This window comes from Rousettus aegyptiacus, unplaced genomic scaffold (genome assembly GCF_014176215.1).
Source record: "Rousettus aegyptiacus isolate mRouAeg1 unplaced genomic scaffold, mRouAeg1.p scaffold_m13_p_13, whole genome shotgun sequence".
Classification (NCBI taxonomy): domain Eukaryota; kingdom Metazoa; phylum Chordata; class Mammalia; order Chiroptera; family Pteropodidae; genus Rousettus; species Rousettus aegyptiacus.
The window spans coordinates 7,474,799-7,546,887 of NW_023416288.1; the positions used below are offsets into that span (position 1 = coordinate 7,474,799).

General features: G+C 32.1%; 1 protein-coding gene and 1 pseudogene across 2 annotated transcripts; both read right to left on the bottom strand.

The window, feature by feature from the left end:
- Positions 1 to 4,430: 4,430 nt before the first annotated feature.
- Positions 4,431 to 54,423, bottom strand: GNAT3 (G protein subunit alpha transducin 3). 2 transcript variants are annotated; one of them, XM_016159623.2, is made up of 8 exons: positions 54,167 to 54,423; positions 39,068 to 39,110; positions 33,519 to 33,660; positions 25,818 to 25,975; positions 20,949 to 21,077; positions 9,345 to 9,474; positions 9,001 to 9,154; positions 4,431 to 6,414 (listed from the first exon to the last, which is right to left on the bottom strand). In XM_016159623.2, the coding sequence occupies exons 1-8, from the start codon at positions 54,282 to 54,284 to the stop codon at positions 6,224 to 6,226; spliced, it is 1,065 nt and encodes a 354-aa protein (XP_016015109.1). In that variant the 5' UTR covers positions 54,285 to 54,423; the 3' UTR covers positions 4,431 to 6,223. The 2 variants fall into 2 exon arrangements, with proteins under 2 accessions (XP_016015109.1, XP_036086190.1); XM_036230297.1 differs by lacking the exon at positions 54,167 to 54,423 and adding an exon at positions 39,435 to 39,490.
- On the bottom strand, positions 35,521 to 35,639 carry LOC118611279 (annotated as a pseudogene).
- Positions 54,424 to 72,089: the final 17,666 nt, after the last annotated feature.

The window sequence follows — 72,089 nt, forward strand, 5'->3', positions numbered from 1 at the left end:
AGTTATTAAAAACAGCTGTAAAAGTATGAAGCAGATGAACTCCCATTCTGTGAGGTCTGGAAACCCTTATCCCAGGAAGTAAACTCTCACAAGGTTTGAAGAAATAAGAACTAACAGGGCATGGAGTGGGAGAGGGCAGTTCTGGCAATGAACTAACTAGCAAGCACCAAGGACCTCCTATATGAGGGACAGGGCCATGTGCCCTGGGCTCTAGGAGTTACCCTGAAAGTTTATTTCAGCATGAGAATGATCTTAGCTTATAGGAGTTTTTAAAAAGTAAAACTAAATTATTGCTTCTAGTCAACAACGATGCAGGGAGAGTGGTCTTAGATAGATAGAGAGGGGTACTAGAGTTTGGAACATTTGCTTCAGGCTGAGAGATAATTTTGAGAATTATGAACTCTATTTATTAAATATTTATTAATTCTATTACATATGTGAGATACAATGGGGAAGAATGGGTGCCATATTATTTTAAGAAAATAATATTACTATGATGATGCTTTGAGAAATAATTTATACATTCATCCATTTTAAGTGTATAATTCAATGTTTAGTAACTTTACCAAGTTGTCACATTATTCTTTAATAAAATTTCATACATTAATCAATGCACTTCTCCTCCCTTGGGTAGCAAGGAATGTTCTACCAGGCTAAACAATAAACATTTGACTCTTAGGTGGCTGTATTAGGTTCTTCTTCCTGGGAACAAATAACACCTAAAAACACTCAATTTAAAACTGAAAAAAAAAAAAAGAAATCATAATTTTTAAACAATGTGACATTTTAAATGTTAATAAAAATTCTTTACATATCGTTTCTCTTCCTGTTTTTGTTTTCTTTTAATCATTTAATTAAGATAAGCTTATTCTGGTATCAGTTTTCAAAAGAAATTGCTGACTCAGAAGCTCACTCAGTGTTGGTCTGCAGTGATTATTTAATCTACTCTGTCCATCCACGTAGGTAAGAAAAATATCCACTTGGAGAAAATTACAAATTGTTCAATGTCCCACAGGGGGACTGTGGATGCTAGAACTGAAATTTAAACTCAAATTCACAAGCACAGCCCAGGGTTCCCCACAGTGACCATGTCACCTGTTCTGGGGGAATAGCTTAGTACAAAACACTGCCACAGATTCACAACAAATTACCTGATGAGTAATTTGCTATTGAAAGCCATGAGTTTAGTAAAGCCTTCTTAGCACAGTGGTCCAGATTACAATTGTTTAGATACTTTCACTACTGTTTTATAGCAAAATGGTGTAGTAATTGCTTAATAGTACTTCTTTTTATATTTACAAAAGAACAGAATTATGAAAAAAGAATAAGCATTTCTGTGTTTTTGATGTAATATATATGGTTTATATATTTTTATAAAATTCTTTACCTTTTGTTACAAAAATTGGAGGTGATTATGCTGCCCCACTATATGTATTTTTGGGGAGCACACCATATTTGCGAATAAAAATATAAAGTGATTGGTTCCTGACTGTAGTAGCAACTGGCTAAACATTTGCAGACTTGCTATGATGAATAACCTAACTATTAACTCCAAAGTAAATAAAAGTGTTTCTTTTGCTGGTAAATTATTTTAGATAACTTGTGCTATTATAAATGTACACTTGTACATCAATATTTTTAGAGGTAATAAAATATGCAAATTGTCATTGGATAAGATAATCATAGCATAAATCATCTTTTTCTCTGGCATTCTGCATGGGGTGATCTTTATGTTACACTTTTTATGCTGACTATAAATACAAAAATTTTCTTCAATATGAGGCTTTTAATATGTTAAAATGGGAACAATCTCCACTGGTTTTGCTATTATAATGGAATTTAATATTTGACTATTTTTCAGAAAAAAACCCAGCAATATGCATAAAAATAATTTTCAATTACATATGCATTTTAGGTTTTATTTCAATGTGACCAATTTAGAAAATATTAATGTATTTCAAATAATAACTTTGCTTGTTTCATATATTATTCTTTATCTGAATGGTGTAATATTAAAAGGGCCATTATTGTCCCCGTTAAGTAAATTAGAAATTTTTTATTTCCTTTATCTTTCATGTGACTCTATTTATTTCTTAACTAGTGTGATGGATGTGGTTTAAAATAAAAATTAGGCTATTACTAATGAAAACTATGTTGGAAGCTTCTGTGCTGGTAACAACAAAATGTCATAGAGCACTCATTTTCCTCTTGATTTGGTGGAGTGGTTATTGTGGAAAAAGTTGTAATAAACAGAATAATGCAATGGTTAATATTATAGTAAAATGAAATTTTACTTTGATTTACTGAAAAGATACACATTAATAAGCAGCCAATTGATTACTATTTATAAAACATAGTTGGTAGGCATCAAATTATTTTTCTCTCTGCTTTACTATAAGCTAATCAAGATTTTAGACACAATACAGATTAATGGCAAACACACTGTACAAAATTAATGATAATTTAAACAGTTTGAAAATAGCAAAAAAAAAAAAATAGAGCATGAGAAGAGAGTAAATATCTGCATCACACTAAACAAATTTAGAGCTGTTCCAATAGCTTTGTTATTCACAAATTTGACTAAAACATTACATATGATAATTATCAGATTATTATATACTACTAAACTAAAAGCACAGAATGAACTACTATTCTTAATAGGATTTTATTATACGTATCATTAAAGTTGTTAGTAATCCAAATTTATTACATTTGCAACATTTGGGTTGAAAAATACATGATGTAAGTGTGCCCCCATGTGGCTATAAACTAGTTTTTAAGAATGTAAGAAAGATCTAAATGGAAAGAGGGCCTTAACTATTTCTATTATCTAGTGACTACTTACTCCAACCCAGGAAAAGAATTGTCTCTCCTACTTTTAAAATTACTTATTCTAAATTAGAAGATTCATAATTTTTCTCATAGTTCTTACAAATTTTTATTTTCAATAGCCATATATGTTAACCAACACATCCACCTCTGATTCTGGAGTGGTGTAACATAGTTAAAAACACATAAATCGACACAAAAATAAACCTTATTTCTCCTAACATACATATTGTTTGATTAAGTCAAGCTTGAATATCTGCAAGTATTTTAAAATACATTCGTGATTAAATAGGATACTGTATCAACTAAAAATTTTATATTAGGGCAGGCCAAGGCCTGAAAAAGTGGTTTGCTTGTTTGTGTGATGTACGGGAAGACTGCTATTTGTTTATAAATTTTGTTAATCATCAAGATATTGGATATCTATAATATACATTGTAGGTGCCACAAAATTCGAAACCTCTTTTCTATAGAGTTTCTTTGTAGAGTTGCCAACATTTTTGTTTTGACACAAAGAAGATAGTACCCAGTTAATACTCTTCTAGTCACTAGTCATTTATCTAGTGACTTCGAGTCATTTAACTCTCTAGTCACTAAATCACAAGATGCAAAGACTTATCTACTGACCAGTTCATGCTTCTGGAAAAACTTTGCAAAGACTAGTTGTTAATGAGCCTTTTAGATAAAAACCAGTATCATGATTGCTAAGGTGTGCAGTGTGTCTACAAATTAATTGTACAAATCTTAGAAATGAATGAGTTGGGAGTGTTAAAAGTCTAAAATAAGCGTGATTTGGGAACATTTTGAGTCAGGAAAAGAAACTTTAAATTACAGAAAAGGAAAATATCTACTGTTAAATTGTACACCTGAAATTGGATTTTGTTAACCAATGTCACTATAATAAAAAAAAATAATAAAAATACTAAAAAAGGAAAGGAAAATGTCAGTATATTCATATCTAAATTTTGAGGGACAAAGACTAAGACTGCTTCTTTTAGACATCATAAAAGCAAGAACCTTAGCTATATAATTAAAAGGTTGAATTTTCAATTAAACAGGTGTTTCAATTCTAAGCAACTTTAACATAGCTGGTCTCAGTGCTAGTTTCTTCATGCTAAAGTATAGCTTCCCATATTTTACATTTTGTTGCTTTTTTTTAATTAGCCCCAAATTCTGTGCATCTACTCCAGCCTTTTTTTCACTAAAAAATTTTAGAAATAAAATCAGAAATAAACTCAATTTTAAGGAGTGCAATCATTAAAAAAAATGCAAACATCTATTTTATATATTCTCTATTAAACATTTCTCTACTTAATTTAAATTTATGGTTCAGCATAGCAACTTTTTTCTTTTGAAGAAAAAGTTTTTTCTTTAATTTTAATTACAGGATTGGAAGAAATTTAAGTTGTTTGTTTTAATAATCCAAGCTTACACTAATGTTAGTTTGGTCATTTAACATATTTTTTAAAGTTCTCAAAAAACAATTATTTCACAAATAAATATTGACATCTGCCAATTTTTTTTTGTGCCAATTGAAATGAGCTATACATTTTAAAAAACAAATCAAACCATTTCTTACTCCACCCTTTCCACTTATGGTATCTAAAAGAAGAATTTTAAATGTGAGAGTTGAAATATAAATAATAATAATAGCAGTATTTCAAAAAATATCTTACTCTTTTCTGGAAAATTTTTCTCACACTGAAGGAGAAAAATAAGTTAGAGTAGGAGAAAAAGACAAAGCAATGAATGAAATGATAGCATTTGTAATCCTAATTTAAAATCTCACAGCATTGAAAATCTCCTAGCAAATGTTAGGTTGTTGTCATATAGATACTGAGTCTTAGCCAAAACATTTTATTGAATGCCTGAATGAAATATTTTCTTATGCTTTTTCTTTTGCCTTTGGTATCATAGGCTCCTTAATAATTTATATTTACCAAAGGAATTTCAAACTAATTTTTTATTATAACTTTTATTTGACAAATTTATTTATAGCTCCTTTCACATTTTTGAAAATAAATCCAGAGACACTCTAGTTAAGGTAACTTACTAAATAGTGATCATTCTTATGTGTTTAGAAAGGAAATGTTACAGAACAATGAAATAGTGACACTTACACAGAGCTACCCTAAATCAACCTGAGCTACAGATTGGCAAATTGATTAATTTATACTTCCTTTGTCTCATCTAGAATATAAAAAGCTAATTAACTCCCTTCCTTTTTGGAGTAGTTCTAAATCTTATGCCTTGATCCACAATTTTGACCTATATCACCTTCTTCAAGTGTTGAGAGTAAACGATATTGAGACATGCTTGAAAAGTATATGTTGTAAATGGTACATGTTTTAAAAAAAGAAAGTTCTTTTTCTGTTCATACATAATATGATTTGGCTTGTAAGGCACCAAATTAGCTTCTAAAAAGGAGGCTTTATCCATTAAGCATACTGTGTAACATTTACAATGAACCCTACAGTACTAATAGAGAAGCTCAATGTTTTTCTTCTAAGAAAACAAAACAAAACTCTAATTACTCTTTCCATTTCTTATTCACAAAACTAGTGCTAAGACACTAAATTATTTTTCTCTCTTGCAGTCTAGAATCGACCCCAAATTATCAATTGTAATAACATTCCTTGCTGCTCTGGAATACAATGTGAGAAATGAGTGCTTGGGGAATTCTTGTTCAGCCTGAACAGGCATACACTGTTTACTCTGCTATACATGGTCCCTTGTTTTCAACTAGGTTGGTACAAAAAAATAGATCATTGAAATCCTCAATTCTAAAGGTAAATTCAACATTAATGATATTTTCTAAGGAAAAAAGGAGCAGATAAAATTGCACATTTTTTTGCATATATAATTTCCCAATAACAAGTACTCGTATAGTGAACATTTTATTTGCAGGTGGTGTAATAGAAGTAATTGACCAATAAAACACCACATGTATCATCTTTGAATAGTCTCGACAGTACAGGCACAGTTACATTATCAAAAAAAAAAAATGAATGTCACTCAATATCTAGCCAATGGAAATAATATAGATTGCTTTGCATTTTTTATTGTTCTTGATTAAAAATAGACCACAATGTAGAAATGTATTTCTAAGCAAATTCGGTGTCAGTGATATGTACTAGTATAGCATTACCAAAATGTATGTTTTCAGAACTGAGGCTATCAAAGACACTCCCATCCTCAATGTCCCAGAGAAATGGAAACTAGTTGGATACAGGTGACAATACATTAAAACTTAGTTTGAAAACTTTTTGCTTTATAACACTAGTTATATTTATGGATAAGTTAACATTTATTAAAACTAAATACATCACATAGCACCTTTCCTTTTATATCTTAAAAATGTACATTAGCAAGAATGAAAGAAAAAAAGGATGGATTAGAAAAGCCCACAGTCTTTCAGATTCTCTTTGATTATTATATCTGTAACTGCATCAAACACAAACTTGACATTTTGGGTATCTGTAGCGCAGGTCATGTGAGAATAAATTTCCTTATCTTCTTTTCTTAAATTCAGGTCTAGAAACTGGTTCTTAATGTAGTTTCCTGCATCTTCAAATGTATTTGGCCCTTGTTAAAAAATAATAAAATAGTAAACATTAATTTCATTAAAAATAAAATTATAAATATGTTTTAGGATTTTACTTTGTGAGCTGCTATTTGATGTACTCTGTATAGGAAAATTAGTATTGGCAATGGTCAATTATCTGGGATTTATGCAACACCTATTTTGTGCTTAGAACTATGCTTACCCCACTGAGAGCTTCAGGTGGCTAAAATTTAACCTTGTCATAAAAAAAACTCACAATACAGTAGAAATACTGACATATTTATGCAACGAAGTGAGTAATAAAGCTTATTTTACATGACAAGGGCTGCACATGTATATGTATATGTATATGTGGGTGTGTACATTTTAATATGAACTAAATGAAGAAAATAATAGAAATTATAGGTGAATGAATTACAAAATGAGATGTAATTGAGCTGGACTTTGCAGAATAGCTAGAAGAGAGAAAGAAGTAGTATGAGTGAAAACCAAAAGTGAGTGAGAGTAGCCTGTAATACTAGACTTGAGGATAGGGTTAAGAAGTAAATATACACTTAGGAGAATCTAGTCAAAGGGAAATCAAAGATTTTTAGAGGAATTGTAGAACAGATGGTATGAGCCCGATCATGGACTGAGTTGCCAACGCACCAAAGTAGGTGAGGTAAGATATGTAAGACTATGTAGAGAACTATTATTGACTGATGTTTCAGTAGAGTTAAATAAAAAGTCAATGAAGGCTGTACTTGACAAGGTTTAGACTAGTAGCAGAATATACAATTGATCAGTTGGGGAAAGACAGAAATAAAATAGGATGACAAAAAAATGCAAGGCAGCTAAAAGGGATCTGATGACAGGCTTTATAACAGAATATGCTTAGGAGGGAGCTAACACACACTAGGGCAATAGCATAAAAATTTTCCAGGTAGATAATTTTATTCCCATTTTATTGTTACTGGGAGAAAAATTCCATGAGAGACAATCATCAAAATATTGTAGCATGGCTAAAATGGAAGGCAGTTTGGTGATTTCTTACAAAGCCGAATATAGTCTTATTATGCAATCCAGAACTCATGCTCTTAGGTATTTCCACAAAAAGTTGTATCTGCATAAAAACTGTACATGGATGTTTATAGCAGTTTTATTTATAACTACCAAAAATTAGAAGCAACCAAGATATTTTTCAATAGGTAAAAGGATAAATAAACTAGTTTGTTTATGAAACAGAATATTATTCAACAATAAAAAGAAATGAGCTATCTATCTATGAAAAGACGTGGAAGACATTTAAAAGTATACCGCATTCAAAATTGAAAAGTGAACGATGTTAAAAAAATACCACATACTGTATGATTGCAGATATATGACATTCTGGAAAGGGAAAAATTATGGAAACAGTGAAAAGATCAGTGTTTGCTAGGGGTTGGAGGTGAGGGGACAGCACGAACGGGTGGAGTACAGGGATTTTTAGGGCAGTGAAACTATTTTGTATAATACTGTAATAGTGGATACATGACATGCATTTGGCAAAAGCAGTAGAAACATATAACCCTATAACACAAATTTAACCCTAATGCAAACTACTGACTTTCGTTAATAATATACCAATAACTGTTCATCAATTGTAACAAATATACCACACGAGTGCAAGGTGTTAATTATAGGAGAAACTGTGGAAGCTGAACTGAGAGGGGGAATATATGGAAATTTTGTATTTTCTTTTCTAAACTAAAAACTGCTCTAAGAAATAAATTCTAATAGTTAAAAGAAAACATATAAACCTTAATTATGAGTCTATATTTAATTTGAAACTTTCAATATAAAGTCATTATATTTAATCACATGATAAATCTGATATTTGAATTAACATTTATATAGAGGAAAGATACAAGCACTAATTATAGATCAGCACATATACCTATTTTGGCAGAATGGCATACTCTTAATAACATTTGGGCTATCCATGTATCTAAGTAGTGAAATTTGGCTTGTATATGAGTTTAAATCATAAATATTTTCATTTTACACAATTTCATTAACAACAGAGCATATAACTATTTACTAAAAAAAAAAAAGTCTCTGACGAAAAAACAATCTTTCTATAGAACCTGAAATATATAGTCATTGATTAACAGGATCAGCACTAAAACTCTAAGACCTAGGAAAACTGGACAGAAACAAGATATCACTGTTTTCAAATTTGTTCGTGCTACCTCTGGAAACTTAATTCAGACTTTGAAGAGCCACTGAGATCAAATACAGCATTAAAAGGTTTCATTAGACAATATATTTAAAATGCCAATTTGAAATAAAATTTGCATTCTTTTTGTAACTTTTAAAATCATAGTTTGCAATGTCATTTCATATCTAGAACAGCAACCCTGATCTATCTAATCACATCCCATTTACTCATTAGAGCTTTGTTTTAATGCGGAGTATAGAGAAGTTTTCTTCTTTACTTGTAAGATTCCCTACTTTTTAGATCATACACATGACTCAAAAAATTATCACGTCTCAACCTGATAAATATTATATGTCAAAATCCAGACAAAAAATATATACCTATACAATAATTTACTACTACGTAACTAAAGAAAAAATAACCTTACCAGTGTACTCTGGAAAGCAGATACTAAGATGCACTTTGGTTACTTTTTCTTGAAAGAGATCTTTTTTATTGAGAAATAGAACAATGGAGGTGGTCGTAAAATACTTGTGATTACAGATACTGTTGAACAGGTGAAGGCTTTCATGCATTCTGTTCTGTTTGTTTAAAAGATGAAAATACGTAGTATTATTATTTGCAAAATACTACTGTCAGGCATTATAAATAAGAATCTAGAAATATTAGCTATCTTTGGAAGGCCTTAATTGATTTGGAAAATGTGGTAGTAATATTGGAAACCATAAACCCTTGTCTATCACCCTGGCCTTATTTTCCTTTCAGACTTACCACTTCTTCATCTTCCACTAGGACCATGTCGTAGGCACTGAGTGCAGCACAAAATATAATGCACGTAACACCTTCAAAGCAGTGAATCCACTTCTTTCTCTCAGATCTCTGTCCACCTACATCGAACATTCTTTAAAAAAAATCAAAAGAATAGAAGAATGAATCTTAAAAATAGTCCCCATAATTCATATTAAGATTTATAAATAATGAATGCTCTCATATCTTTAAATGGTATTCTTTTGATTTTTCTTGATTATAAAATCAATCTTTTTTGGCCAATTTGAAGATCAAGCACTAAAAAAAGGAATTTCATCTTTTTAAAAATTTATGTAGACTAGAGTAAAATAATTCACACAATGACTTTGAGCACCTGAAAAATTTAAAGCAGTTTAGAGTTTTAGGATGAAACTTGTTCGCCTTAAGAAATTTAGGTTAAAGGCTACATATGGTCTTAAATTGACAGAATCTGTAAGAAGACTGGAAGTTGTTATAGTTCTAATACTATGATTCTTTTGTTCATGGTGTAAGATAGTGGCTCTTTCTTAGCTCTTCCTACGTTCATTCTTTTTATTTAAATAATTATTTGAATTAATCATAAATGGGAAGAATTAATATTATTAAACTGTCCATACTACCCAAAGCAATGTACAGATTCAATGTAATTAATCTCTATCAAAATTCCAATGGTAATATTCACAGAAATAGAACAAAAATTTCTAAAATTTGTATGGAACAACAAAAGACTCTGGATAGTCAAAATAGTTTTGAGAAAGAAGAACAAACTGGAGGCATTATGTATGATATTGGCATAAAAACAGAAACACAGACAAAACAGAACAGACTAGAGAGTCCAGAAATAAACCCACACATATATGGTCAATTGATTTATGACAAAGGAACCAAGAATATATAATGGAGAATGGACAGTCTCTTCAATAAATGGTGTTGGGAAAGTTGGACGACCACATGAAAAAGAATAAAACTGGGCCACTGTCTTACACCATGAACAAAAATATAACTCAAGATGGATCAAAGACTTGAATGTAAGACCTAAAACCATAAAACTCCTAGAAGGAAACATAGATAACAAGCTCTTTGACATAGGTCTTGATGGTTATTTTTTAAAATCTGACACCAAGAGCAGAAATAAACAAGTGAGACTACGTTGAATTCAAAAGCTTTGTACAGCAAAACTAATAAAATAAAAAAATAAAATAAATAAAATAAAATAAAATAAAATAAAAAAACCATCAACAAAATGAAAAAGCAACCTAATGAATGGGAGAAAATAATTGCAAATCATATAATCATATATCTGCTAAAGGGTTAATATCTAAAATATACGAAGAAATCACACAACTAGACAGCAGGAAAAAAAAATCCAATTAGAAATGGGCAGAGGTCTGAATAGACATTTTTTCCAAAGAAGACAGATGGGTAACAAGTACATGAAAAGATGCACAACATCACCAATCCACAGGGAAATGCAAATCAAAATCACAATGAGCTATCACCTCATACTTGTTAGAATGGCTATTATCAACAAACAAACAACAAATAAGAGTGTTGGTGAGAATGTGGAGAAAAGAGAACCCTTGTGCACCATTAGTGGGAATGTAAATTTATGCAGTCACTATGGAAAACATTGTGAAGTTTCCTCAAAAAATTAAAAATAGAGCTACTATATTACTCAACAATTCCACTTCTTGGTATTTATTCAAAGAAAACACTAATTTAAAAAGATATATGTATTCCCATGTTCATTGGAGCAATGTTTACAATAGCCAGAGTACAAGAGCAACCTAATTATTCATTGATAGATGAATGGATATATGTGTGTTAACACATACCCACACACACACACAATGGAATATTATTCAGCTAGAAAAAAGAACAAAATCTTACCATTTGCAATAACATGGATGGACCATGAGAGCATTATGCTAAGTTAAATAAGTCAGGGAAAGGGCAAATACTATATGATTTGTTCTTATATGTGAAATCTAAAAGCAAGAAAACAAATCCAACCTTATAGATATAGAGAAGAGATTGGTGGTTGTAAGAGACAGTGGGTAGGAATGAAAGTAACAATGAACTTTAGTTTTTGTTTTTTTAGTTTAAATAAATTGAATAAAAATTTTTAGAAAATAATTATTTTTTTTGTATTCTATGTATTAGACATGCACTAGGTCTACTGACACAAACATGAAAAGATATGGTCAGTATCTTCAAAGAGCTTTCTGTATTGTAGAGAAGAAATCAAATACTTTGTTATAATATTAATAAATATCCTAATATGCAAGGTAGAATGTGAGCCCAGAGAAAGATGTAAGTAAGCCTGAGGGATCATGAAACTTACTCAGAGGAGGTGTTTGAAAATTTGGCCCTTTTTGTTATTGTATTTTGGTAAAAGGCACCTTTGTGGACATAGCAACTCAGTATAGAAACTGGGAGCTAAATTTTTAGTACATCTCTTTCCCTTATCCTCCACAGAGAACACATCCAAAGTGTTTAATTCATCTACTTCTTTCCGATTCCTCTTCTCTTGTATAAGGCACCAACATTTCTCACCAGGGCTACTGAAAGAGTTCTATAACTTCTCAATGACTTCTTTTTCCCCCCTTAGAATTAAATACAAACTTGTTGACTACCACTAAGGCTCTAGCTATTTTTCTTGTTTACCTTTCCAAGTTTAATTCATACCACTTTCCTCTTTTTCATATAATCCAATCACAAGGCCATTCTTTCAGTCCTTTAATATAAATCTTTTTTTTCTATTTCAGGACTTTTGCACAGCCTGTCTTCTTTACATTTGAAACAATTCCCCTTTTCCTTATATAACACTTCTTTCACAAATTAACAAGTCTTAGCATTAATATCTCCTTTACTAAGAAGTCTCTCCACATCCCTTATTTACTTTCCTAATTGTATCATTCTCTCTTTATTTCCTTAATAGTAATTGTCACAATCAATTTTATCCAGTTTGTTTATTTTTTACATTTAACATCTATTATCTCTCCAATAGAATAGTGGCCTCATGAGGGCAGAGACATTTTCTGTATTAGTGATGGCTATATTCCCAGTGTGAGGCACTATGTCTGACACATAACAAACATGCAATAAATATTTGCTAAATAAATACATTCCATGTTAATAGGATGGAGGGGTACTTTTATGTAAAGTGCCTGCGCAAGTCATCAAGGAATGAGAGAACATGGTATGTTTAGGGTAAGCAAATAATTTTTATTTTTGGAAACATGAAGCTTAAGGTAAAACATTGAGGTATATGGCCTGATAATTATTCATTTATTCATCAAATATTTATTGATCATGCCAGGCATTAGAGATTTAACCTCAAGAAGTTTCTAATCTGGTGGTGATGGCGGAAGTGGTGTGTGTTTATATGTGAATATACTTAAGATATCCAGATATAATAGTAAGTGTAGAGGTGGGTTATGATTTTGAAATGATGTAATTAGAAACTGCAGAAAATATTAATTGTATAAAAACTTGAGAAAATTAGGTTTGAGGGACCGAGCAAAGTGGAATCTAGAGAATAATGTTCCAGGTGGAGACAACAGAGGAAACAGCAAGAGCAAAGAAGTTGATCAGGCAAGGATAAGCCTGAGGTGCAAGAAATATATCTACTGGGTCTTTCATATTATATGAGAAGATTAGAGTTTACATTGCAGTCAATGGGAGACTAGGAGAGATTTATTTTTGTTTATTATGTTAGGTTACTTTGATCTAAGTCCAGAAGATAGCATTGATGAGGAGGAGACTAGAGGCAAAGAAAGAAATTATGGGGCTTATGTAACTGTTTAACCAAAAGATCTTACCAAGAAGCATCTAAACTATAAAGAGACTTTATTAGGTAATAACTACACTTGAGGTAATGAATGTCAGTTGGCTGACTTATTGAAGATAATTGAAAGTACAATGCATTGTACTTCTCTACTACTTCACATTTTCACATATAAACTAAGTAGAGAACAGATACACATATAGATGATAGATGATTGATAGATGGTTGATAGATAGATAGATAGATAGATAGATAGATAGATAGATAGCAATGCAGAATTACTTCATTCAGTAGTAGATCAAAAGGGAAGATGCTCATAATATTCAAGATAATACTTAAGAGTTCAATAGTTATGTGGTTTGGAAATTTAAATTGTGTTAATAGAGAATATTATATGTGCTGCTAATTTTAAAACTCTCTGCAGTTTCAGACTTGCAAAATAAATAGAAGAGAACAGAGTTTTGACTTCAAGCTTATATTATGTGAAAGTTAGCCAAAAAATTAAATTTTAAGTATCAGTGCAACATTCTTATGGAATCAAGGATAAAAAGTGTATTCAAACCTTTAATTTTTAGTTAGTGTTTTGTTAACCAATAAAAATAATTTGTCTTTTTTTTTTTTAACTTTGAAAAAAGAGTTTTATCTATCGCTTTACTGAAATTACTAATACTGAAATAAATGATAAAATGTGGGAGAAAAGGAAATAGTTAAAAAAATGACTTTTATTTCCCCTATCAATTTTCACATCATGAATTGTAATGTTTTAATCTTAATATAACACAACCAATAACGGTTTACTATTTGCCAGGAATAAGGCTCCTATAACACTTAACTCATTTAAACATTGCCATAAACTATAAGGTATATATGATTAGTATTTTTATCTTTTAGTTGAGCCCTTTAAGAAACTAGCACAAAGCTCATTAATTCAACTAATATTTGTAGAGCTTGCTATGTGCCAGGTGCCATGATAGGTTCTGTAGAAATGGTGGTTATGCTATAACAGTTGTTAAGCTTTGTTGGTAATCTCATTAAATTTAAACCAACTTACTTAGACCAGAGATCCCCAAGGAGTACATAGTTTCTACAGTTAGCTCTCAGACTCTCATCAAATGAATTGTAATTATCTTTGCTGTGGAATCTATCCTTCTTCCTCCAGGTCAAACAGTAGTTCTATGAGTTGTCAGACAGGTCATAGGGCACAAACTTAATTCTCCCCTTTCCGAGGGGTTTATTCCATTCATTTATTGGGAATAATGTAGACTGTCTGGATTCTATGTGTTGAACATACGATGCATCATTTGTTGACAAAGAAATGCGATACTGTGATTGAACTAAGATGCATTAACTTGTTGATTAACTTGGTGAGTTGAGGATGCTGTATATATCACTAGGTTTAAACTCCGGTGGGCTTTTCAAACTAAAACCACCCCTTGTACTTCCATATACCATATTCTAACATCTAAGAACCTCCATAATTCTTGTTTTCTTTCTACCTCTAATCTTTTCCTCATGATTTGCTTCCATAGTGGTTATCTGATAACGGAGAGCTAACTAATCATGGAACCAGGTCAAAGGTCCCTAGACGAATGGACTATTTGTACTAATGGAGCCCAACAGTAATTCCACAGTAAGGGTGATGATGCAGTAGGAACCAAATTCCAAGATACCTTAACTAAGTTTTTTCCATTAAACAGGGCTTGGGTTAGCCCAGCTAGCAATCACTTTGAGCCCCTTTTTCTCTGCTTTTATGGCCAACAAACCTATATCCATTCATTCTGATTGATATTTTCTTCCTTTATCCACATTTATATCTTCAAAAAAGATTATATTCGAATTTTGAAAATCTGAGACTATTCTTAAAGTTACTTTGGATAACTGTTCAGATTCCCTGCGTGGTGGCCAAATATTTACCTCAGAGAGAATAATCTTATTTCTCTCTTGTTGATAGTTTTTTAATTAATTTTTTTCCTGGGGGTTTCTAGTAATAAAAGCATTATTGAACTGAAATGCTCATTAGCAAATCAGACCAGTGTCTGGAATTTTGCTTTAATATTGATTCTCTTGGATATTCTGTTAGATCTAAAAAAAGTTACATTTTGTTTAGCTGCTGTTGTAGTAATTGATTTTTCATACATCTCTTTTCATTTTGGTGGTTCTTCTGCATTTTAATTTTGGGCTTATTTTAGAGCCGTAAAGCATTACATCCTATTGCAACAATTTGGAGATTCCCAAAGTAAGTATATATTTTACAAATTTCACTGAAGTATTTAAACATGAGTGTGTATGTGTGCATATTCCATCATGGCCATTCTGTGAAAAATAAAAAGAGAAACTAGAGAAAAACATATGTATTTGCTGATGTACATTTGGTTTGGTCAAATCTATATGATTAACAAGGTGAATGAGCATGTGATCCAGTTTAAATACCCTTAATTCCCTCTATAGTTAAGGTAACCAGAACACCTTAATGTTATTCAATGGAACTTGCATCCTCATTTTGGGCAAAGGGATGTTGTTGTTGTTTTGTAATACATATTCCCTTATTAAGTTTGATTATTTAGAATTCTTAAATTAAAATAAACTTTTTAAATGCCTGAAATGTATGATGCATCTAAAAATTGACCAACCAGGCTTTTAAGTGACAGCTGAACATTAATTATCATTTAAATTGCCCATAGCATTAATATAAGACAAGTCATTAGAATTTTATGGTTTTATATTAAACAGTTGACTGGACAGTCGAGTTTATGGTCTATTTTAAACAATTAAGAAAGCTGTCAAATTTTACAGGTTTATGATAAACAGTTGGCTAAATATTTATCACATGATTATTCATACTTCATATTAGAATAGATTATTAAATAATCTGCCCCTTATAGTGCTTGAAAAATTATTACATAATCAAGGATAGCTAAAAATCAACAATGGTATTGCAGTTGATTTGTTAGATGTCTTCACTCATTCTATAAGCATGTGACTCTCTTGGGAAAATCATAACTTCTTACATCTTCATTTATTTGACCGCAGAAAATACAATCTAATCTCAGTAGAAATTTATTTTAAACTATTATATTGAATAGAGTTTATTTAAGATATTTGGCTGTATCACAATTGGTATAGCTTCTTAATATGGCTACACATGACAAGGCCAATAGGTGGATCTGTGTCATCACTACGTAACCATAGCAAAATGGCCTCATCAAATCTTTCTATTGTGCCCAATTCTAAAAATAAGGATAGATAGTTGCAGATCCGAAGTACATTCTAAATCCATTAATTGTGGTTAAAAAACAAAGTCAAATGACTTACAACCTTAAGGGAGTCAGAGTCTCTAAACTTCCATAATTGTTAATACTATTATATACTTTCTACTAAGAATGTGTATGTGTACGTGCATGTGTGTGTGTGCGCACGCGCGTGTGTGTGTGCACGCGCGCGTGTGTGTGTGTGTGTGTGTGTGTGTGTGTGTGTGTGTTTGGAACTTAACATGCCCTCTAGATAATTCCCTAATTATTGAATAATATAATTCATAAAGTCATTAAAGTAAATTCCATCAAATTATACATTATGTTATATAGATTATTATTTTGGTAATATTAACCATGAGTATACCAGAAACAGATAGTGTGCATGAGTTATTGCTCTATGAGACCTAATAGAGAATAACAAAGCAAAGTTGAGATTTAGCTGCTGGGAAGACCCCAGACTCACTCCTGAGCTGAGATAACTCCTACCCCATAGAAATGAATACAGTGCACATGATTCAACTTCAAATTCAGGAAAATTATAATTAATTTTATATCATATTCACTCAAATGTTTTTGAAAAATAATTATGTTAAATTTACAAAATCTAAAGCTCTATGTTGTAATATTTGCTGACCTCTTTTCCTTGGCTCCAATATAGCTTTACATCCTTTCAATTCTGTTTTTATAATCATGAAGCAATTAGGGAGAAAGTGACTACTCTATAATTGTTTGATAAGTCCTTGTAAATCTGTAAGTTCTTCTTTCTGAGGATTTATTTTATAACAATAAAAGGACTCACATTTGCATTGTATTTTTATTTACATAGTGCTTTAACATTTGTAAGGATAATTTATTTTATCGATTTGACAGAGTACTGGTTTGATAAGAATTCTAAGTTAATTTCCATTAAATTAGGTGATGCATAAAGGTGATACAGTACATTGGCAGAAAAAAATTTTCATTTTGAAGTTCCTGTTTAAAATTCTAGAGTTCTCTAGTTTAATATGTAAATTAAGTCTTTAGTTTTAAATAGTTATGGAATGATTTATGCTATGTGAATACAAATCAATGCTAATGTAATATATTTTAATACCTGAGCATTTACTGAAATGAAGTTGGGAGTTATGTTATTTTTATACTTCCTATATTGAAATACTACCGAGTTTTACACTACAAAAACCTGTATGCTTTGGTTAATACCATTTAGCATTTCCCCCCAAAAGGTAATTTAACTGTGAAAATTTCATGGATTAATATATCTGAATCTCTGTGACTAAACTAAAAAACGTATTTAAACAGTTTTAAAGAGTTCCATAAGAAAACCTGTAACTGCGATTTTTATATTTTATAGTAAAATTTAAACATTTTTAAAACTTTACTGTTTAAAATTTTTAGAGAAATTTCCTTTATTCTCTTCTTCGTAGAAGATGCTTTTTATAACATACCCTCATGAGTAAGAAAGAAAGCAAAACCTATTAAAAAAGCAAAAGACCTCAAAACCTTTGTGGATGGCAAAGAGGTAGCAGTTGAGTAGTGTGAAAAATGTTACACCAAAATAAATGTTAACTGGGCTTCACAATCCAACTCATAAACATTTTACCTTTTGACATTGATACTGTAATAGAGAATTAGCAAGATCTTTCTCATTCATTCATAAGGGCCAGCAGTATATGAAAATAGAATAGGAGAACTCTTACCTATATGACTTAAAACAATGCCTCACAAAATTAAACACAGAACAACAAAAGAACAGGAAAATGATCATGCGACAATAGAGGTCTAGAGGTCTAATTTGAAGAGGCCTATTATGAGGAAAATAATATCTTCAAAACAATAGTTTAACTTAAAAAAAACACACATTATTTCTGAGATTTCATGTGTTCATTGGCAATCATTCATTATACACCCTGGTTTTAGAACCACAGATATGAAGTCCGAGAGAGTCTTGCCAACTCAAAGATATCTCTTTAAAAAGCTGCCATTAATTTTATTCCACCTTCTCTTTTCTCTCTGAAGAGAATTATGAATGACCAACAACATTGGAAGAAGCACCTACTCTATAGAAAAAGAATTATTTCCACCTAATTTACCTATAGCTCGTCAGTGATATGTGGTGTAGGAAGTGTGTGATCTTTGAAATTAGAGATTTGTGCATCCTAATCACATCTCTAGCACTTCTATGTATGATCTTGGGTAAATCTTTCACCTCATTTTAGCCTCCATTTTTTTATTCTTTATCCTACATAAAGATAGCAATGTCCTGTTCATCATGTTACAGTGAGGGTATAATGATCATGTCCATAGAGTGTTTGGCATAGTACATTTATTCATTCAGCAAGAACTGACTGTATGCCTACTCTGTGTTAGCCATAGTGATAATCCCAGAAGATAGAACTGTAAACTGATATGGTCCCTGGCCTTCTGGAGCTCAGAATATATCAGGCAAAAACAGAAACAAAAGAGCAAAATGATAAAGAAACAAGGCAATTCATATATTAGTAAGTTTTTAAAAAAGAGAAAAAAAATGTGATATATCAATGGTGTAATGGCACCAGCTCACATTGTTATAGCTAGCAAGAGCGGTTTGTTTGCATTTCTTCTCAACTCTACATTTAATGACATGACGTTGGTAGGGTAAAATTGACCATTGTCAGGAAATTTACAGCAAGGGAATCATTAAGGGCCACAAATCAGCCTTTCTCCTTCTTCCTGCTCCTGCAAGTCTGTTCTTATATGTTTACCAGAACACTACTGGGTGTAATAGTGGCAAGGAAGCAAGGATGATTAATAGTTGAGATGGTCAAAAATCCCTGAGGAGATAGCATTTGGTTTGAGGACTTAATGATCAGAATGAGCCAGTCCTTGCAGAGATCCAAGGTCAGAGCATTTCAAGCAAAGAGAACAGCAAGTACAAATGTTCTAAGGCTTGGAATATTTGAGGAACAGTTATACAAAAAAAAATAATAATAATTTATGACAGCGACTATTTATGAGAAGATACTAAATTTGTTGGTGTTACAGAGAATGACGGGGTTGTGAGCTTCTAGGTGTTTAATATGTGACATTAATTTTGAAAACCGGTTTATAATCCAGACAATCTAAGATCTAGAAAATTCATTAGCTTATGTGAGATAAGCTAACATCAAGTTTTAACTTTCTGCCAGGACTTTATTTCATCTAATCTTTACAACAAACTCAGACAAGTAAAGAAAAGGCAACTTTGTTCCTCAACTATTGCTACTAATTAATGAAGAACTCAGACTGGAAACTTGTTAGGGCTAAGCTCAAGGCCCACACTTGGTTTCTAGTCTATATTACAATGAGAAATTTCGAGAGGAGAAAGGAGAGTAAGAAAGAAAATAGAATGTGCCAAAAACTCTTTGGCAAACTTAGGAGGGGCAGAAAGGAGAAGCCATTGGACTTGGGCTCCCAAAGGAAAACCCCAGAAACTGGATCAAAGATCAGGACTGAAGACAAACTGCTTATATCACCAAGAAGGGATGCCGATCCCAGTCTTTGCAGTCCCTTTATACAGGTTTGATCTTTGATTCACCTTTCAGAAAATTAACTATTTGTGGGCTTGAAATTTATGATAAATTTTGAAGAAGTTTTTTCTGTATTAACTTGAAAATATCCTGGCCATCTATATAGTAACTATTCTAATTAGATATTATGTATCACTAATTTTATTACTTAAAAAAGTCAAACTTTTGATCCCATTGAAATAATTTTTCTCAAAAATTGATACAAATAATCCATCACCTTTTTTCTAGTTTTTCTACTTTTAAAAAATGTTCCTATTTTGCATACGTGAATGCTTTTATTAATTATATTTTACTGATTTTTTTCTTTAGTAACGGTTACATCTAGAACCTGTTTTAATGTTTAATAGTCCATCTTATCTACGATTCATAGGGACAGGTACTTACGTGTCAAAGGAAGTTTTCTAATAGTATGGTATGAATTTCTATTTCTTGGAATCGTAAATGAGTCCTTTTGCAATAGAATTTCTAAGAAGGTTTTGATAATATAACAGCAATGAAAATAACAAACTAATTTTCATACTAAGATTTTATGCTTATAAAATAAACCTTGTTATTCCAGTAACTAGTATCACATTCAAATAATTCTCTTCTCAGTTATTTGCATTTTAAATTAAGGAAACAAATTAATAAGAATATTCAAGCAAATGCGAGAGTGGAAAGGCAAATGAAATAGGATCCCTGGCACCTGTTGCTTAAATGTTATTTAAATATATTTCCTTTTTTTTCCAAAGTAGAATATCAGTTTCAAATATAAGAAAAATAAAATTTAGCACCCACCTCCTCAAGATAGAGTTGTTTTTCCTGGAGGGAAGTTCAGGATGAGGAACGGTGTGCATGGCTACAGGAGGGTAATAAAGAGCAGTGGTACTCAAAGTAAACGAGGCCTAGTGAACATGCCCAAGGGTTCACTGCATTTGAATATGGGTTAGAGCTTTTCTCTGTGAAGAAATATTGAGCCTGATGCATATTTCTATTGATAGTTGGAAAAGACATTTGATCATACCTGAAATGCAAGTCTTTAAAGGAGAATTGAGTTTCAATGATCCCAGTTGTTTTCACTCGAGAATGTAGAACATCTTGCTCGTTGGGGACATATCCAGGAGCTGTTATTCTGTCCAAATCATTAAGGTAGCTAATAAAAATCAAAATAAAATAGCATATATATATTTTAACTTTGCATTTGAAGATATCAGGATTTAGTAAAAATAAATTTTTTTGTTTAGGGTCCATTAAAATTATTAAACTCTAGACTGGTGCTTTTCAAACTCTGCTCATCAAAATTACAAGAGCTTGGTGACCAAATTGTTGCAGAGTTCTAAGTACAGCTGGCCGATGGGGATGGGGTCTTTTTTAAAGGTAGGTAGATGAATATTACCTTACTTGTATTTTATGAGATTTGTACGGTAGATTTGCTGATGTATAGATAGATGTTTGAGAGAAAAGTTATTGTTATGGAACTTTCATCATCCAAAAAAATCCTACCTTGTAATGGTAGTCACTAAACCAGTCTCAAAATGTTGTTGTTTGTTTTTAGGCACTTTGAATTTTAAGAGTGATTGCTTTTAATATTGTAATTCGAAAGTTCTTGTGTTGTTTCTCCATGGATTGTTTAACTTAGGACTCTGAACAATTTTTATTAAGTGCCATGATTATATCCAGTTAGCTCAATAAAAACAAACAAACAAACAAAAACCGTTTGACATTCTTGCTGGTCCATGCTGGACCTAATTCATGAAATTGCTCAACCACCCTGAGCTAGCACTCCTGGATACAAAAAGCTGAATTTAGCTACTCCTGCCTCCTCTTCTCTTCCATTAGTGCATCAGTGTGTCTTACTCTTTCCTGAAAGCCATATTTAAAAGCCCTGCTGTTACAGGGCTGAATGCTACTTTCTTTCAGCCCAGGATCTAGGAGTGGTGAGGGGCAGGAATAAGTGATTAAGCCTGTGCTCTATAAGAGTCTATTAAATTAGAGGAAAAATTCTGCTCTTAGCTTCATTCCTGAAAGCAGATAAAGTCTTTAGACCAAAATAGTATCTTATTGCATTAGAAAAGTTGAAAAACATGGTTCTAGACTTTTTTAAAAAAGGCTTTAGTAGCTTAACAATATAGCTATTTCTGTGAAAATGTTAAATAGAGATAGCAATAGTCCGGTAAGGTTTTTCTGACAAAATTATAATTACCCAAATTTACACGGAACCTTAAATATGAAAACTATGATGGGCATACATCCATTTAGACAGATTTTGAGAGATAGAATCCAACTGAATATTCACTATTATTTAAAAGTTGAATTTTTTTAGGAGCTAACTTATAGGGTTGTTATGCTGTAGGACCTAGCATGATGCCTTAAAAGACAAAGCTATATTATCATATTAAAAAAATAAATTTAATAGCAGTGTATATATTCTTGAAGGGTATTTCCACTATTAAGCTGAAATAAACTAAGACTAGGCCAGTGCCCCAAAGGAAGTTTGGCCAGAGATAAATAGATAATCACACTTTAGAAACATTGGTGTGTATAATTTGAAAATTTATCACCATGTTTTATCCTAATAAAGTTGAATTTTTCTTTCGAAAGAGGATGCTAATCATCAAGATATAAATATATCAGAAAAAAGTATAGGAAAACTTCTGTTGTTTTATTATATTAGGGAATATTCTTTTTAAATTTTTATTTTAGTGTATCTATTTTCTATTTTGTGAATCAAATTCCTTTGTGAATTCTTTATTGATTAAGTCTGCATATGTGGTATGTATACTGATGGTCAGTTGGTTCATGCAGGAGCAAAAACAAAACAAAAACAAAATAACACAAAACAAACATGCCTGCATGATAGAGATCAAATTTATTGTAATGATAGCTAAATGAATGCTTTGGTAAAGACACATTTTAATGTACTTTTATTTGCATGTATGAATGATTTCAAGCAAAACAGAAGCTTTAGAAGAGCGATAAATTTACATATAAATGCTTATTTTAATAAACAAATATAGGATTTTGATGCAAAAGCCTGTGGTCCAAAACTTAAACCAAACCAGGGGCCCTATATACATATAATTCAAATCACAAAAAAATCTGATTCTTTTTCTGATCTTGTAAAATAGTATTTTTCCTCGTGAAGTTTATGTTAAATCAAAGCATATGGAATTTAAATAGAACACTAGACAGCCTCAGTCAGTAAACCATGAGGTATTAAAATCTTTACTCTATTTGCTAGACACTTTTATTTCAGTTTACTAATAGTTACGGGGAGTGTGTGAGAGGGAGATGTTACATTGCCAACAACTGTTAAATAGAGATAGTAAAAGACTGGTAAGGTTTTAAGGACGAAATTATTTTACATTGATTAGGGTTCACCTGTTAGCCTTAACTTGAAGGGTCTTTACATTTGAGAGAATAATAAACATCTCACTTTCACCAAAAATAGAAAAGAGGGGAGAGAGAGAGAGAGAGGGAGGGAGATAGAGGGGAGAGGGAGAGAGAGAGAGAGAGAGAGAGAGAGAAGAGAGGGAGGAGGGATTGTGAGTTGGTGTGAGGGATTTTTTAGTAGGTGAGTCTCCTTTCTACCATACTATTTAACCTAAATTTCTAATCCTCATCGAACTACTAAATCACATAGTCACATACAGATATCCAATAAATCCTATAAATCAAACTCCTCCATACCGACCTCCCTCCCTCCTCCTCCCTCCCATCCCTCCTACCTCCCTCCCGCCCTCCTCCCTCCTCCTCCCTCCCTCCCTCCCTCCCTCCCTCCCTCCCTCCCTCCCGCCTCTCCCTCCTTCTCCTTTCCTTCCTTCCTTCCCTTCATTCCTTCCTTCCTTCCCCCCCTCCTTCCTTCCTTCCTCCTTCCTCCTCCTTTCCTTCCTTTCCTTCCTTTCTCGTCCTCTTTTCTTCTTTTCTTTTCTTTTATGTTCTTCCCCCCTCCCCTCCACTCCCTACCCTTCTTCCTTCACGCTTTCGCTCTTCCTCCCTCCCTTCCCTCCCCTCCCTCCTCTCCTTTGTCTTATATAATGCATAAGAAATAGATATGACACTGATCTGATAATATATTTGCAAGTTGAAAATGTGAATGTCATTTGGTATTGGAGAAAAATCTGTTGTTAATTTTTGGAACAAAATGATAGCCATTCAACTATTTATTTTAGCAAGCTTTTATTTTATCTTCTTTGAAGAACCCTAAGAGTAAAAAAAAAGTTTAACATTTAATTTTTTATTTTATTTTATATAAAGCATTTCATAGACATGGGACTGAGGTTGGGGGTGGGGTGGGGGTAGGGGTTGGGATTCAACTTTCCTGTTGTTATTCTACTGTCCTGCAAACCAAATCTGGCAGTTCAAAACCATTACCACATTGGCAACATTCACAAGATGGGTGCAAAAAGATATTGTGTACTCATGTTTAACTTAAAAAACAGATAAATGCTTTTAATATGAATCTATAATATGACAGTCCCAGTGTTAAATACATTTTATATGTCAAAACAAAGAAAAAAGCTAAAACTGAAGATTAGAAAGTCTAGAAATTACAATAAAATGTTATTTTATCTGCTTATTTTCACCATAAAATATGGAAATATTTTTTGCTATCAAAGAGCAAAGAATTAATAAACATAATGATAATATAATTATAAATACATTTTTATAGTATTTTAAGGGAAAATCATATTTTATCAATAATATGTATCCAAAACTAATTACAGCTGTCTGTCTTTTCGTCCTCACTCCCCAAAACTTGATAAAGTAATATTTCATGAGAATATTCTTCATTTCAGTTTCTTATTAATTGCAATCACCTTTATCAATGGTTCATATAGAAAAGCAATGTTTTCTATATACATAGAACCCTCTTAGTAACAAAATGTGGCTAGGCACTGGGACACTTACAAAAAGTTATTCAAGTTTATATAATCACAGGGTGATAACTATTCTCTACTTCATCAAAGAGACAAGAGCAGGACTTTCCTCCTGGGCAATGTGTCCATCGGGTTTCGGAATTTAAAATGAATGTAAATGAATAATAGCAGAAGACTATTTTTATCTTTTCCTAGAACTTTTAAGTACCACTGGCATGTTCTGTTCGGGGTTCATTAAAAGGACTGTATTTATACCTTTTATACATTCATATACATGGATAGAAATACAGAATAAGTTATTAAACGATATTTACAAACATGTGCACACATGCTAATAGGTATATAACCATGGGGTGAGTTAAGAAACACTTGCTGAAATAAAAATTTTAAATCATTTTGTAATGAAATTATAACAGTATCACAACCCCCTTGTTTCCTTGTGGCTGTTAATTGCTAACTGGATGATATTAGCTGTGAAAATTATATAATCTTTCTTGAGACTCGAAAGGAATTTCACAATATAAAAATGTTTTAAATATCAATAATAACTTTCTTTTAGAGCTCTGCATCATGCTCATCAAAGCAATGTAACCCCAAAACATGTGTCATCGGTAAGATTACTTTAGAAGATGATTTCAGTAACATGAATAGAGATGAAATGTATAGCCTCAAATCTCAGTGTGCATGTCACCAGTCTGTTCATGTTGAGTATGGTACAAAGTGATTAATTCTTTTTAATTGGGAGAATACATTTACAACATATGAATCTTCTCAGGTAAATAGTTTTCAAATTAATTATTTAAAATGTTTTCCTGGTTATATTTTTTTTAACATCTCATTTACATCATTTTGACCATTTTAATTTTTTTCAGTTGCTTTTTATTTTAGTATAATAAAATATAAAGCCATTTACTTTTCTGATGTGACTACAAATCAAAGGTAGAGTATATAAAGTTATAATTCTTAATTTTAAATGTTTCAGCTAAAAATCCTGCCAAAATGCATTCACTTACTAAGCTGCTGAGTCGTTGAGCTGGTATTCAGATGACCTTTCAAAGCAAGCCTGAATTCCTGGGTCTCTCCATAGCCTTTTTATTACCTCAGCCAGTTCAGGAGTCATGCAACCATCTTCCAGGGTATTTTCCATCACACAAAGTCGTTGTTTATCTTCCTATGGTAATATTATTTGTGAGAAAGATTAAAACGTGAAGTATATATATTAAATATATATATATATATTAAATAGAGTATTTCAATTGGATGATTTTTATCTTATTTCTTTAGGTAATAAGTCCATTGAACATCTATCAATATATCTTAACCTTAATAGGACTAAAGTTCCTTATAGTAGGTAGATGATGTCCAGAAGGGGTTTCCATTGCAAAAACTATGAAAAGTTATATGGATAAATTAGGATATTTTGGTATATATCACTAACTTTGGAATATGATCTCAAAAAAGTTAGCAATGCTTTAGTATAAGTCCATTGAGCTCTCAGAGGGTCAAACTACTAAGGGTAATGAATATGATCTAAACTGACATATTGTCTTTCTTTGATCATGGCTATATTTTTTTCCAGGAAATAAAAATACCAAGTAATAGAGTAAAATGGCAAATAAAGCTCAATACTCTAAAACTCTAGTTAAAAAAATTAATATTCAATATTATTTGTCATGTACTTCTCATAATCATATTAATAAGTACTTGTGATATTTTGATTCACACAAAGTTTTGAACATGTAGGTGTTATTAATTGCATGCCTGTGGAACAAATCAATAGGGCAGAAGTCAAGCTCACTAAAAAAAGAGAAAAGGGAGCATAAATAAAGAAAAGAAAGCAAATGTCATTTTAGTCCTGATGATATGTTTGAAACTGACAAGAGCAGAAAGAAATGAAAATATATTGAATAAATAATATAGTCCACAGCATATTTAAACTAATAATCAAAACAGTTTTATGACAAAAAAATTAAGATTAAGAATTTGAGTTTCAGAATAATTATTGACCATAATATTAAACCAGGCAAATGAAGAAGTCTAGGCCCATATTCTGGTTGTCAGACTCCAAAGGTTAACTTTTTCGTACATATATTATTATATTTGCAAGACAATTAGCACATGCAATATCTCACACAATGCTTGCAACAACAGTCACATAGACATTATATTATTTCAGTTTTACAAATGAGGAATCTAAAACTAGGAGGTTAATTTACCAAACCAGTAAACACAACAAGCATCAGAAGAGTAACACCCAAATATCTTTTGTGCAATGTCAGGTTACTACCAATGAAATATGTCAAATAAGAACTAGCCGCTTTTCTGATACAATGTAATTCATTATTATTTTAAATTGTGACAGGTTTATTTCACTGTCTTATTGAAAATCTGCTCTTTGCATGAACAACTAAAGGTATGTCTCTCAGTGTTAGAGGTTCTGTTAAGATTAAAAATCATATTTCGCCTTTCTTCACATTCAGATGTAATTGCCAAATCAAATTGATAAAATGACCATTAGGGCAAAAGTTTTAAATAGCCCTAATCAAAGGCTTGATTTTTATTTTTTTCATTAGCACAGGGTTAATTTTAAAACCTTCTTCCAGATTAGTTGGATGTGAGAAAGAAATGCAAAACCAGAGAAACATGATCGAGTTACTTTTGCTGGCATCTACTCAGTTGCCTCTTTAGACTATTAAAATGTCGTTTAGGAGCAATGATGCAATGAAATAGTTGCCTAAACAGTTTTGTCCCTAAAAGGAAAAAATTACATGACTTGTTAGTTTATCTTTAAAACCAAGCTAATATACTTTTTCATTTCTCTTTAAAGTTTTCTATTTTTAATTTAAATACATTTTGTTTGTATAAATATTATGAATATAGACTCACCTTGAACATTTAAATGTCATTAAGTCTTCTTTCACTAACACTTCAATCCTAGTACTTTCCCCCAAATGCAAGCAAGCCTATCAGTTTGGTTTTTTCTTTCGAGATTTTTATTTTTTAGTTTATTGCATTCATAGGTAAAGTGACTTTCAAATCAGGCAGCACATTATAACATGTGGGGTACTTCTTAAAAATGCTGATACCAGACCCTCAACCCAAACAAAATGAGTTAGAATCTATGGGCTTCAGATTCTGCAAAGATATTTGAAAAAAAAAAAAAAAAATCTCCCAAGGGAGTCAATGTTAAACTTGAGTTAAGAATCTCTGGCAATATACAGTTTTTTGTTTGTTTGTTTTGTTTTACCATAAATAATATCTTATTGCATGTACTACATTTCAATTCTTGAAGTTCTCCCACAGTTATTAAAAGACTAACGTGGTAATACAAAGAATTAAAAGTTATGTGTTTAATGGGTTGGGCCCACCAATTAAATTTGAATTTTAGAAATATATAAATCAAAACTAACAGGTAGTATAGGTAGTTGTCTCCTCAAAACAGCCAAATTGATTGAAAACTGAACTCCTACTGCTTATCTTACTCTTATATTTTAAAAAACTCCAGTAATTTTCCATCAGACTCAAAAGAAAACCCGAATCCCTTACTATTGCTCACAAGGCTCTCTATGTTTTGACTCCTGTCTTACTTTTCACGCCTATTTCCTTCTCTTTCCCTCTCTGTTCCTCTCTCTCTTTCCTCAAGAAGCACTGGACTCCTTACTGTTTCTTGAACTCACCAAGACCCCACTTTAGAGCATTTGCATGTCTGTCTGTTTCCTTTATGTCTTTCCTGTCACTCACTTCCTACTTCATTCAGGTCTCTTCTCAAATACCTCCTGCTCAGGGGTGCCATTCATGGACACCCATCCTTTCATTCTTTATTTAGCTCCTTACCTTCTTGATTTTTCTTTGTAATACTTACTACTTATATAGTACATATTTCTTTATTTTCTAACTTTTATATTAGACTGTTTGCACTTGAAGGAGATTTTATTTATTTTGTTCATTTCTATATCCTTAAGGTTGCAAACAGAACCTAATACATAATACATGTTCTTGAAATGTTCTTGAAATATTGTTGAATGAGTAAATCAATAAAATAAATATACTAATTAGCTCATACCATGGGTTCTAGAGAAACTTTAAGAGATCTCCAATAATTTTCCATATTTTTCAAAAAGCTTCAAGGTGGGTTGAGTGGCATCCTGAAGAAATTTTATTTCCTTATGATTTATTTGGTAAAGCTTGAGAATTGTGGCAATTCTAAATGGCTCATTTTAAGTTGCATAGTTTTGGAACTGTGTTGCTTAGAAACCTAAATATATATTTTCTCTACAAGTTACCCAAAACTTCATCATTAATATTAAGAACCTCAGGTAGTCCTAGAACCTCATGAAACTCATTCTAAACCCTAGAGTCATATTTCCAAAAATTTCAGAACATATATATCAAAGGAAGGAAAGGATATCTTAACCTAGTAATTTGAGGAAAATGCCAATTTAAAAATGCACGTTTATTATAATAGATTTTCAGAGCCTTTGAATACTAATATTGTTTGCAAATTTTCAAGAAGTTGTAGTAGTATGTATGTTTGTATCCGAGACTGATTTGATCACAAAACTTTTCTATAGAACATCTTGAGGAATTAATATTCTTTGGTTTAGATTTGAGGATTCATTTCGTAGGGTGCTATGTAAAAGATAACCACAAAAACACCCAAATTGTGTTATAAAAGTGTTATAACTTTCAGCATTCTTTTATGTTGGTTTAGTGGATGTTTTAGGTGTTCTAAAATAGAATATAACAATATTCAGAGAAGGTAAATAGAAATTTACTAAATGCCTTCTTTATGCCCCCTCGTTTCTTCAGCTTTATACTCTTTACGATCTCTATAGTGGTGAAATTAATCAAACATTAAACCAAGTAAGAACAAGCCCCTTTTCAACTACAGATTCTATCTCTCTCCTACTCCTCAGCTATATAGTTTCAGAAATTGTCTTTAAATTATTTCCATATCCTCTTCTTATTTTTTAACACACTTCATTATATTCTGCATCCAAAACTCTTTGAAACCTCTCTCATTGTATTCCCAATGATATGTATATTATTAAATCTAATAGATTCTTTTAAATATACTTCATTCTTGACCTCTTAAGACCTTTCAATGGGTATAACCTCTTTAGAACACTTCTCTTGAATTCTGTGATTCTATACACTTCTGGTTTTCCTCTTACTATTCCATCCTTTCCTTCAAGCTTTCCTATTACTCTTTAGTGACCAGAATATTTGGAGTTTTTCAACACTGAGACCTAAGTCTCCATTCTCCTTAATGCCCTTCTTAAACCAAGAACTTGTCCTCTGCCATCCCATCCACTTCTTTAATATAAATTATATGCCATAGTATAATAGTATACCAATAACGCCAAGATTTAGATCTCTACCTGAAATATCTCTTTTGAACTTCAAGTGCACTTTTTCAACTACTTTCACATGGGATGATCTCACGGAACTTACAAAAACTCAACATTTTCAAAATTAAACTAATTAGTTCTCCCCCAACCCCATGTCATAATTACTTGTTCAATATAATCTTTCCTCTCTTGAAGGTAACCACTATTTTCATCTCATTTACTGCTGATTCTTCAATATAACCCCAGTGTTCAGAAAGATGTCTGCCATAAAATAATAGTTGAAGAAAAAATATTTTTAATGATGAATGTGTAGACTTCAATACATAAATTTTAGTGAGCCTACTTTCAAAGTGATTAATGAAAATACCTAATATTTACTGGGAGCTTACATTATATACTACTTTGTATTTAAGTAGATTTCCTATGTTTCTGCATTGTTCTGTAGCAATCATTGAAAGTTAGTGAGGAAAGTGCTAACATTTTGTGGATGAAAAATACAGCTCATATAAATTTTCTACTAAGACTCTCTCTTCGAATGGCAGCCTGTGTGATAATGTGCAAATGGTTATGTAAGAATGTATAAATAAACAAACTGAAAGATAAATAAAAATCCATAGGAAATCAGAACTCTGAATGTCACACATAGTAAAGTCTTTAGCAATTAATCTGTTGAATACATGATTTAAGCCAGATGCAGAATGTATTAATCTTAAAGTCAAATACTAAAGAATGTGACTGAAACTACTGCCATTTTTGTTAGTTTAAATCAAAATATGAACTATTTAGTGCCTGACAATGGTGATGTTTGATACTTAAGGACAGATGTAACCCTGAGAAGTCCTGCCAATTGCTTAGCATTGCATAAATCACTCTATTTACTCTACTCAATGTACAGTTTGAAGACATTATATTTATTTTTACTTTTTAGTCAGCATAATGGCAGCAATGTACAGAGTCTATTACTTTTACTTCACCCGAATGCCAGATCATTAAGACTCCTAACCAACAAATTTCAGGTCCTTAGTGATTACTGGCATTACTTATTTGCAAATACTGGGCTGTATGAAGCACACAATATATTTAAATTAGTAGCAATAGGCAAATTTGTGATTTCCAACTTTAGCGATATTACAATGAAATATTCACATGCAAATAAAAATGTTAAATCATTCTCAAATGAGTGCAGGAGTAAACCTGTTTAAGAAACTATTACCACTTAGAAGAAAAAAAATATATAAGAAATATTCCTAATCATTAAAAGTATTTTTACAAAATAACTTGCATAGGGAGAAGCACTCTAATAGAAGCCAGGAAAAGTGGATTTTGCTCTCAACTCCAGCAATTTAAGGGAGGCCCAATTGCTAATCCTCTTCGGCCCTTATTTTTCACATCTTTAAGTAAGAGGGTTATAACAGATTGTCTTTAAGGGCCAATTTAAAATCCTACGTTCTTAGGAAAAGCCAGAGTCAAGTAATAATTGAACTAGCCTTAAATAAAAACATGATCACTAAGTCATAGAGTGATAAAGAACAAAAAGATATTGGGGTTCAGTTTCTCTCTGTGAGAGAAAAACTGTAACCTGGAGAAGTAGGTGACTTACTGGAGCCAAGCTGTAGGAACAACTTAAATTGGAAGGAGAGCCTAGCACAACTCCTGATTCTACAAACTGTTTGCCCTAAGGACATTACCATGTTCTTTGTCAGAGAGTGGCAGAATGAAATAAGATTTACCATGTCCTTTAAAATTAGCAGCATGATGTTCCTCAAGCAATACAAAACAAAACAAAACAGAATTAAAAGTAGAAATTCCATATGACCCAGCAGTTTCAGTTTCATTTCTGGGTGACTATCAAAAAAAAAAAAATCTAATTGGTAAAGATACATACATATTTATGTTCATTGCAGCATTATTCACAATAGCCAAGATATAGAAGTGGCCATAAATGAATGGATAAAGAAATTCTCTCTCTCTCAGACACACACACTCACACACACTCACACACACTCACACACACATACACAGGAATATTACTCAGCCATAAAAAGAATGAAATCTTGTTATTTACCATAAGGATGGACCTAGGGGGTAGTATGCTAAGTAAAATAAATTGGAGAAAGACAAATTGGTTATGATTTCACTTATATGGGGGGATAGGTGAAAGAGGTGAAGGGAAATAAGATGTACAAACTTCCACTTATAAAATAAATCACAGGAATGTAATGTACACCTTAGAGAATATAATCAATAATACCTTAATAACTTTGTACAGTGACAGTTGGTTACTAAATTGCGGTGATTGCTTCGTAAGGTATATAAATGTTGAATAACTATGCTGTACGCCTGAAACTCATATAATATTATATTTCAACTATAAGAAAAAAAAATTAGCAACGTGAAAGAGATACTTTTCCTAATGGCTTCCAGTGGTCATTTACATGCTCTAAACTACTGGTAAATTGGGGGAGAGAAAAGTACAAATATCACTTTTTTCTCTGTACTTACTATACTGTTCCTCTTATTTTTCTTGTTAGTATCACAAAGTATCTAAGAATTACACTGCAAACAATTCAATTGACATTTGGATAAAAGAAGCGGCTCCTGCCTGGGAATACAGAAGTGGGTAAGTTCTTCCTATGAATCGTGCACAATTACTCTTTTTTTTTGGGGGGGGGGGGTGGCTAACTATTGTTCTTTAGATAATAGTAAATGTTTTATTTGTCAATTAAGTGGTTTTGTATGCTTGCACATAAGCTGTTTTAAAGCAAGTGGATTTTAAATGTATTTTAACAAAAAATATAAGATATAAAGTAGAAGAAAATGAAGCTATTTAGTTGCTACCTTATAAACATGGTTACTTGAGTATATTTATTATAGAAATATTTTATTTAGCACACAATTTTGAATTTTTTAAAATTAACATTATAAAATAATTTCTCTGTGTCACAAAGGCTTTGCAATTAACATTGAACAATAATAATTGTAGTGTTTTTATTAAAAGTAATGTCTTCATGAAATGACTCATAATTAAACTAAGAAAATAAATGTAGAGATACTGAAGGTTGAGTTTGTAAAATAAATTCTATTGTATTTAGCAAATATAAGCAGTATTTTTCTCTAATATAGTGTATTATTTGTTATTAGGTTTGACTCCCAGCACCAGTTAATGTTGAATAAGATTATAACACACAGTTATAAATGAGTTTCATTATTAGGAAATCTTACACTAAACAGAATTAATGTTTCCAAAATTCATATTTTATATTTCTAAATATTTGGTATAAATTAGTACTAATTTATTGTCTTACTGTTTTATGGCTGAAACTCCATTGTAGGACCTAAAACAGTGGTTATTTGCATACTTACTGCACTTCTGGGATTTACATAATCAATCCCAAGGGTAGTCATGGCTTTCACAATAGTTAGGATGGATTGCAATGTATTACAGTAAATTACTCCTTTGAACTCCATGCATTCTTGCTCACTGTAACCGTTCTTATGGATGATCCTATAATTTAAACATGAAAAGCTTTGGTGAATTGAACAATTGATTTTCAGTAATATTAAAACACATCAATAATAAACAATTTGCTTGAATAAAATTACAGTATATATTTGTTTAAAAAAAGAAGAGTTTCTCCATACACATATGCTAAAACAACAATTTTGTAGCTTTTGGATTTTTATTGATACGATATTTTTTTCTGAACCCCTCATGCCAAATATAGAGGACTTAGGATTTGCTCTAGATAAACCAGTATTAAAACTAGATAAATAATGAGCATTTTACTTAGAAAGCTTATTCTTTTCAAGAGAAAAATTTCCAGATTCCCAGGAGCAAGTTGCATACCTAGTTCTGAAACTTCCTGTGGTGTTTATAGAATGTTGCCTAGAGGAAGTAAAGTAATTTAGTATAAGATTCACGTCTTTTCCTTCCACTTAAGACATGATGGAAAATAGGAGTGCCTACTTTCTATTTTTGGCATTAACAAAGGCTAAAAAAAAGGCACTTTTTTTTTTTTTTTTTTTTTTTATGTAGGTAATAGCTGCTGTTAAATCCTTTGTCACTTTTCCATCTGTGTACGTGCCACTGAGTGCTCAGAGCTGAAATTCCCAGGCATTTTATTGGCTGAACTCTCCCTTCCACTCATTGAATCAGAACTCAAAGTTTTACTAAGTTTTAGAATAACAGATTAAAATCAATTTACTGAATAAAAATAAAAATTTTCGCATATGATAATTACTTGATTATATCTTAATTGCATAATTTTTTTTGTCCCTTCCTGTTATTTTTTTTTTCTCATTGTTTTTGAAGTGCTTTGTGTTCCTTAGGCATCACTGTGGAAGTCATGGTGTTAACCATTTGGTTATAGCCACATACATAAAGGCTTTAGCACAGGGGGACAAAGAGCACAGGCACTCCCAAGATATTAAAACGTTCAAATACAAAGATTCTGCAGTGAAAGAAGTAAAGGCAATACCTATATCTGTTCTTTATTTTTAATATTTTATTGCTAATAATTGCTGCATTTATACTATAAATATGGCCATACTTAATTTTCCGTAATAAACAATTAAATAACTTAAACAAATAAACTAAATACACAATTAAAGGCTGTAGATAAAAATGCAGTAAAATGTCTTTTTGGATAGATCAGAAATAAGTTTATTAAAGAAATTACAGTTCTTTATCAAAATTTAAAATTAGAAAATTATTTTAATTGTTAAATTAAAATAGCAGTTATAAATGAACTTGAAGGCCTATAGGTTCTGATCCCTGTCTTTTCTCTACAGGATAAGGAAACATCTATCACAAAGCAAAATGACAAAAGCAGACTTTAAAAAATCCATTTGTGTGGGACTTTAACATTGTTTCTCTAGGGGCTGCATAAACATATTTCAGTGAAACAGAGCTCTTTTCTTGCAAGTTGATTCCTAGTTCTGTTCAAATTAATGCCCTTTTACTGGGCATTTTCTACAAAATATTGTATTTTTCACTGAACAAAATGAATAAATTATACAAGTCCCTCTTTTCCAAAAACAAATCTACTAGAGTTCCACTGTCCAATATAATAGCCTTGAGACACATTCATTAAAATGAAATAATTATTAAAAATTCAGTCCTTCTATCACACTAACCATATTTCAAGTGCTCAATAGCCATATGTAGCTAGGAGCTACTGTAGTAGAGAGCGCAGATATATAAACTTCGTATCACTGCAGAAAGTTGTATTGGAAAGTACTAGATTATAGGAAGATAGAGCCTATAATCTGATTTTTTTTTTTTTTTATGTGTGGCAACCCTTGGTTGACCTCACAGATTGCAAGGACCTTGTCAGTTTACAATCCCTTATTTTTTTATTTTTTATGCTTACAGCACCTGGTCTTCCTAGGTGGTGTCCCATGCAAGTATTAACCAGGCCCCACCCTGCTTAGCTTCTGAAATCAGATGGGATTGGGCTTGTTCAGGATTGCATGGCCATAGGCTACGATCTGATTTTTTGTACCGTGTGATAATGTATCGCAACAACATCTGCAAGTGGTAAACTCTATTGGGAGTGGTTATAAGGGATCAAGGGAGATTGCTTGGGAGAAGTGATGATCAGTTAATTTTTCTAGGATAAATAGTTATTTCCAATTAGTCAAAAGGAAAAAGAACATTCTGGGCAGAAGAATCAGTACAAGCAAATATAATGCTCACAATTATCAAGCTTCCAATATGTGCCACTCACATTGTAAGTGCTTTATTTATCTATTCTCATTTTTTTTGAAACAAGCTATTACAAGTAAATAAAATAAAACTATCATCTACATTTTACAGGTAAGAAATGTAGGCATAGATTCATTAAGCAGCTATCCCTAACTTATTCAGTTAGTGCATGGTACAGCTGGACAACAAGTGCAGTCTGATTTTAAAGTCCATGATTTTAGCTACTAAACTGTACTGCCTTCCATTGCATACTTGTGCATAAAACTATATAAATTCAGCATTTTGAAGCAGAAAATAAGAAATTGGAAATTATGGTATATTAGGATAATAAGATAGGCAAGAGCTAAATTCTGATGTGTCTTACGCAAGGAGTTTGAACTTGACAGTATAAGTGAAGCATTCAATTCAGGAAAGAGATATAGTCATTTTTTAAAGAGATCAGTTGGTGGCAGTGCGAATAATGCCATGGAAGGAAAAGGGATATGGTAGGCGCTACTTAGCAAGATCCTATATTAATCCAGATCAGAAATGCTGAGGTTTTGAACTAAGACAAGACTTTAAAAATAAATGACATGTTTGGAAACATAATTTATGTAGATGTAGCATAACCTGGTGAGACGGTGAGAGGTCAGCATAAGTACGCCTAAATCTATTACTTTAGGGGCTGTTGTTGCTGTAATTCATTTAGGGAAAGAGAGGTCAGATAGTGAAACAAATTTAATGTTGTTTATTCTGATATGAACAATCCATACAATATAGAGTAGATATATCTACTTTCTTAGCTTAGACAAAGTATCCAAGTTTGAAAGAAATATTCTGGACAGTCCACTTGAATATAATAGTAAAAGTCATTGGACTCTAGCAGTTTTCATCTGATGGAGAAGTAGAGTAAACTGAGACAAGGAGCTAGTATATTAGTGTCATCAACATTTAAGACATAGTCAAAGAATCAGGGAGTAAAACAGAGAGTTAGTAGGTGAATTGGGAGAGAGAGTTATCCTAGAAGCCAGGCTAAAGTGTTAAGAGAAAAGCCCAATGAAGTCAAGTGTAATTAAAATAAAAAGTTATACACACTTCGTAAAAAATGGCAATTCATATATCATAAGTGATGTTTATAAGGGCAATTTCTGTGAGATGCTAGAGGCAAGAATGATGTAAATGGTTGAAGAGTAATTGGAAAGTGAAGAGTAAAGAGAGTTATTCTTTATAGAGACTCTGAGAAAAGGAAGGCAAAATGGGGCAGAACTAGGAAACTCATTTTTTAGCAATAGAAGTAATACTTGCTCATTGTAGAAAATGTGAAAAGCCTAACAATATTCAAAATGAAGGTAGGTGCAATGTAACTCTAAATGCCACTATTGAGAGTAAATTTCTTTGAACATGATATATATTTTTCCGTTTGAAAACATTATTTGTCATAGTTGAGATAAAGATAAATATACAGTTTTGTGTCTTGTTTTTTTCAGTTAACAAATATTTTTCATTAAAATTTTCTCATATATATATATAAAACTTGTAATGAATGCAAAATATCGTAACTAAAAGGTGAATAATCCCCCAACTTCACACTCTATTTGCTTATGTTTTATTTTAATTTAGGATACTTTATTCTATCTTGTATTTAATTATTTGATTGATATAAATCTTTTTGTGCATAAATTTTCATATTTTTGTATTTATATTAGTTACTTTAATATAAAATTTATTTTTCAAATTTATTTTATCATTTGAAAAATTCTCAGAAATGTGTTCAAAAAATCAATAATTATTCTCTCAGCTTACTGTGTACATTACAAAAATTATTTCTATAAATTTGCTATAAGAATTTTACAATTAATAATGAGAAACATATATTTCTCAAATGCTTACCCTTATTGGGTAATATTATTTTGAAATTATTATTTGATAATTTTCCAAGATGAGAAATAGCTCATTATTGCTTTAATTTTTTTATATTAGTGAGGTTAAACTAAAATATATATATTAACAGAAATTTGAATTTTGTCCTTTGTGAACTGTTTATAGTCTCCTTGCATTTATATATATTATGTAGCTTATTGTTTTTCTTTAATAATCTACAGTTCTTTATATATTAAGATAGTCAATTATTTATCTATTATATTTATTATAGATTTTTTCTAGTTTTCTATTTTCTTAAATTTCATTTATGGTTTAAGATATTTAAAAGTTTCAATCTGTATATAGCCAAATAATTAGTCATTTCTTTCCCTACTGCATTTAACCTCTTCGAGAATAGAGAGGTAAAAAGGATAACAGAGATTCAAGCATGAAAAAGAAGTATAATCTATGATCAGAATAAAGGAGTTTTGTTCTTCAAAAACAGGAGGAAAAGTCAAAAATTTAATTGCAGATATAAGTGAGAGAATTCAAAAGCGAGGCTTAAATATTGGTTGATATAGTCGATATTACTACCTAGGAAGAAGAAAAAAGCACTGATTTAGATTGTAAATAGGCAATTTCATCATTGTCTGGGATCATTCCCTCATACGATATGTTCCAACAAACAAGATTCTTGAACATATAATTTAAAATAAGCTAAAAATGACTACCTTCTTTTGCTTTAGCAACAACTATTCTTTAAAATTCTATGACAGTGACAGAGCCACATGGTTTCACATATTTATTTCCACTTATTGGTTGCCATTTTATTCATTTAGACATTTCATTCTTGAATTACAGCACTTTTTTGTTATCTCCTTATTAAAAAATTCAGGTCTAGTTATTTCATTATAAAAATAAAAAGGTAGAGAAAGTAAATGCAAAAATAAATTTAAATCATAGTAATAATTACTTTGAATATGCATTTTATTCCCAGGTAGGCAAAATGTCAGTTAGGTTAAAAATATTGTTTTCTCCTAAATTCAAATGGGTCATTGACATATTTTAAAATGCTTATGGTTTATAACCACAATATCAAAGCCTTATATTATACTCAGATTAATATATTTGAAGCATAATTGCTTTTTAATATCCATCTTGCTAAGAGCCAAAACTTAAAAATAGAAATTATAATATTACTCATCCATTTCTGCTAAAAGATAGGAAGAATATTTGCACAGAAATTGTGATAGTTCTGCTACTATCTATGATTTAATCTATCAATCAGCTGTCCCAAAGTATTTAATAATGATCAAATAGATGGAGAGACTTCAAATATCAAACATTTAACACAGTATGTACTTACTTCATTTGTTTAACAATAGTACTTTTTCCAGATTCTCCTGCTCCTGCAAAAGAAAGATTGGAGTGTTATCAATTGATACATATTATACTCGTATAGATATTAAAACCTTTGACCATCACTGTCTCATGGGTAAATCTTGAATAGACACCTCTTCTATGTAAAGAAGGAGAGTAATATCTGTCAAGCCTTGAAAGGTATTAGGTGTATACTTTGCAGGATAGCAGAAGAAAATAAAACCTGTTTATATTGATGATAGATCAAGGTAAAGGTTGGCCTCAAAGTAGAGAGTATATTTTAAAGTAAGAATTATATATCACCAGGAAAAAATCCTAATATTATATTTGAACATATTTTGGAAAGATTATACCTCCTGGGTTTGCAACCCAAGGAAATGCCCAGCTTTATAGCCTCTAGATCACTCTCATTCTCCCAAAATGTCTCTGCATATGTCCTATTTGATTAAATAGCAAAAAAAATAAAAACGAACAAAACAAAACAAAACCAACACACAAAACAAAAGTAGGAAATAACTTTTTATTTTCAAAACTATTCAAAGACTATTTTAATTGAAGCCTGAGCTCTTGTCTTTATCATCATGTTAACCTTGCTACAGGCATTTCTCTTCTTTTTAAACCAACAAACAAAGGTTGCTAATTACAGTAACCAAACTTGAAGAGGCAACAGACAAGTTGTATTTTAAACATAGAATAAATGCACTGGTCTACGCAAGATTTATATAAGGATATTTAAAATTATTGATAGAATAATGATGGCCCTCATGTGAAAGGAGACTAAAACTGAATATTACTCTTGAGAGTGAAAATGAGATAATTTGATTAAAATTGCTACAATATATAGGTTATGGATAGAGTATAAAAACAAACTTTTTAGTTTTCACTTATCTATGAGTCCTAGTTATGTGAGGGATGGGGCGGGAAGGAGCAAATTCAGGCAACTTGAAATTTGAAAGTTCTAGTTGTATAGATGGGAAAAAAGGAGGGAATCACCAAAAGTTGGTAAAGGATGATATTACAAATTCATTTGTAATTTTTTTTGTGTAGAATCACTAATAAACCATTAAAATGTTGAAGAATACTCGGTATTTTATAATTGATACAAAATCGTATATTTTACAATGTGTTCTCAGGTTACCACTAACATTTATCAATTATTTATGGATATAATGTTGACCAAGGGCCTGATCTAAATTGTTGATGAGTAAATATTTGGTCTTCTCATATTGATATCTGTATCATTAAGAGAAGCAAACGCTTGATATATTACTGACAGTTTCAGAAATTCAGTCACAGGACATTTTCAAAGTCTCAGTGTGCCTGTTAATTTTGGACAGATTTCAAAGAGGCACAACTAAGACAACTTTAAAAAAATCCCAAGAAAAATACTAATTTAGAAAAAATAATAAACATAGAAATATTTCTTGTCAGCATGGTAGTTAACTGCCTTGTTTTACCAAAACTAGTATGATTTTGTTTGTAAGCAAAAGTAATATAACTTTTGGTAACCCTGAATCTCAGAATTTTATTCAAATTATATCAAATATATGTTGAATGTACACTATTTAAATTTTTCACCCTGCTGCCACTCACTTTATCTTCATTTCCCTACTCTACATTTTTATTTTTCACTTCTCTTATTCTACAAACTCACAAATTATTCCCATACTGTTTTTAATTTTTTCTATGTGTCTTTCATCACTGTAAGTCGGGGGCCTTTGTCTATTTTCTTCATTGATATATTTGTAGCACCTAAAAGAGTGAATCTCATTGAAGGAATCGAGAGTTTAAATTCATACTTCATCTTTCATGGTGGAAATAATCAAATTGCCCTTCGGTAGATGATTGATTAAAGAAAAGATGAGGTACATATATCCAATAAAATATTACTCAGCCATAAGAAAACATGAAATACTGCCATTTATGACAACATGGATAGATCTCAGGATTATCATGCTAAGTGAGATAAGTCAGACAGAAAAAGTTGAGAATATGATTTCATTTATATGTGAAATAAAAAGCTGAAAGCAACAAATGAACAAAACAAAGACTCATAGACACAGACAGCAGTTTAGTGGTTACCAGAGGGAAAGGGAGGAGGGAAGGAGGCAAATATGAGTAAAGGGGGTCCAATATACGGTGATGAAAGGAAATTTGACTTTGGATGGTGAACATAAAATGCAATTTACATATGAGATATTACTGAATTTTAAACTTGAAACCTATATAATTTTATTAACTAATATCACCCCCAATAAATTCAATAAAAAAAAAAACTTGTGTTTTAAAAATAACATTGTGTCCTCTGTATTGTACGTCATTTTTTTACACTGAAATGTTTCTTCCTGATTTGCAATGTTTCCTTAAGCTGTGATGAGTTATTGCTACACTTAAATTTAATTCTACTTCATATAAAATTTGTTTTATCTCAGGCGTATCTAAATGTATATAGTTTCTGCAGTTATCTGAAACAGCCGCCTATGATATTGAGAAATTCAGAGTAGTAAAACCATCAGAAATAATATTTCATTGCTTGGTGATGATATATAGATTCTTCTTCTTGGATAAACCTCCAGCATATTTTTTTTTTATAGTTTTATTCTAGTATGGTCTGTACCACACATTGTACAATTTGAAAACAAATTGGGAAACACAAAATCAACCATAGCAGTTTATTAATTTAATCACATTTTGTTAACACAATCAAACGGAAACTGACAAATTGGGCATAATCATTTCATTTAATAGAGGCTGCTGTGTCTAAAAATAAAATATTTGAGAATAAAATGAGAATCACCTTACCAGTTTTCATAAGACACCTGGCTATAGCATTTTGCCTTGTTGAGCATTACTTATTTGGGAGAGTAGCAAAAACAAATTAATGAGCTTTGCATAATATCTTGGTTTTGGTTTTAGATAATTTGTTGTTTTTCACCAGAATGTGCATCACTTTGAAAGAAAAGTTATCCAGTAAGACTATAAAATTGTTCTTGGTAGTTTTTATTGCAAACTAATAATAAAAGCGGACATTAAAATTGCAGCATCATCCTACACAGGTGATACATTTAGAGAATATTTCACTTCAAATATATATATTTTTAATCTTGCTATACGGAAAATTGCAGAGTTATAGGGATGTGGGAAGAAATCCAATGTGCCCAATAGAAACTCTAGTACTTGTTCATGTAGATGTATTTAGTATTGTAGTTTGTTCAATCAAAATGAAAATATTGGGGGGGGGGGGAACTGGAAAAACTCTGTGACTGAGAAAAAAAATCTCATTTTTAACTGATGATTATATTTTCTTAAATAATGCTATAAAATCTATAATTTCTAAATAAAGTGAAAGTAATTTAGATCATTTTTATTTAAATAAATTATCTATTTTGAGAATAACAACAAAATAAGTTTGTAAAAGAATTTTCCAGAATTGTACTGGCATATGTATCATGGACATATATTGTATCCATGAGGAATTACTATGGACACATTGAAAATTCTAAATAATTACAACCAAATTTCATTATATTCATTTTGTATTATTGGCTAACCAAAAATTTATCATAAATTTTTGGGGTAAGCAACTTTTTGAACTGTGTTAGAGATCTAATATACATTTAGAATAGTCTTCCACACTTCATAAATATGGCCAACTGATAACCATACTGATGACACCTGAAAAGTTTCCAAAATTATTTCCGAGGCTAGAGGATATATTATTATATAATACTTCTTTATAATTTAGCAGGTTATTCATGATGTGCCTTAAGTCAGCAGAATAATCAATTATTTTTTAAAGTAGCTTATATTTTTTTGTGAAATTAATATTTCCTTTGTAAGACTTCACCGAAGTTACCTGGATCATTTCTTGTTTTATGTACTGACTTCTGTCTTCTATAGGAAGGTCCAGTATAATCAACTATAGCACTAACATAAAAATTCCTGAAAAAAAGCCATTTTCTCCAAAACCTCATTTATTACTTGTAACTCCATTGCAAAGCTATTTCAGAAGTAAATCATTGAGTCCCATTTTCACAAAGGTTCTAGGGCTTAGTTCATAAACCCATTCCATTTTTTGGAAGATTAGATCATGTTACAGTGCCAAATATAGACACCAAAACAGCATATTCACATAGGCTGAGGGCATCTTGAAATAATTTCTTCCTTCCAAACTATAGTAATCACTAAAATTATACATTTATTTGTTTTTCAAGTAAATATTTAAAATTACATTTAACTCATACTTCAATACTTTTAAATTATTTTATTCTTAATAAGAATAAATTAGGGATTTTATTCCATATTTTTTGCAAATATAAAAAACAATTTTAAAGCTACTTGATTTTCATACCTTAACTGAACTTCGACTAAACACATTCAAGACTTGATTGTTCATTCGTTACAACTTGTTAAAACAGACAAAATGAACATAAACACATTGACTTATTATCATGCATACGATTTTATTTTTAGGAGAAGGTCTTAAAACTCACATATGGTACAAGAAAGAACTATTAGAAATCAACCAGCTATAAGCATCTCTTCATTCTAGCATGAGAAAAATGGGTCCAATAGTGATTATGATACTTGTCCAAAGTCCCAGATCTACTTCAAAGCATAATGGCCCTCTGTCTCCTGACTCTCATATTACTGCTGTAATGTTACTTTATTTTTTTTAAAAAAATATGCACTGATATTGTCAATATCAAAATTATTTCAGCACGCAAATAATTTTAAATTCATTCTTTTTAAATTAATATGAGAAAAGTGCACTTTCACAGGCATATTGGTATTCAGTGTCTTCTTATCATCTGTTGGTACACTGTTGGCACAAAAGACCCTTCAGGTGGTCTTTTTGGAACCAACTTAATTTTGTTTCACTCCCTAGGTCTCTTTCTCTTGGAGTAACAACAAAATTATGTCTCTTACACATGACAATCTTCCAAGTAGTCTAGACTGAGGATAAGAAAATGAGTCGGAAAAATACTAGTTTGGAATTAAATAAATATGGACTTGCCCTCATTGCTGACTCTGACTGTGTCTCGATCATAATCTGAAAGTCAGTACCCTCTTTTATAAAATTTGGGTTATTAATTTCTGCTTCTAAGAGTTTGAGAAGATTAAATTATTGATCTAAAATACCTAGAAAAACTCTAACACAGTGGCCCTCAACATTTTTGGCACCAGGAACTGGTGCTACTGTGAGAATCTACTGCCTGATAACCTGATGTATAGCTGAGACAGTGATGCTAGCTCTGGGAAGAGGTTGAAAATACAGATGAAGCTTTGCTTGTTAGCCTGCCATTCACTTCCTGCTGTGTGGTCCAGTTTCTAACAGACCACAGACTACCACTCGTCTGTGGCCCAGGGATTGGGGACCCCTGCTCCAACACATAGTGAGCTCTCAACATTTCTTTATTCGAAGCATGCTCTTTTTCAAGAGATGTTTCAAGTATAAAATGTTCAATTCCTTTAATCTTTCTTTTGGAACATGACTTTTAGACCCCTTATCCTTGGCACCAATACTGTACAAAAGCCAATGTCCTTCTGAAACACTGATACTGAAAATTTTGCTGTAGCTATCAGGAGATTTGGCAACGGCATTGACATTCTGATGTAGAATAGGCATGCAACCTATGTCTGCCTTATTCCTGGTACCAGCTTCAAATAGAACACTTTTCTTAGAGGGGCCATGATTATGTTGCCTTTTTTTTCTTTTTTTCCTTTGTAGCTTTATCACATTCTTTACCTATCTTGAGTTCGTAATAATTAAAATTTTCTACTTTCTTTTTCACATAACCTTTTAGCAAACAGATTCTCTCATATGCTACATATGTGTACTTTATTTTGAACCCTAATTAAAGAAATGTTTGGCTCAACTGGGCCAAGCATTTCTGCTAGTTGAGATTATTTGGAATTTTGACTTTGTTTGACCCTAATCCCTTCTGAACTCTGAATCTTAGTCAAATGTGAAATTCGCCTTCACCCAAATCTCTGATGAAAGCCTTGAAGAGAAAAAGGTGAAGGCCAGGAAACTACGTCACTCCCTTTACAAGTCCTTGTTCCCTATCTTTAGACAACAATGAGAAATGTTCTCCTGTAAGTATGACAATTACTTTGTACATACTGTTTGTCCGGTTAAGGAAATTACCTTTTATATCTAGTTTGATAAGAGTTTTTATTAGGAATGGGTGGAAAAAGTTTATTGTGTGTGTGCACATGTGCACATGCATGTGCATATCTCCAGACAGTCATAATGATTTTTCTCCTTTAATTTAATAGTGTGGTGGATAATATTAACTAATGTTCTAATAACATTTCAACCATCCATTCTTGGGACAAATCCCCCCATACCTGCTATTTTTTTTATGTGTGCGTGTAGAAGAAAAAGGGGTTCTACTAGAAATAACCTCACAAGGTGATCTGATTATAAATTCCTAACTAGGCAGGTCATGGCAAATAATCATGCCCCAGGTATATAACTTTCTTAGTAAAAGGTTTATTTTTGCCTTAAGAAATCCCTGTGCATTGCTTTTGTGCATCTAGGTTAACATACCTTTGAAATAAGCTTACCACCCTCAAGAGAGCACAAAAGATTTGAATTACCCTGTAATTCAATCTCCACCTTCCTTTCTCCCACCTCTCTGTAATATTTCTGACTTTCTCTCCTTAATTGCAAATGCATAAGAGAAACTACAAATCTGTCATTCTCCAGAGCCTTAGAGATCTCGCTTCTTGGCAATTGTTATCAGTTTTGGCTCAAATTCATAAAAATGCTCTACGGGTTTGGGCATTTCTTACATTGACATTCTACATTGCTGAAATCAGTTTTCTAATTTTTTACTACAATTTTTATTTATGTTTGTGAAAAAGATGAACCTGTCATTATCTTTGTCATTTATACATGCACATATATTTTTAGCTGCTTTGTTTTGAAAGCAATCAGACACTTTACCATAAATACTTTAGAATTCATCTTCTATTAAGGCCATTTTTCTACAAAACCACACTATGTTCATGCTTAAGAAAATTTATATTAATCTAAAATGTTATCTAATATATACTCTATATTCAAATTTATCCAATTGTTCCAAAATATGTTTTTTGTACATTTTATATTTCTTGGATCCAAGATCCAATTAATGTTTTCACATTTACTTTGGTTATTATGCTATTTACATTTTTAAAATTTAGAAAATTTCCCTTATCATATTGTTGTGGTGGTGGTTATTTTGTTTTTATGACATTAGCATTTTTCTAAGGTCTAGGACTATTTATTATATAATGTCCAATATTCTGTATTTGTCTGATGATTAGATTCAATGTAAATATTTTAGCATATCATCACATCAGTAAGTTTATGGTGTCAAATATATTTCTCTGATTATTAGTATGCTTGTGTACCTATTTCTGTGATATAGTAATAATAAGCATCGTGAATCTGTAAAATACATCATCAGCCAAACTAAGCATGCTTCATTTGTGAGAAAGAATGTTGTGGCTATGTACTATCTTTTCTTTTTAATGAAATTTTATTTGAATACTTTCAATTTTATACTTGTCTTAAATATATCTAATAATATTTAAAATATTATATGAGCCTTCTTGGATTTTAAAATATTTTAATGAATATGTCATCTTTCTTATTATATTAATAAATCTTTTAGTCTACATAAAGATGAAACTAAAATGTAAAATTCTGTGATTTTTCCCACACAGGCCCATTTTAGATAGAAACATAGATGATAGATAGATGATAGCTAAATATTCTATGTGCTCATTAATTGTACAAATTGACAAATCCTAAAAAAGGCTTTGATTAATTACATGGTTAGCTTATACACACTGGCTATCTGGAAGAGGGAAAACAGAGCACCGAATGTGTCAAATCTATAGCTCTTACTCAAGTTATCCCTCTTAATTTCCAGATCCATAAATGTGTCTATTTAATAGTTATCTCTACTTTGTTGTGCTATAAGCATCACAAGCTCGAATGTCTAAAATTATTACTTCTTTTATTTTTTTCCTAATCTAAACTTTGAATAAAACAATAACTATACTCAATTCTGCCCTTAAGCGTTCCTCTCACTTAATACTCACATGCAGTCAGCCACCAAGTTCCGCTGATTTTTTTCTCTAAATATCTCTCAAATCTTACTTCTAAACTTGTAATTTCTGCCTTAATTTACAATCTCATCAAATATTTACATAGTAGTAACAATTTTCTTATTGGCCTAGCTATCTCAATGATCATAAAATCTTTATCTCATAGTGTAGTCAGGATGAACTTTGATTTAAAAAATCTAAGTATTATCCTTTTCACTTGTTCTTCAAATCTGTCAATGTCTTCCTATCAACTTAAAAAGCAAAGTCCTTATGGCATGACATATAGGGCTCTTTTCTAGCTCTATACTACATGCCAAATATATATTTATGCTTTAATCACTATGAAAAACTTACGGAAATAGTTTAGACTCCAATTCCGTCATTCTTTCATGCCTTCTGTGTGCAGCTTTCCTGTGCTAAACATGCTGTGTTAAGTAGGAATTCGGTGAAAAGCAAAAGCAGACATGATTTCTGTTTTCATAGTACTTGTAATGCAGATACTAATTTAACATTGACATAGATAAAAATAAAAGGTTTTGTGTTCCTGTAAACTAATTTGCAATCTTAGAAACTAAACTACCTTCTTGAGTTCTCATTTTCTTCTCTAAATAATGAAAATAATATTTATTTCATAGAGTTTTCTTGAAGATCAAAAGCAACAGAAGTGGAAAAAAGAGAAGTATGAGATCTATTCTATCAAAGAGATAAAACTGAATTTTATGACAAAAGAACACAAAGAAATGAGCTAAAGAAAATTTAAATATTGAGTTGATATAATGGAAAAAATATAAAGGGGGACCTCACCAAAGCATAAAGTTTGGGGGTAAATGGGCAGCAAGAAAAACTTGGAAAATTATTTTGAAGTCTTCTAAAATATAACCAGATCATTGATAAATAACAGAATTTGCAAATATAGATCAAGAATTGGGCAAAAGAAAGGTTGTTAGAGTTATCCATTTAGCAATGATTGGTAAGCCCTGATATTAGATCCCCAAGAGAGCGTATGAACTGAAAAATATGAAGGTCCAAGGTCAAACCTTGTTGAGTAAAACCACTTACAAGTGGAGAAAAGAAGAAAGTTGTGTTTTGGGAGTTAAGAAAGAAGAGAGATTCAAAACAATTGAAGTCTGAATTTTGTGAATTGGGTGTTTTCAGGGCTCTGTGAGAGATAATTTTCTTTAGTAGGGAGGAGGGCATAAAAGTTAGATTACAGTTAACTAAAGAGAATGTAGAGAAAATAGAAGCAGTGAACATGGACTTCTTTGAGAAGTATTTCAATCTAAAATCATTGAAAAATATACCTATATAAGGTGAGTTCAAGAGGGTTACGGAGTCAAAGGTTTTTAGGCTAATGGATAGATATATGCAAAGAGGAAAGACCCAGTAGAGAAGAATTTTGAAAATGGAAAGGAGACATAATAATTCATAAAGCAAAATTCACAAGATGTGGAAGGTGATAAAAAATAAGACAAAAGCTGAAATTAGCCTTCAGTGTAAGTGGAACACCACCACTTTCATAAAATTAGTTGAAGTAGAAGAGAATAAATGTGTGTGCAGTGAAAGGTGGAGATGATTTATCACTGTCTTGTACATGGTCAGTCATTTAGGCTAAGGTAGAGGGGAGAAGATTCTTGATGAAAGTGATGTTAGGAATGCAGACACACTAGCCATTTGGAATATTTTAGTAGAAAGCTAGGAATAAGTAAAATAATTATTGGTCTACCTAAAGTTAAAAACAAAATTTCATCAGCTAGGAAACCGAAGATGATATATCATTTTATTCTACAATGCCTAAGAATGAAGGAAATTAAGAGTTTACATGGAGATGGGGGTTAGGTCAGCACTAAGGGCTGAAAAGATGTTAAATAACATCACTTTGAAGAAAATTCATTGGGACTAGTGTGTTAGAACAATGGTAAATGAAGAATCTTGAGAGATTATGCAGGGTTGAGGGTATGAATGTAAATTAAGGAGACAGAGTATTTCAGAATTTTAGAGAAACAGATAAAACAGCTGACTCTGAGTGAAGTATGAGAAATCAAAGAACTGATTTATGACATGTAGACAAGTATGAGAGATAATAGGATATTAAATAATGATCAGAGAGTGACATTTCCAGATATCATAAAAGTAAATTCTAAATTGCAAATTTATTCTATTTTACCGTATAATATAGAGGCAGGAATTAAACCCAGGACTTCCACTTTATTAGCATCAGGATTTAATAAATAGAATGATATTTTCATACTTTGATGACTCTCACCCTCAGTTTTACTTTGAATCCTGCTTCTCTAGGTTCAAATTCTACATTGATTCACACATCAATTACAATTTACAAATAAATGTTTAAAGAAAACTTAAATAAGGAGATGGATTCTGAATTAGACTAAAATCTTAACTGTGGCCATATTTTGTTTTACATAAAACATGGGGTCTTCATAGAATCCAATGTTTCATTACTAACCATCTTTTCTAACAGTATGGAGGGGTAAATAATTTTTTGTTAATTGTTCATGTTGCTTATATAAGTGGTTTTAAATGTACAGGACTGTTCTTGAATGAATAATTCAAGGTTTGAATGAAAAAGCGAATGTATAAAGGTTATGTAATATTACTAGAGAGGTTCTATTAAATCATAGTTAATAAGAGCCATTTTGAGCAAGACAGGATATTTAAACTCATTAACAAATACCATTTGGCTAAATATGGAATACCTTAATAAATGGTTTGCATGTTTTATGTGAGAGACCTGTGAGTCTATGTTTAAACGTCCTGATTATTCGAGATAAATTAATCTAAAACAAACATTTATCTCAGTGCTTTTTGCCTGTTGGAATAGAAGAGATTATAGCAATCTATTAGATGTTACCATCTGCCATTCATTATAATAAATGCAATGTTGTAAATATTTGGCTTTGCCTTTGGAAGCTTCAAATTGTTATGGTGAGAACAGTTTATTGCACTCTGGAGAGAATTTGAAACTCCTCACAGAGCTTCTTCTCTGTGTTCTCTCTCTCTACGTTACTAAAAAGCAATTTTAAACATTTGCATTAAAAATATTTATGCGTCTGCAAGATTGTATCTTTAGAAACATAAAAACATAAAACATTTTATAACATTTTAAAATAAAAATATATTATTTTTAAAGAAAGAAAACAATGGTTTAAATTTAGATACATAAAACAAAAAATTTAAAACATTATTTTAGAAATATTTTCTACACGTTCACAAGCTTTCTCTTATCACTGGTGATCAGAAATAAATTTATTTGTTAATCTTAATACAATTATTCTAGAGGATCTGTTTATATGATCACATCCATAGACAGGCATTGACTCTACTGGTGTAATGGAAATTAAGACATAGAGTTCCTTACTCTTGATGAATTCATATATAGCTAGTGACTCAGGAACACTTGCAGTTCCTGGCATCCTCTCACACTCATATCTAGAGGAACTTTTAAAAAATAAATATAAAGACCTATTTAAAAATAAAAATAAGAACTTTAACCTAAGTCTTCTATGTTCTTTTCTCTAAGGTATACATAAGAGGAAGACAACAAAAGAAAAATTGTATACATTTATTAACATTTAATTTATTTTAGTTTGGGAACTCTATTACACAAAGAAAATAAACCACATTTGTCTGGATTTTTAAAGTTTACAAAATACTTCGATACCCATCATTTCTCTGAGATTGTGTGGTTAGTCCAAGGTCACTCAGAGAACTGAAAAAAGTATAATATTTGATGAAAATATTAACAAATCAAGTTTTACTTCAAATGGCTTAAAAACACATTTGACTCTACTAGTTTTAAATTGTACTGTCTCCACTCTTTCAGGTGATAAAACTATTTTGCTAATTCTGTTAAGCAAGCTTTATGTTAGCAGTCATTTGGCAATAAGCTTTTAGATAGTGTCAGAATCAGTGTAATACTTTCACTGCCATACTAAAAATGGCACAACTTCCAACATATCCATTTGTTAAATAAATGAGACAATTCAGAATTTGAAAATATTATCTCAGTAAATATAATCACATTTAAAGAAGATTTCTAAGAGTCAAGTAATTGGAGTAATATTTTAAAACAATGCGATTCAGATTTCACCATTTAAAATATATATAGTGTAATGTTTACAATATAGCTCATAGAAAAAATAAAAAAAATAAAAAGTTTTAGAGCTGAAGTAAAAGAACACTGATGATAGACAGTCCATGATAATGCTGAAAATCACTGATTAATAGCTAATTATAATATCATAATGGAGAATTGTACACTGAACATGGTTATGTTTCAATATGAAAGAAAAGAAAGCGAATTTTTTCTCTGTACTTCCTATGGAGCTCTGAATCTAACCAGCTCACATGACAGAAATTTAAGAAAGTACAAGAGAAAGTAATGTGGTCAAATAAATCAATTTTAACTGAAATTTAAAATAATAAATATAAAGAGAGGAGATATAGGAAAAATGAAAACATGATCCAATTGATTCTACAATTAAACAATAGGTATTTTTTAAATAGAATTAAAGTTTAATCAAACATTTGTAAATCAAGACTTAAAAAAAAACTAAAACTAACTTAGAAGTCTACAAAAGAGAACATTTGATTTATAGGAATTTGTTTTTTTTATTAAAATGTACTCTTTCTAGGGCATTTTTATGAGCTAATTCTTTTAAAGCATGTGACATTGTCTTTAACAGCTGTTATCAAATGAGTCAGTAATATATGGGTCATCTCCAGTGTTTCCTAGAAGCCTGCTTTTTACTAAAGAAACAGATTTGTTCTCTTCAATTTTATTAAATGTCTGAAAGGTATAATAAAAAAGGAATCTGTCTGCAAGGCGATCCTTTGTTTTTAAAGTAACACTTTGCTAGCTTTTCAGATTCAGTGAAATCTTGTGTCCTATAATACCAAATGGTACATTTACTTTACAGTACATGTTAAATTTGGAAAGTTGTGCTATGTGTTTAAGCACCAAGAAATTCATTGGATAAAAGAGGATCAAGATAAAGAATAAATTCTGTCAAAATGTTTTTTAGATTTTTATTTATTTTTGTTAATCAAAAGTAGAGTGAGACTCTAGATCTGATTACTAAGAACTTTTAACTGGTTAGTCCCACATAACATACGCTCATCGATAAACTTAAAACTTCTTGTTCAGGCCACACTGATGAATGAGAATCATTGTTTCAATGATGAGATAAATTCAACAGATTTTATTAATGAAAGGATTTGAGCACGAGAAGGTGAAAAGGTTTAGTTTAGTTCCACTAAACACTTTGAGTATGAAGAAGCTAAATTGAGTATAAAGATTATAGTTTAGAGAATTTGAATTCAATTAAAAATATGAGAATTAAAGCAGAGATGTTACAAAACTTTGTCATTTTGAACTTTGACAATTTAATCATCATATAGAATTCAAATAGAATCCAGAAGGGAAAACTTAGTCAGGTGTTTGGAATATCATTAAAATAGGAAAAGCTTAAGAGAATTTGATTCATTTTGTGTAAGTAGAATGTGCCTGAGAATTTCAGTGCACATATTGTTGGAACCAAAAAAATCCAGCATGCTGTGTGGTTCCAATGGAACTGAATTAGTGAAATTCTGATTGTCTTGAGAAAGACAAAGATCTAATAGTATGACAAATTATTCTTTTATATTTCTGTACCAAAAGTTACCATTTCTTCTGACCTAACCCAATACTTTAATCTAAAAATAATTGGTATATTGAAAATATGTCTATTCTTTTGAAATTTTATTCAAACATAAGGATTTTTAATGTTTTATCAAAACTCTTACATCATTGTTCTTACAGCAAGAGGGACGAAGAATGCATTTGTAGGAATACTTGGCTTTCCCTTTCACCTTTTATTTGCTTTTTCCACATTACTTTCACTCTTGGTCAGAGAATACTCTGGAGTTTTAGGGAAAGTATATTTATTGATTTCAAGAGTTCATCCCAACTCTTTGTAAGTTACCAACTTCTAGGTGGTTACTTTTGAGTGCTGTGGGCAAGCAAAAAAGCCGTCAAACTTATACATGAAAGGAGAGAACGTGTTCTTTCCTTTGAGGAGCAAGTGTTGGTAACCCCACAGTTGGCTCCTGAAACGCTCTTGCCATTGGGAGCAAATTAAACACTAAAAAATGAGGACATTTTGTGGAACACACAATCATGATTAAATTAAAGCTCTTGATTTGTATTCTTTATATAGGTTTTTATTTTTATTTTACAAACCTCTTTCAGTGACCACTACATATGAATTTTTTATATTTAGTAAAATGAGTGGTGTATAGATTATCTTCAATCTTTCAATTGTACTGAGTACAATCTTTCGTTGTACTGAGTTTTGAGGGAAAGAAAAGATAGAAGAGACATAATTCTTCTCCTGAATCAATACATAAATACCCTGAAAGAACTTAAAAAGAATATTTTCAAGTATGCAGACTATATTATAGGTAGTATTCAGAATACTGAATAATATTATTAGTATAATTTAAAGTACATTGTTATTACTCTTTAAATAACTTGAGACTAATTGGTTTTAACAGCACAAGTAATTAAATAACATATTAACTTGGATATCAAACAACAACATATTTCTGTTCAAACAAAATAACATAAATATAACTTGTATTTAAGGGATGTTTTCAGTATTAAAAAGCAGACATTCAAGAAATAATTAGGGTGCAATAAATGTATGTGAGTTTTTTCATAATAGTATATTGTATTATTGACAGAGAAATTGAGTCATCTAATAAATATTTGTCTCTCTGCTTAACAAAAATATATAACAAAATGCTTAATAGAAAATTAGTAAATATTTATAAAAGCACACATAAAATCTAACTTTCCAAACACATTTTTATATTAAATATCCCATATAATTATACACTTAAAATTGAAGTCCAAGAGGGTAAATATACCACAATTGAAGAAAACATCAGGATTTTGAGAGCAAAAGAAAAACAATATTACCTAATAACAGCAACTTTACGGTTCTCGCATCTCGTTCAGCATCTTCCTGAAGCTTTTTCTCCAGTTCTTTTGATCTTTTAGCCGACTCCTTGCTCTCTGAACTAATTCCGCTTCCCATCTTGTGTGGTTAGTTAGATATTCGTCAGTTTATTTGCTCAAACTTTTTCAAATGTAGAGCACAGCTCTGGTTTCAACATAGGATGCGAGAGCAGTGTTCTGCTGTTGTACTCAACTGCTCATACCCTCCCTAAGATTCTGCTTTGACTAAGGAGATGTTTTCTGAGCCATCACCTGATCAAAGTGTGTCACCTGATCAAATTAAATGGTCACTTCTGGCACATCTTCCAAAACCTGCTCATCTTCCTTAAAGAGTAGCATACAATAATGTAGAAGTTGTCAAAATCTCTACACTTAAGATAATCTGCAATGAGCAGTTCAAATGAAATGTTTCACACAAATAGGCAACTTTTATTACTTTGATTTTAAGTTATTATAACTAAAAAACAAGTTGTATCTTATTTTCAGATATTTGAGTCCTTAAATTCTTCATTATCCCTCTACTATTGCTATCAGAATATTTATATTGAATTATCCAAATTTATAATCTCACTATGTTCAGATTTTATTACTCAAAATTATTGAGAATCTCAGTATCTGTCAGTTAACTAGAAAACAACTTAAAATAAACAGAAACAGATATACTTCTTATATTTATATGTATTGTTGTATTGCCACAAACATAGAATTCAACACACAGTGCTCATAAATTATTGATTTTAGTCTCATAGGCTCCATTTCTATGAATTGAGCTTTTACTGCTCGTGAGAGAGTCAATTATAAACATTAATTGAGGATCCACTTGGTATAGACACTGCACTGTGGTAGTACATTAACTATTTAGGGCCATTAAGCAAAAGCTGTTGTACTGGAAGGACTTTTAATGATTCGATATCAGACAAATAAAAAGTAATCTTTTTAAAACAGTAGGTAATTTAGTTCTTCATTAAAAGTAAGAATAGTAAATACATCCAAATATGTTCTATGCCTTTCAACTATGACAATAGATTTCATGATTTCTTGAAGATCTCCAAGTTTGGGGACAGAGATTATGTTCTACACGTTTTTATTATATGAAGCATAAAGCACTTGTTAGGTAGTCAATCAACATTTCCCTTTTAAACAGAGCTGGCTACCTCTGGCAGCAGACAAATCTTTCAATGTACATTTTGGGGTCTATGAATGCACCTAACCAGGAAATGCAAGAATATAGTCAGTCAATCAATATGTCAGTGCTGCTCTCCTTGTGGGATCATGTGAAAGTTTGAACAGGTGGGTTTTTGCATATTCATACAAGAAGGAAATGGGCTGCCAAATTAAATACGTATTCCTGCTTTGTTTACTTTTTCACATAAAATACTAAGTGGCAGATATAGAAGCATGGTCCGGATTTCATTCTTCTACAGCCATGTTATGATAGTCTAAAGAAGTGGAAAGGTAGGAATATAAGAGTTGGTGCAAATCATGTGGTATTGTTTTTACAATGCAAAGGACCTAGCTCCAAAGGAACAAAATTTGCACTGCCTGGTTTATTTATACTCATCCATGAGTAGAGTCAATCTGACAGCAGCACAAAAAAAACACAAACATGAAAATAAACTTTTTGCTTATTGTTTTTGTATCAAAATTGAATATACGTAGTACCCTGAATGTACAAGTTTCTTGTATGTTCCATAGCAATTGTGAACTGACTGGATACTTTTATAATTTGTATTTGAGTAAATATATCCCATAGCTTTTTAGTGGGGATGTTCGCTGGCTTTGAAAATGTACATGTTTTACGAAGAGTTTCTTAGTGGGTTACTGACTAAAACTGACCAGCTCTTTCATGAGAAGTGTACATTTTCTGTGCTGCATAAAATTATAAACTTCCGCTTTTCTGTGTAAGCTAGAAGTTTTAGTCATCAACTTTATGAGATGATAATGTGATATTTTTCATCAGTGACTAAAAAATCTTGACATAAAGTTCAAGATGTATCTATATATAGGGGAAGGAAGTTAGGGAGAAGCAGAGAGAAGAGAAGGTTTCTTCCGTAGTTCTCTTCCCTAGGTTCCTGGGACACAGCTTCACTAATGAGCTGGAGTTTTTAGCTCATGTTCCTTCACTTAGGATTATAGCTGTCTGGACCAAAGAAAAATAATAAAATAATAAATTCCACTAGAGTGGGGACAATATCTTATCAGCTTGTATGTCCTCCACAGTATTTGGCACAGTGCTAGCCACAGGAAATGTTAAAAATTATTTTTTGCTAATAAATTGATAGAGGCCTAAAATCTTTTTTTCTTTTTGTGCTATGCTGAGGTGACTAGATGGTGAGGGTTTCTTTCCAAGGTTCAGTGCCATAGTTGTTTATGCTTATATTTTTAAAATTTTACTTTATTATTTTCAAGTATACAGGACTTTGGTTAGACATTTACATAGTTTTGTAAAATGGTCTCCCTAATTGCTCTTTTTCTCATCTGGCTCTCTATATAGACAATAACAGCATTCCCTATGCTGTGCTCCCCCTGCTCATGACCATCTATTGACTACTGTCCCCTTCCCCTCTGTCCATCAGCAGATTGTCATTTTTGATTAGTTTGTTCTGTTTGTTCCTTAGTTTCCACATGTAAGTGAAATCATATGGTATTTATTTTTCACTTAGCATAATAATCTCTAGGTCCATCCATGTCATTGCATTGGTAGGATTTCAATTTTTAATGGCTGAGTATATTCCATTGTATATGTGAACCAAAATAAATACCCTAGAAATTTTAGAGTGAATCAAAAAAAAATCAATGAAAAACCCAATGTTTGTCTGAAATAATGTCAATATACACAATTACAACTGTCAGCTCAACATTTATACAAGAAACCATCCAAGATACTATCATGTTAGAGTACTATATATTGCCATGTACACACACACACACACACACACACACACACACACTAGTATTCACAACACATACACACACACAGAAAGCAGAAGACATTGTGTTGCAGTGTTATGGTCTTTTAAAATAATCATTGAGAATGACTTCTAAAAACCTCATTTTTATTTGTTTGTTTGTGTGTGTCTTTGTTTATTTTTGGTATCACAGTGTTGGCCTGATTGGGAATATTGTTTTTTATCATTAGACTGTGCAAGAAAGAAAAATTGACTTAAGGTAAAATAAAGAGAATGAGCCCTCAGCTATAAAGATCACAGAAATATCATAAGCTTGCATGGTGCGAGTAATTTTTCCTCTTGCTATTCCACAGGGTCTCTGTGAAATCTTCAGAAAGGGATATTAGCCTTTAAAAAGTTTGGGCAATCACTATTGTAAATTTATAATTCAATACCTAGCTTGAGAGAACTAGTAATTTTTTCCCACCTGCTTTTAATGTTGAGATTTCAATCTATGTTTTTGGAGATGTCTCTTTTGCCAGCATTAGTGGGGTTCTACAGTCATCAAATTGTATTTCCCTTGAGTATGTGACATGTGGCTGACTACAATAAGTAGCTCCAATGGCTGAATTTCCCTCTGCAAATTGTCAATACAGACTGTCAACTGTATTCTTTATTTTGTTTTCATATCTTATAAGAGTTGTTGACTCCAGGCACTGGGTCCCTGGGTAATTTTAGTCCTGGCTGCCTTAGTAAGACCTTTATCCTTGTATATTCCCATGAAATTTGAGGCAAACCCTCTTTCCTTTGCTAATGGTACTCAAATGTGCACTTCTGGGAGCTCTGAGCATAGTATTTCCTCCAGATAGTTCCTGTCTTTGGGGATTTCCTGAGAGAAGTCTTTTGATCTTAAGGGAATAAGGCAAACAAAACTTGCCATTTCAAATTAGCACATTCAGATGGTGCAATAAGTCTACAATGCCAACATTAAGCAGCTCTTATGTTCTAAGAGGCCATACAAATATGTGTTTTTACTGTGTTTACTGGAGTTGAATTCTGCCTTTACTTAGTCTATATACTCTTGTTGATGGATTAGGGTATGATTATATATAATGATTACGAGAAATAAAATGTTACAAGCCTAATTGCCAAAAAAGATGAGAATCATAATTATTTCCAAAAGGACCTCTTCCTGCCCCAAATTGTCTTTAGAAATTTTTAAAATGTCTCTTTAAAACAACATTTCTACTACATACTTTCTTAATCTTATTCTCAGTAATTTTAGTCCTGATTATTGCAACTACGTCTTACTTAGTTTTCCTGATTCTAGTCACTGACTATCCCAGTCTAACCCGTATGTGTCAGGTTATATTCTCGAAAACTCAAACTTTATTATTACACTTTTCTTGTTGAAAAAACAAAGAACTTATTTCTTACTGCTATCTTAGTCCTGCTGCTAAATACTCAATAATCTAGTTTGCACAACCCAACAATATAAATATATTTCCCATTATTTCTCATAACACATTTGCAATTTTGGCTGAGCTTTCATCCCTTTCCTAATTATGTGTCCCAGCGTAGCTTTCGCTCATGCTTTTTTCCTCACTAGTAATATCTTCTATAGTTGACTTTTTCCAAAGTACCCATTTGTTAAGAAAGAATCAGAGAAGTAAATTCTCCATTATGCTTCACATCTACTACCACCCATTGCACAATTCTTTACCTTCCAAGTTCCTAAGAGAAATCTGCCAGTAAATTTGTCTTTCCTCATTGACTAGGCAGGATGGTTTTCACTGATTATGCCCTCTGGTTGTTCTCTTCTGTTTGCAGGCTCTAAACTCAGAGTACATAGAAGAAAATCTTGTTTATTAAAATAATTGGTGAATAGTGAGAGATCAATAAATATATGGTGTTTGATATCTCTTTGCTCCATGTTGGAAATGCATTATTCTCCTTTCTAAATGATTGAGAGTATGAAGTATTACCTCTAGAATTGTAATAATTCATTTATTAAACAATTGATGTATTCAACAATTGTTATATACCAGGCATGAGAGATTCAGCAGTAAACAAAAGTCAGATTCTTCTCTCATAGGACTTAAATTCTAGTGTGTGAAAACTAGACAATAAATATGATAAATATTAAAGTATATAGAAATATAACTGATAATAAATCTTAACAAACAATGGATATAAGGAGTATTAAAGTGGTGGAGAGAATGAGAAATCAGAATTTTGTATAATATGTCCAGGAAGACTGAATTAAAAAGATGACTATTTTAGATTAAGTTCCTTTGAAACTGACTTTAATATAAAAAATGCATAAAGACAGTTTATTGTAAAATGTCCTTTGGAACAATCCATGTAAATGAGTGAAGGAAACAATATTGTCAGGGGAAGAAATTGGATTGCAATACAGTTATACCAGAGCACTCAGCCAATCCTCAGGGAGCTCCAAAGTTGAGATAGTCATGATAGTCATATATATATATGTGTATGTATGTGTGTATATTATATACGTATGTTTGTGTGTGTATACATACATAATGTATATATGTATGTACATACACACACATACATACATGCATAATATACACACATACGTACACACACACACACACTGAAATGAAGAACAAAGACTGGACTGGTATATCTCTTTTAAGGATCATAATAGCTGGGGAATGAATGGGGTAATATCAGAGTTTCCATTTGATGTTATTCATTATGCTAACTCTTACTGTACAAGCCAAAAAGTGATATGGGGATTCAGCCAACATATTTTCAACATATATAATCATACTTGAGAAATGATTGCTGGCTGGGTCTGCGAATCCACTGTGTCCACTGTAATCTCGATATAGCCAAGGATACCATTTCTTACCTGACTCCCATATATCCCTAATTTAACATGAGGGCCATAATGTTACTGATGGTCCCCAAGTACCAAAGTCCACTCAGATTTCATAGAATAACTTTAGTGAATCTTCACTATATATATTCGTCATGGTTTTGAAGATTTCTCCTTCATTAAGTACTTTCAGTAATAGAGTTATTACTCTGAGAAATAGCTCAGGTTTAGAAAGAGGAAAAGGAATCATGATATTTTTGACATTATTCTCTTAATGATTGCTTCTGACTTTTCTGATTGTTTAAATTGAACAATACTCATATTACCTGCTCATTTATTTTGACTTTAAGAACACTGTTTTATTAACTACTTCTAGATGTCTCTGCATAGCAGGTTCTTCTGGGTGCCACTCTGACCTTGACTATCATTACAATATCACACCTACTTTGGGTCTCATAATTAAATGTTGGCACCTAGTCTTTATTATTTTGATCGTATTATTCCCATTGCTTTGAGGAAGTCTAGGTCATCAACCCCTGCCTATGAAGAACTGTCTCAATAATGCTGAAATCCTCTCTCACTAGTGCATTCCTAATTATTTTAATACAGAGAAAAGCTATTTGATCATTTCCTAAAGTCTGATTGGTTTCTCGGTCTAGGATGCCAACTTCTCTGAGCCATTTTTTGCCTTCATCTACCATGAAATAACAATATCTAGGCTTCGATGAGCCATCCTAGAAAACATGTTAATACCATATCCCAGAGGGTTGGCACCCTGTATCAGAGGAAAGGGTTTCCGTATGATACTTCTCCTTTGTTCAAATTTATATTTCATCTTCCTTTGATCTAGCACTGTTAGATTCCAATCATTATATATACTCTTCCAGCTCCTGTAAGTACATTTTGATTAGTCTCTATAGCTCTTTTGGTATGTGGGCTCTTTCTTCTGGTAGCGGGTTCAGAATATCCTTGCCCAGATTATGTCATAAATAGATTACAGTTATTGACCAGGTCTCCAGTAGCAGTAGATATGGATATTTATCAGGTTGAATAGTATTTAATAATGCAAAGGCCTGTGCATTGGCTTCATGCAAGGGTGAGTGCTGGCCTTTAAAAAGGAAGACTGTATCACTTCTGTCAACCCAGATGGTCTAAGTGGAATCCAAGGAGTCAAGAGTTTTTAATGCATCAACCCAAGCATTGCTATTCTGTCTCTGGTCATTGCTATTCCACTCTTTTTCAATGAAAAACTTGACATTGGTATAGTAGTTGTGCTAAGGTTGAAATTTGCATCTTCTGTGGAACTCTCTTATCCTTATTATTAAGTCCTGCACCTGATCATCGCTTTTTCAGCATCATCTCCACTGTGGGAGATGAGGGCTATTTATTTATTTATTTATTTATTTATTTATTCATTTATTATTTTTTTATGCAGCTCAAAAGATCCTCTGGCTTTTGCACTTTGCATTAAATTGGCGATTAATCATCTTTGGCCTTCCATTATCTTTTGTGTGTGTGTGTGTGTCTGGGGGTAAATTGACAGCTCCCAGCAACAGCTGTCAATACTATAGTCTATAATTTCTGCTTTTCTGAATGCTTTCAAATATTGAGATTTTTACCACCTGTACATTGTCTCTTGCTAGATCCCATATAAGGTCACTGCTAGTGAAAATTTTAAAAACTAAACTGCTACCACAAGCCAGGGACTATCAGTAATATACCTACCACCAATGATAGAGTTCTAATCACCTCACTTGCTGGAGATTGAGGGTGGGTGGTGGGTAATCTAGTTTCAATACCCCATTTTAGAGTCTGCTTCTTATGACCATTCCTGGTACCAGCTCTCTTGGATTAAGTTTCCTGGAAACAGAATCTGAGATTGATTTTCATGAAGAAAAGGAGTGAAAAATTTCCTTGGTAGATATACCCATAAGGAATGAGGGAGGCAGGACTTGGCAGTAGGAAACTACAATGCCATTGCAAAAGAGGCCTCAGCTTTTTGTATGGGAAGTTAATAGCAGGAATGACTCTTCAAAGTTGTAAGTGAGAAGTGAGATGAGCCCTTATATACCCAAACTGTCCAGTCACTGGATGTGAGCTGCGCTTAGGAAAGAGTTATAACCTTAGGCAGGGCAACTCCTTTTGGTTAAGTATCCCCTCTGTGGAGGGGAACTCAGCTGCCAGCACTCTCAGTAGCTATAAAAAAGAATGTCTCAGTCATGAAAAAAGTTCTGAGAGGTGCAGCAGAATGTTTACTTTAGTAACATTTGTGCAAAGACATCAAAGAGATGAAAGTAAGACATGGGCATCTGGAGAAAGACAAATCTGAGCAAAAGGAATAGTACATGCAAATGCTGGGAGGCAGGCAATTGCCTAGTGTGACTGAAGAACTATTAAGGAAACAGGGTAACTGGAATAGAGTGAGTGCAGGGACAGTAGTTTAAGAAGAAAGCAGAGAGTTAATGGGCAAATGCATGGGTTGTTCAGGTCATTGAGGTCCTCCTCGGCTAGTTCAGGACTTTGACTTTTACTCTATGAGAGACCGAAAAACATTGCAGCATTTTGAGCAATGGAGTAAGTTGATATAACCAACATGCTAACAGGAGAATTCTAGATAACATATTTGGAAATTTTGCAATAATCCAGGAAAAGGCAATATGAATTAGGTTAGATTATCACCATGGTAACAAATGGTCAGATTTTGGATACATGTTACAGATAGAACTGGCAGGGTTTGAGAGATGCAGGGTTTGAGAGAAAGTGAAGAGCCTGAGTAATTGTAGTAATGGAGTTGCTATATCTTGAGATGGGAAAGACTGTGGAACAAGTAGATTTGGAAGAGAAAGATCAGGGACTCAATTTTGAATATCATATATTTGGAATGATTATTAAAAAATCAAATTAAATGTTCAAACATACCACACATCTTTGAGTCTAGAGGTCAGAATACTGGCCACAATACAATTTGGGAGTCATCAGTATGTGGTGACATTTAAAGCTCCTAAGTAGATAATGTAATCAAGAGAGTATGTAAATATAAACAAAAATCTAGGACTGTATCCAAGGTCATTTTTAAAAATCTGAGAAGTTGTTGCTAATATGGAAGGAGAAGAATCTGGAGAATATATTGTCCTATTAGAAGCCAAGGGTAAAAAAGGGTTTTAAGAGGAGGAAGTGATTCACTCTGTCAAATGCTACTGCTTGGCCAAGTAAAAATATACATTGATATTTAATCATTGAAAACAGTCATACCTACAGCTAACATTTTCAGGGTCAGGGTATCATTCAAAGAACATATACTACACATCTACACATATATGTTATAAATCAAGTTAACAAATTTTTAAAAAATGGTCTTACCTCTTACTTTTAAAAAAGTAACTTCACAATGGTATGAAAAAACATGTTAAAATTTAGCACGCTCTGACTCCTTTCAATGCTGAAATATGAAAGTATAAGAATCCTGCCTCTCTTCTCTCCCCACTATTAACTCTGTGCTCTGCCATGAGAGAACTCTTGCACAGGTAACCTCTGGTTAAGTTCTGTTAAAGCCCCTGCAAACAGCTGCTTTTCGGGCAATCCTTCTTGACTAGGAACAAGTATACTACTGGTATGATCTACTCTTGAGGGGCTAGACTCAAGGAAGAGGCTAGTGCAGACTCTGAAGTGGGTTTAAGTGATTTTAGAAGAAAATTATGGGGTCTTGTTTCCTGGAATATGGTATAGAAGAGGAGCATAGGTTCCAGGTGAGTACTTCCTTCTGGCCTCATGAAATCCTTGCTCTGTGGGGGAGGAGCTCAGCCAGTGAAGGGCTAGAGCTGGGATTTCTAAGTTATGGGAGGGACCCTAGAAAGTATATTTTCTTGACTGAATCTAGAAGTGCACAAAAATTAGAAATATTGACCTTGATAATACTAATTTCAAGGTAGCATTAAGAGAAAAACAATAGTGGGAGGAAAAATAAAGATTGTAAAGGAAAGTAGAGAACTGGTATGGTAATTGGTAAGGGAAGATGATCAAAAGAGAATGTTTTTGTATATGTTGATGAGAAATATATAGCAGTGAGGAAAAATGGTAAAATATATTAACGCATATAGAGAAGAGACTTCATTGTTGAAGTGATATCTAAGTAAGTAGGTGAGTAGGGATGGGATGTAGTGTACAAATAGGTGGTTGTTTTCTATTAGAAGACCACAGTTCATCTCTAGTAGCAAGAGAAAGAAAGATAAATTGATATAGAAGTACATAGCCACTACGTGTGGTGGTGGAAAAGTTTAAATGTTTCTTCTGATTGCTTCTATTTTCTTAGTGAAATAGGAAGCAAGAATGGGAGTATGTGTTGAAGATATGAGAAGAAGAGAGAGAGAATGAAATAGTTACCTACTTCATTATCAGCTCCTATCTAAATAATCATTAACATTAGTCATATAACACCATCTATTCAACTCCACCAAAGATGTCTCAGCAGTTATTCACGTTCTCAAAAATCACTAAATCTGTTTTCCCTTAGAGGTTGTCCTTGAATTCTTTTCAGATTTGGAGATTATTAACCACTCATTCCTCTAAAGCCTCTCTGTCAAGGGGCTTTCATGTTATGGTTACTATCTTTTTGTGCCTTTACACCTAGTCTCCTTTCTTCACTAAATTCTTTACCTGTTTCTCTTTTCTAAAGCCAGATTCTTTCATCTAAATCCCATGCTCCTTCTCCAGGCAAATATCGTTTCTTCTTTCACTATCACAGGATGAAGCTCCAAATGTTTACCTCCATCTAAATTCTTCCTTAGTTTATGGCTGTTTGAAATGGACATATTTGAGATCGAACTCGCCATATTTCCTTATGAACCCTCCCCATTCCCTGTACAGCAGTATAATTTTCTTCATTCTTCACACTTGAAATCTGAGTCTTTTCTGATTTTCCCTTTCTTCTTGCGTTAATATAGATTGTATAGCACATAGTTCACACTGTCCCTGCTCACTGGGGCAATCTCCTAAAAAATCTCACTTTGTCTTTTGTTTCAAGCACACTCTCATTCAACCTGGCATCACAGGGATGGAACATTTATTTTTTCAAGGAACAAATGGCAATGTCTCTTATAACAAGTTCTTTGTTTCAACTAAAAAACAAACTTTAAGCGTACACTAGTTGATCTCAATCCATGTTCCTCCTGAATTTTACATTCCCCTCCTATATTTATTCTAAGTCCTAGCCAAAGTGAATCATTTACTATTTCCCACACATTTTGTCAGCCATCATTAACCTTGTGCTATTCTTATTGATGCAATGCCCTTTCACATCTCAAAAAATGTATTAGTGCCTAATTCAAATGTCACTGCATTGGGGGGAGAGCATTTAACTGGAAATGTCACTGCATCTACTACCCAAACTTGAAAGCTATTTAGACATTTTCTGAAAAATATCAAATATAAAATTTTATAATACTAATTAAACTCACTGAAATTTGTTTAAGTTATTTACATATTTGGTTTATTAGTCATACCAATCAATAAGCTATAGCCTTTGTAGACAGAAAAATCAAAAAAGAAACAAGACTATATGTTATTTGTATTTTAGTCAGAACTGCACAATAAAACCTTCTGCAATGATGAAAATGCTCTATATGCACACTGAACATGTGAAGTGTGGCAAATACAACTAAGAAAATAATTTTAAATTTTCTTTAATTTTAATTATTTAGGATTTAAATTTAAATAGCTACAAGTAAACTAATGGCTTTTAGATGTTGCACGTTCATCCTGCATATGGACACTGAGATTTCCTGCATAATTTTCATCTACAAAATCCTTCAATTCACCATATGCAAACCCTTGCTATGAATGCTGCTACAGGATTCTGACTTCACCCAGCCATGGCTGAACTTCACTGTATGTACCAGCTTTGGCCTTCTTTCTATGACTTATGTTACCTGGCTATTTTGCCCTTTCCTCCACACTACCCAAAACATATGAAAACCTGACGGCAGTCACAAAAACATTACTCTTCTGATACTAACTCATGTTCCAGTATTTTCACTCTTTTTTGTCATAGTTTCTTTTCTCTAACCATCTATGGGTCAGAGAGACATTACTGCCTGCTTGATAGTAGCAAGAAGAGAAATTGTTTCAATATCTGTGCATTTTTCCCTTTATTATTCTAGCTAAAGAATAATCTCATGTCTCTATTGAATCATCTTTTCCCTAGCCAATCCTTTAATGATATCACTTCCTATTCAACCCTACTTACATCTCTACTGAAATTCTGAACAGTGGTCATACTAGAAGAATATAAAATATAGTTAGAGCAAAAATACAAGTGCATGTGAAAAGAAAACTATGGCTCAAAAGATTAATGGTCAATGTGAAATGAATTGTACACACACATATACACACATACACACATAAACAAAATTTAAGAAATTCAAAGGAGAGACCTATCGCTTTTATATATAAGAAATTTTATATGAAAAAGTTATGATTTTAGCTAAGCCATATTACTCTCTTGGTTGTTGTATCATCTTATATGAATTTCTTAACACTTAATATTTAAAGATTTTTTTTCTCTTTTAAATAAGAGACTTAGAAAGTTCTTCTGAAGATTAGAAATCACAAGAATACAGGATAGCATTTATAATTTCCAGATGAAGGAAACTGCACATGTGAGAATCAGAGGCAGATGGATTTGAGACAGCGTATGAGTTACCATAAACAATTCAGTTTGGCTTGAGGACTGTGTGAATGTGAGAGTAGTGGGAGAAACATTTGGAAAGATAGATTGAAACAGAATATGAAAGGTATATCCCAAGGTAAAGAGTTTATTTTATAGGTTAGGAGGAGCCAAGAAATATTTTTTGAGTAAGGACCTAGCTAAGTGGAAGTGGTCTTTTAAGAATAGAAATCTATCAGTGTCTTGTTGACTAGCTTGGAAGAAAGAGAAATAAAAACAGAGAACCGAATCAGGAGTATAGTACAATATTTAAAACATTAGAAAATAAGGATAAGAATTAGGATATCAAATATGGGAAAGTAATTCTTAAATAATGTATAAATACAAGAAATAATAGCTAAGAAAAAGTAATAGATTCTTGATGAAAAGAGGAACATGTAATGAAACTTTGGTGCAGTGGAAGCAGCACATTTTTGGAGTCAGAGAGTCTTGGGCTCATATCCTGCCTGCACTCTTTTTGTTAATTTACTCACATACCCAATTTTCCTGAACCTCAGTTAGCTCATCTGTAAAAGAAAGCTAATGATATCAGTTAATTTACTGTGTGATTATAATATGGTAGAATACTAAATCATTTCTGTTCTGAATTGAGATGATAATAAAGGAACAGGATTTGGTAACAAAGAAACACTCAAAATAGAAACAATAAGAATAACATTTTGTTAAATTTGTTATAACAGAGGATATTTTTGAGGCAACATATTAACAGACATTTGAGAATTCATGATTAGTATTCAAGAAAGAGACCATTATTTTATTTTAGAAATGGAAGATATTTTAGAAGTTTGGGGGGAACTATCTAGGCCTGGGATGACAAAAACTGTAATGTTTATGAATATAAAACACTCAATCCCTGAGTTCAAATCATAATGAAATCTTAACCATTATAATAGTTTTGCTCTTCTAACATTCTCACCTCTCCCATTCAGTATCCACAGTATGGCTTAATATATTTTCTTAAGCGCTATTGAAAAGACTTCATTGATTTTGGAGGTTTGACATTCTCGTTTCTCTGCTATATGGCTCCGAGATGCCTTTTTAGTCTCATATCTCATCATATTTCCATCAGTTCTATGCTGTTCAAGGAAAACTTGCCCAGGATAGGTTTGCTTTATCTCTCTGTGCACCAAAGCTATTTCTTTGTAAAACATTATCATGAATCCCAAACAGGTCCAGGAAATCAGGGTTGTATTTATTTTAAAATAGGTCCCAGGCCTAGCTGGTCCCAGATCTGGCTGTGATCTAGTCGCATGGCTAGGAATAAGACCCCAGATTTAGAATGTTAAATTAGTCTAGTAGGTAGGGCACCTGCACTTGAAATATGTAACATAATTCAGCTAATTGTATCACTCATGTGTGGCTGAATGCCACTCTTGTACTTTGACATGTATGGAGCCATGAGGTCCCCTGGGAAAAAGACGAGGAGCACAAAAAGGGGAGCAGAAGAGCAGACGCAGAAGTCCATTTCCTGCAATAGAGCTGCATTCCTCACAACAGAAGCATACTCCCCGCAATAAAGTTGGTACCTGACTTTTAATTCTCATGTCAGGCCCTTGTGCATACTTCTAATTGGGCATCTCACCATCAAAACTTTCCCTTCTCTATCAGCTCAGAGGCTGACATATGTAAATAAGAAAATTTTTTTTAGGTAAGTGCAGGTTAGCAGTCCAGATATCGGATTTATATTGTGTTATGTGTTGACTCAATTTGGGTCAGATGCAAAATAAGCAAGATTCAGGTTGTCCTTCCTCTTTTTTAGCTTTAAAAAATAATCCACACCCAAATGTTTCCCATTATAAGCAGTAGTGGACCATTGGCAGAATATAGAAAAAGCTTTATTATCTACCATAGTGTTTGCCTGGAAAAGGTAGCTGACATTACTGAATAATTACTGGCTTTATTTTATTTGAACTGAGACCCCTTTAAGGGACTCCTTTGAAGGAGTTACGCTAATATAAAGTGAGTGAAATCGTTATTTTCACCATTCTATCCTCTTTTGAGACCTTATTTCTTCTTCTATCTCTTGATATACTCTTCTTTAAAAGCTCAGAGGACTCCCAGAACTTCTCATTTTTCAAAAGGCACACTTCCTCCAAACCCTCCCAGAACTTCTCATTTTTCAAAAGGTACACTTCCTCCAAACCCTCTCATTAAACAGAGCCTCATAATTCAGATTTTTTTCTTTCCTCTAAAGATTAAGCTATCAAAGCTGTCTTAATAAACAATATAAAGGAATGAAAAGTCAAACAGATCTCACTGAACTTGTTTTCTTCTCTAAAAATGGAGATAATAAAATCTACCTTTTGTCACAAATTAATGAACTAAAACAAGAGAATGTTGGAACAGTGCCTTGTATTTAGCTGTTTTTTTTTTTTTAAATGATATTCTTCCTGATCCTGTTCCAAAAAGAGATGTTCTGATAGCACTGATTTCAGTAACCAGTGATAATTACATCTCCAGCACAACTTTTTATCCTGTGGGTGACCTAACGAATGTTTACTAGGATTTTCCATAAATATTCTGTTTTAGATGTTGTGCCTAGCCACACATACCCTCCTTCAGGACGGAAAGACTTACTCCCTTACATGCTAGAATGTCCTGCCTGATAACTGTCAGCTGTCAGTTCTCTCCAGAAATTTCCCTCAGCCAAAAATTTCTACCTCACCCAAGGTCACACATCTCAAAGGGAAGCAGTCTGCATTCAATGACTGGTGCTTCAAGACAGGACAAATCTGAAGGGCCAGATCAGCTTCAGAGCTCCCTGTGGGGTTGGCTGAGATCTTATTACCCAGAGCCCAGCTTCTCCCTCTGCCTCTTTCTGCTACTTACACTTCCTCCACAGATGTTGATTCTATGAACACTCCCTAATAAGCTTCCTTTCCAATAGTACATTCCCAGGAAATCACACCAAGTAACATGTCCCAAGCCAAAACAGATCAACACCACCAACAGCAATGACGCCAGTGTTACCACCACAACCTTTAGCAAACCGGTAGCTCACACTGCATTTTGTGTGGTGAACAGCATCATTTTGACTCAATCACCTAAGGCATCCTCTGCATTTACTCTCACTTCATTCCTACATCTGTGCAAACACTAGTCTATTTTTTAAAACTGACTTTGTTTTTTAGAGTAGTTCGCGTATATAGCAAAATTGAGCAAAAGCTACAGAGATTTCCCACATATCTTCATTCCCACACATGCATAGCCAGAATGGTACATTTGTTACAGTTGACAAACCCATATTGATAGATCATTATCACCCAAATCCATAGTTTACATTAGGGTTTACATTAGGGTTTACTCTTTGTATTGTATATTCTATGAGTTTAGACAAACATATAATGACATGTATCTGTCATTATAGTGTCATACTATAATAGTTTCACTGTCCAAAAAATCTTTGGTATTCCACATATAAATTTCTCTTCCCTCCAATCCCTGGCAACCACTGATCTTTTTACCCTCTCCATAGTTTGCCTCTACTAGAACATCATATAGTTAGAATCATAGACAGCCTTTTCAAATTGGCTTCTCTCAGCAATATGTATTTAAATTTCTGCCATGTGTTTTTATGGTTAGATAGCTCATATCTTATTAGCACTGAATAATAAATATTCCATTGTCTGGATATATCACAGTTTATATTTCAATCAACCACTGAAGAATATTGTGGTTGCTTCCAAATGTTGGCAATTACAAAAAAGATGCTTTAAGCATCTATGTGCAGGTTTTTGTGTGGACATAAGTTTTGAACTCTTTTGTATAATACCAGTGAGCATAACAGCTGAATTATATTGTAAGAGTATATTTAATTTTGTAAGAAACTGTCAAAATGTCTTTCAAAACAGCTATACCTTCTGCATTCCCACCAACAACAGATGAGAGTTCACGTTGCTCCACATCCTCACTAGCATTTCATGGTGTTAGCGTTCTGAATTTTGACCATTCTTATAAGCATGTAGTGAATACCATTGTTTTAATTTGCATTTCCCTGCTGACATATAATGAGCATCTTTTCATATGCTTATTTGTCATCTGTATATCTTCTTTTGTGTCTTTCAGTAAATTGGTCTAGGTTATCAAATTTATCTAAGTTATCAAATTTGTGAGCATAGAGCTACTGTTCCTTTTAATGCCCATGAGATCTGTGATGATGTCCCCGCTTTCATTTCTAACATTAGTAATTTGTGTTCACACTCTTTTTAATTAGCCTATCTAGAATCTTGCTAATTTTATTGATATTTTTAAAGAACTAGCTTTAAGCATCATTGATTTTCTCTATTGATTTCCTGTTTTCAATTTTATTGATTTTACTATAATTTTTATTTATTTTCTACTGCTTACTTTGTAACTATTTTGCTCTTCTTTGTCTAGAGTCCTAAGATGAAAGTGTTTTCCTGATATATTTATTCCATGTTATAAACTATCCTGTAAGCACTACTTTCACTGCATCCCACAAATTTTGATAAGTTGTTTTTTTTAAGTTTAAATATTTTAAAATGTCACTTTAAAATTTGTGCTATTAAAAATATGCTGTTTAATTTCCAAATATTTGGGGAAATTTACAACTATCTTTATGTCATTAATTCCTGGTTTAATTCAATTGTGGTCTAAAAGCAGGTATTGTGTGATGTCTACACTTTTGTGCAGGTGTGTTTTATGACCCGGAATGTGGTCTTCTTGGTTAATGTTCCATGCAAGCCTGAGAAGTTTGTGTATGCTGCTGTTGTTGGATGAAGTAGTTTATAGATGTCTGTTATATAGAATTTATTGATAATATTGTTGATTAACTATATTCTTACTTACTTTTTGCCTGCTGGATCTGTCCATTTCTGATAGAGATGTGTTGAAGTCTCTATGATACTGGATTCATCTATTTGTCCTTGCAATTCTATCAATTGCTGTTTTATTTTTTTGCTAGGTACACAAACCTTAAAGATTGTTATATCTTCTTGGAGAATTGACTCATTTGTCATTATGTAATGTCCCTTTTTTTTGTTACTTCTCTTTCAATTTGAAGGATAATTTCTCAGAGTACAAAATTCTAGGTTGGAGGAATTTTTCTCTCAACACTAAATATTTCACTCCACTCTCCCAGTGTGCATGGTGTCTGAGAAGAAGAGATATAATTCTTATCTTCTCTCCTCCATAGGTAAGTTTTTTTTCCTTCTAGCTTTTTTTCAGGATCTATATTTTCTGTAGTTTGACTATAATATGCCTAGGTATAGTTATGTTTTGTCGTATTTTGTTTTTGCATTTATCCTGCCTGATGTTCTCTGAGCTTTCTGCATCTGTGGTTAGGTGTCAGATATTACTTTGGGAAAATTTGCAGTCATTATTGTTTCAAATATTTCTTCTGTTTTCTTCTTTCTTCTCTTGGTATTCTCATTGAATGTATGTTATACCTTTTGTACTTGTCCCACA

Excerpts from the sequence above, each read along its gene's own strand:
- GNAT3 (XM_016159623.2), bottom strand. The coding sequence starts at position 54,284 with ATGGGAAGCGGAATTAGTTCAGAGAGCAAGGAGTCGGCTAAAAGATCA. Across the intron at positions 21,078-25,817 it reads CTCAACGACTCAGCAGCTTA|CTACCTTAATGATTTGGACA; the intron begins GTAAGTGAATGC and ends GATTTTTATTAG. Across the intron at positions 6,415-9,000 it reads CTGCTTTCCAGAGTACACTG|GGCCAAATACATTTGAAGAT; the intron begins GTAAGGTTATTT and ends TTTTTTAACAAG.